This window comes from Argopecten irradians, chromosome 6 (assembly GCF_041381155.1).
Source record: "Argopecten irradians isolate NY chromosome 6, Ai_NY, whole genome shotgun sequence".
NCBI classification, from domain to species: domain Eukaryota; kingdom Metazoa; phylum Mollusca; class Bivalvia; order Pectinida; family Pectinidae; genus Argopecten; species Argopecten irradians.
This window is the reverse complement of record NC_091139.1, coordinates 34,530,548-34,582,984: the sequence shown is the minus strand read 5'-3', so window position 1 is coordinate 34,582,984 and position 52,437 is coordinate 34,530,548. Positions and strand designations below refer to the sequence as shown.

The following is a 52,437-nucleotide window of genomic DNA, read 5'->3' as shown; positions in this document are numbered from 1 at the left end:
AATATCAGATGCAAAGGAAATGCAAAACAAGACACTGATCGTGCAGGTAAAATATGAGTGAGTAAAGGAGCGGATGATTAATAGAGCGAAAAAATACTTCAAATGAACAATTGCATCGGAAAGACAATGATGTGTATGAAAATATTGAGAACGTAAAAAAGAAAATATACAAATAGAATAGCAGATCATCACCACTAAACACCTCCTAAATCTAGAAGACACACAGTAGAGACACATTGTATACTGTATAAAATGAAATATTCATGTATATTCTTTTCATGGTTAGGAGCTTTGATGTGATTTCGTGGTTAGAAATATTCGTGGTCGGCCGATGATGCACGACTGACTATATCATATAAAACAAAAAATCGCTGTTTTTACATACATGGTTCCACAGCTGCCACGATAAGAACACAACGAATATTTCATGATATACAGTAAACAACCTCGGTAAACTTTGACAGGGAGGTTTTGTCCAATCACTCCTAACAGCTGGTTGAAATAGAGTTTGCTTGCACATCATGAATTCCCAGAGGTGCACGGTTACAACAGCATCATATCAATGGTTTGAATCACGTGTGGTATCTGAATTTGATTCCGATTGTCCCGTTCTCTCTGTGCTCTATGGGGACTATATCATCTAGAAGATATTGGAGCTCTTTTCATTAGTGAGGGCTTTCAGAGGTAGGTTATGGTTAACTATTAAATGTCAAATAAAACTCAATGATATTAAAACAGTTTGACTTTTATTTCTGTTTTTTATAAAAGCATTTCCGTTCCTACTTCGTTGGCCATCATTTACAATAAAATGTGAACGATTTCATTTGTATGTTCATAAATTATATCAAATGTTAGATTTATACTCCTATAATCTTGTTGTATATTTGATGAGTGGTATCCGGAACATGTATGTGCAATACAAATATCTGTTAAATTTCTTTGTGATTTAACCTGCTAAATACTCGATGTCAGACGCGTAAGGCGTACTGTGGAACACTGGACAATCAGTACCCCTTACACCATAGGCAGCCGACACCAAAGAATAGAAAGGGAAGCAGCGAACGGTTATTAGCCAATAGTAATTGGGCATATAGCTTATGAAGTTCTACACCACAGGATGATTGCTGACTACAGCAGATGATATACCTGCATGCCATAAAGTGAACATATCGAAAGGTTATATAGTATATTTTTGGTCGTAAGGAATACTTTATTGCTATCTTCATTTCATTTTTTGAAACATTATTATGCATGTACTTCATAACGTTACTGCACGTTTAATGTTTTATTCTCAAGTAATTTGATGTGTTGAGATTCCCATTGGTATAGCTTGAAAATATGACATAAATTAAATGTACAAATAATAATGAAGCATTTTTTTTACAGATACCTAGCTCAATGTATATAAAATTGGAGCCCTCTTGGAGGTATATGGCCAGAGGCCTCATCAAGTTCTTCCAGGCTAACTTCTGGTTCGAGTTCCTCCTGTATCTGGAGGACGACTTTCTGTTCGATGGATTTTATGACGAACTTCACAGTATTACGGATGACGACAAATGGATTATCAGTGAAGAAATATTTTCTAAGAAAATGACTGACAAAGAGATGTACCGGAGTTTAAACACTTCGGTGAATGGACACGATCGGATCATAGTGATTCACTCCAGTGTCGCAATGGCCAAAAGGATATTCAAAGTGGTTGGAGCCGCAAATCTTTTCAAGGATATACATATCGCTTGGTTTCTAACGGAGCGAGCTTATACTCGGAATAAAACGGTGCTACGGATATATCCGGAGGGGAGTCTTGCACTGCTCATGCATGATGCAGTGAACACAGTTGACCTCCTACAAGACGTTATCTCGTTGGTGTCAACCGTGTTTAGGGAGTTGCCATCGGAGGATAGGCGGATGTTCGCAAACGTCAAATACGATTGCAACAACTTATCCAATATAACAGTGTGTCTCGGGGAAAAGTTGTATAAGTAAGTATGTTTTCTAAATGTATCAAAAAACAGTGTAGCTTCCCCAAACCAATCCTTCTGTATTATATTTCATTAGCTTAATTGATCTGGCCACGATTTCTCGAAACAAACTTTGGTCACAAACTGACTTAAGTAAAAAAAAACCAAATCACTTTAATTACATTAGGAGAAAAAATTTTGTTTTGACTGAAGTCTGCACATTTGTTTTCAGAAATTGGAGTCTGTTGGCTCTGTTCACGTATCATGATTATAGTATGTAGCGATATATCGAGCTAAATCATATTGTTTATATCCATTACTTGTATTTTGAAGAAAGAATAATAAAACTAGGATACAAAAGAAGAGAGAATCAAATCACCTTTGACGTAGAAATTCATAAATGTTTATGCTTAGTCTGACAATACAAATGCACGATCGAACTTAAAACGTGTAGTTTACGCCTGCAAGCATTGCCCAATGATGACAAGATAGATTCGATATGCACTGATATCAGCACGGTGCACATCAAACTTAACAAAATATCTTAACTATTCGCACTCAAGGGGAAGCAGTGTATCAAGCCCGAAATGGACGATGGCATAACGTATTTAAAATAATTGATTTCAAGATTCAGCGATCATCACGATGAAGTTATTGGGTTTCTGGAATGCCCGAATAGATTTATGTCAATCTGGTTTTCACGACAACATCCCTCTATTTACAGATGCAGTGTTTCAACTTTATTTTTGTTTTTGATAAAATTTCACAACAGAGACTTTTTTAATAATCAAATTATAAACGTCAACCGGAAAAAAACCTTCTTGCTTTGGATGGAGAACAACTTACTTCGTTAGCATGTGGTACAGATTATCACTTTCTTATCAATAACCATGTGTTTGAAAAATCAATGTTGTTATTTTTAAAGTACGTATAAAAGTGTATCGTTCGATATTTATTAAAGATACCATCTTAATAATTCACAAACTATAACAGCGGAACGCCTTACGTCTCATAAGGATTGTACACATTGTCGTGGCGTTTTCAAAATTCAAAATCGATTAAATAGTGGTAGTAACATGTTTCAAAATCTACGAAAAACCATATCTGCAGTTAGGTATTGCATAAAAGATATTTTAAAAAAATTCATGAGTCATTGAAGAGGACATTAACCGAGTTAAATTCCTGATCATCAAACCACGTGAATCAGTTGAAATGCATGACAAAATCGTATTCGAGTCATGGATTATTTTGTCTTTGAATACAAAACATGTAATGTAGGGACATTTGGCCGGTTAGAGCACAGAGAATCTAGTATCAAGATCATGAAACAGACTTAAGTCTACAGCAGTCTTACTTACATTTAGGCTTAACCAAATACAGATGACGTTACAAAAACTAACGCCACATACGATTGTTTTATAATACTGGAGCCTTGGTGTATATTTTCTATTATCTGTTGCAAAAGGTCTGCAGTAGTGGTTGTACCCATTGACACGCGAACAATGTTTGTCACACATCCTTTTCATGCTATGGCGTTGCCGTAAGGTCTTTAACCAGCACGTCCGGTCGAACTGTTGTATGATTGTGATGCCCTTGAACGCGATTACGCCCCAACCACGAGTGAAAAAACACATTACGTGTGTATGACTGCATCTCAAGTCGTATCGGGACAGCCGGTACGGGAATATAGAAGCTACTTTATAGGCTCAAAATACTGCATAAATGGACAGTGATACATGTACAGCGGAAGTTCTGGAATAATAGTATCATTAATCAGAGGACAATGATTGGAAGGTTTAGTATGGTATTAATGAAGATTCGCCTACCAATTCGTTGCCAAACGAGTGCTAGAGGGGTAAAGGTGTTTACCTCATATTTGTTAGTAAGGAGCATAAATAATATTGTTCGGGTTTTGTGACAGTTCCTAAGGGGCGCTTGAGTTATAACCCCTGTCACTTAACCATGATTTCTATCGATTAATACCATTTGGGAATTCCTTTCCTGATAAAATGTGTATATTATTTTCAAATGTCTCCCTTGGCATATTTATACTGTACGTCGTGCGTTCATGCATGGAACGGAACATTTGTTTGAGATTATAATACTGTTTGACTAAGATGTTGTGTATAATAACAAAATGGTTGTCAAGTGAATCTACTTTAAACAAGTATCTAACAAAATCATTTCAAACTTTTTAGCACATGAAAATTAATCCTATATCAAAGCTTCGAAGTAACTGTAGTTTGATGAATGAACGATTTGTTCAATCCACTTTAAATGTTTTGTATGTAATATTGCATACATATATATTGTATAAAAAATATGAGATGCTGTTGTCATTTTAACAGCAAACAAATCCGCGCTACTCGCTTTTATACTGGCAACAATACCTAACGATTCTTGCGCTCACAAAAGTTAGCTTTGTTTTCTCGAATCCGGAAATGTATCATAAGACCTCTCCCACCCAAATCTTTCTCGATTCATACGAGACTATACTCAGGTATTGATTCCGCCAATAATTGCCACCAACACAGACCTATTTGACTGGGCCTAATCTAATAAGTCTTCACTTGGATAAAATGGATATCCTCTCTATCGCAATACGTTAACCGGAAATAGACAAATTAAATTTGAAAAACAAGAATTCTTTCCTGTCAATATCAGTCTATGCTAAATAACAACAACTACCTTGCTGAGGCCTCTGGCGGAAGGAAAGTGTCTATAATATCCAATAAATAACAAGGTTTCTTGTTCTAATTGGGAACCAACTAGGGAAATCCTGCCTTCCACGAGACTATTGTGACGTAGGCAATAACATAGTTACCGACAATAAAGTAGTCACGTGGTCTCTGTAGGGTGTAATCTGTGCGACACAATCCCAGTAGATCAGTAATAAGAATGAAGCCAAATATCGCACAGTTCTTGTGTAACTCGGTTCGCCGAGGTGATATAGTTAGTGTGTCGCCATGCTAGTAGGTGGAAATTTCGTCGTACGACATTTCTTCGGATAACATCCAGTTTAACAGAAGTTAGTGGAACGTTTTTGTCCATTTATGTGGTTATATTATGTGATATTTTGATTGCTAGTACGATGTGTATCCTGTCACCTTCATCAGACAAATGACCAGGCATCATAAGTAAACAAAAGTATAAAAGTGTACTAGTTGTCTTACCTAAGCTACACTTTCCCACTTGTTTTACAGTTTTCTGTTATGTCGTGAAGAGAGAAGTGCATTATGGTTAGTATGACCAGTAAAATGTAAAATGCAGGGTAACAATCTTATATAGAATGTTTGGTTGCGTAAGGAATTCTGCCATATGGAAGGATACTATATATTGTATTATTATCTCATTGGCCACGTTCATTGGTTAGAATGTATCACATATAAGAACAAATCTAAAGTAAGGGAATATTTTATCTCTACACTTTCCAATAACCGCCTATCATTTTAAGGCCTTAATTTAACCTTTTCGCCTTTACTATGTCATCTCTTTTAATACTCCGTGAACACCTTCTTGTACCACCGTTACTTTCCTTTGTTTCACTACTTCATCAACCACGCTTGTCTACTGAAAGCCGATTCTTAGTTGCTACCTAATTTCAAGTTTGCTCTTGAAACTAAACATTACCTTTATAATTTAAATGACATAGTGATTTTAGTGTGGTTGTGATGTATTCGCAAAAATAATTCACTAGTTTATCATATCTTTAAAATTTCACAATGATCATTGGTTTACAGTTTATCGTAAGCATGTCTCACAGATGACTTCTTCTACCCTACCAAGTCGTATCATCATTTCTATAGTAAAGTAAAGCAGCGAGACAAGAACAGCGATAAGTACAACTTAGGTCGTCAGCATCGGAAGTGATTACGAATACATGTATATGAATAAATTAAAATAAATAAATACGCCTCCCTCTCCCTCTCTCTCTATTTCTCTTTCTTTCTAAATTAATAATTTATAAATCATAAATATGTAAATATGTTTATTTTTGCCAATTTGTGTTCTTCATATAAGTTGGAAAACGTGTGCCCAATTGTATTGTATATAAAATTACGAAATAGGATGTTGAAATCAAAATAGTTGAATGAAGTAAGAAAGTTAAGTAAGAAAGTTGAATGAAGTAAGAAAGTGCTCCTTCGTTTGACCACCAGTCAACTGTCTCTCCACTTAGCACGTAACACTATATTTATATCGGCTTATTCTAAACGTTAGCCTGTAAAGTACAAGTATTCAGACATATCCTTAAGTACGACTGTATACAATGCATTTTGACGCATTGGAATTCACTATTAACCTTTTCAATGTTAAAGATACTCCTTCGCTGATTTCCTCAATAAAAATAAAGACCAGATGAATTAGTATTTTTCTTCAGTTACAAAAGTTACTTACTTTACACCATTACCACCACTGAAAAATATGAGCTTCTCATTTAACTCCAAGATAAATATATTAAATTTAATTAATTGTATTCCGAAAAAGTTCCCTGGAACTATGTCTTATACGAAATTAAGTACTTATTGCCCATGTACCAAAGGCCACATAAATTATCTTTTTTATTGTGTGTGTTAAATAGTCATATATATATACCTCATTAAACACCAATTACTGTTCAAATGATGAGTATCATTTATGTTTTTTCGGCGGTGGAGCATCTTTAAACGGAAGATTTTTTTGTATAAAGACAACAAATTGAGGTTCAATTGACATAGACTACCAGCCCTAATTTCCATTCTTATTCTGTTTATACACCATACTAGTCTGACGGCTGTAGTAAACAATTCACTAGGTATTGGTGTCGTACCTACTGGAAAACGTTGTAAACATGTTTTGTAAAATATACGAAAAGTAATTTGTTTCTCGAAAACAAGATTATCATCTATGATGCAGTACAGCTCCGGGCAGGGGTAATGTAATTGTTTTATTTTTTTTCTGTTTCAAAATATTGGAGAATATTCTGTGTCTACTTAACCAGCTTTCGATAGCTTATTTAGAGTTTATGTGTATGACGTGTACACTGCATTTTGTATCTGGAATGAACTGTAATAGTATCACAATTATGAATGACAATTTCAAAATTGAAATAGATACCCATACAAATAGTTGGAAAACATCGTATTTGTGTATTTGACATTTTGAAACGAAGCTTGTGTACCAAAATGTACCAAAATGAATTTTGTGTACAAAAATATATAAATTTTGTGACGAGAAAAATGATTTTTGCCTACAAAATTATTTGTTTTCACTAAAAGATCATAGTATAAAACAAGGAATGAATAAGATGTGACAGATTGAACTTTTGTATAGACAAACTTATTTTTATTACAAAGTCCCACTTGGTGCCCTATCGCCACGTACTGACATTATGTAGCTATACGGAGAATGCTATGACGGTTATCAGGTAAACAATTTTCTAATGAAAATTATCCGTTTACACCACGTATTGTGATTAGTGTTTACTGTTTTATGTCGATAATATGCAGCTGCTGGCAGCAAAACTGCAACATGTGTCTAATCAACATATAACATATATATCAATATAGATGGTAGTATGGTGAACTTCCCCTCATTAGTTATCAGACAAAATTTAGATTTTTTGGACAACGTAAATAATAAACAATGAAATTTCTCTCATTTAAAACAAAACAAAAATAATACAATCTGGAAGTAGTAATAATTATACGTTGTCGTGATCCATATTTCTTCCTTTCTTCTTAATGTAAATAATTCTGATGAGAAATTGGACATTCGAGTACTCATGTATCTTAGAATTTATACATTTACACTGTACACCAACCTATTAAAACATATCCTAAATAAAAGGCTTTAATATTTATCGGGGAAAATGGGGAAAAAAATCAATAACTGTTTTCCTTACGAGATTTATTATACCTTACGAGATTTATTATACATATATAATTCATTATTTTCGATTGTTAAATTGTTTATCCCGCTATCCCTATAGGCATCTTAAGTCATGTGAGAACGATGTCCCCTGGTGCTCGCTATTTTGAGATGCATTTGTCAATTGATATGTAACATTGGTTTAGGTTATACCTTTGAAATATAATCCATTTTTGTCCTAAACAAAGATATCTTTGCAAATTATGTAGGCTGTGCTATAACTCAGGTCCATTCCGATAGAAAACTAATTTGTTAATGGCCGTAGAAGGTCATTAAGATTGTACCATGATTGGCAGAAATACGATAATACGTGGATTTATCTGATTGGTTACCGTTTCCACGTGTATTTTAAATGCATATATACACAAACTGACATGGTTTTATGATCCAGTTTACCAATGTAATCTACGAGGAATAAAAGGAAAATGTAAATTATTTACACAGCGCTCAGGAACATGTCTATGTATATAATATTGACCGATTATAACAAGACATTTGCTAAAGTAGTAATTATTTATTGACCCCAATTAAATTGCTTTCGCTATGTTTTAGTATCAGTCAGGTAATATTCCCCAGTAAGGGCGATTAGTGCTGTGTAAAATGGCACTGGCAGGTTTTAATCTATTAATTAAGTGTGTGTATGCATTAATGAAGTTGATAGGTGCCCTTTTCAATAAATATTACCCAGGGTCACTAATTAGTTTGAAGTGAAGAATGTGAACGTCAGGAACAGCTAGAATTGTCAGAGGGTAGAAACCTCCAATTCAGCATTTAAGAAAAAATATGATAGAACTAGAATGACGCTATAAATCACTTCAGTTTCACGTATATAATATTTCTTTCCCTTTTCAACATTTTATAAATGCATCAATTCCAGGATTCTGAGAACCGCGCATTCATTTATATTTTCTATAATAACTCCAAAAAAATCAATTCACGTTCGAGCTCTCTCGAGGTAAATTATGCAAAAAACTGTGTGTTTCAAACATGAAGCGGTTTACAGTGCTAGTCAGTTAGAGTATAGACTTGGAGGTTAACAGTGCTAGTCAGTTAGAGTATAGACTAGGAGGTTTACAGTGCTAGTCAGTTAGAGTATAGACTAGGAGGTTTACAGTGCTAGTCAGTTAGAGTTTAGACTAGGAGGTTTACAGTACTAGTCAGTTAGAGTATAGACTAGGAGGTTAACAGTGCTAGTCAGTTAGAGTATAGACTAGGAGGTTAACAGTGCTAGTCAGTTAGAGTATAGACTAGGAGGTTTACAGTACTAGTCAGTTAGAGTTTAGACTAGGAGGTTTACAGTACTAGTCAGTTAGAGTGTAGACTAGGAGGTTAACAGTGCAGGTCTGTTAGATTTTAGACTGGAAGTGTACAGTGTTAGTCTGTTAGAGTTTAGACTAGGAGGTTTACAGTGCTAGTCAGTTAGAGTGTAGACTATGAGGTTTACAGTGCTAGTCTGTTAGAGTGTAGACTAGGAAGTTTTCAGTGCTATTCAGTTAGAGTTAGACTAGGAGGTTTACAGTGCTAGTCAGTAAGAGTTTAAGATTAGGAGTTACAGGCTAGTGCATAGAGTTTAGACTAGGACGGTCAGTTGGTTAGTAGTGAGACGTAGTCAGTTAGAGTTTAGACTAGGAGGTTTACAGTGCTAGTCAGTTAGAGTTTAGACTAGGAGGTTTACAGTGCTAGTCAGTTAGAGTATAGACTAGGAGGTTTACAGTGCTAGTCAGTTAGAGTTTAGACTAGGAGGTTTACAGTGCTAGTCAGTTAGAGTTTAGACTAGGAGGTTTACAGTGCTAGTCAGTTAGAGTTTAGACTAGGAGGTTTACAGTGCTAGTCAGTTAGAGTTTAGACTAGGAGGTTTACAGTGCTAGTCAGTTAGAGTTTAGACTAGGAGGTTTACAGTGCTAGTCAGTTAGAGTTTAGACTAGGAGGTTTACAGTGCTAGTCAGTTAGAGTTTAGACTAGGAGGTTTACAGTGCTAGTCAGTAAGAGTTTAGACTAGGAGGTTTACAGTGCTAGTCAGTTAGAGTTTAGACTAGGAGGTTTACAGTGCTAGTCAGTTAGAGTTTAGACTAGGAGGTTTACAGTGCTAGTCAGTTAGAGTATAGACTAGGAGGTTTACAGTGCTAGTCAGTTAGAGTTTAGACTAGGAGGTTTACAGTGCTAGTCAGTTAGAGTATAGACTAGGAGGTTTACAGTGCTTGTCAGTTAGAGTTTAGACTAGGAGGTTTACAGTGCTAGTCAGTTAGAGTTTAGACTAGGAGGTTTACAGTGCTTGTCAGTTAGAGTTTAGACTAGGAGGTTTACAGTGCTAGTCAGTTAGAGTTTAGACTAGGAGGTTTACAGTGCTAGTCAGTTAGAGTATAGACTAGGAGGTTTACAGTGCTAGTCAGTTAGAGTTTAGACTAGGAGGTTTACAGTGCTAGTCAGTTAGAGTATAGACTAGGAGGTTTACAGTGCTAGTCAGTTAGAGTTTAGACTAGGAGGTTTACAGTGCTAGTCAGTTAGAGTTTAGACTAGGAAGTGTACAGTGCTAGTTAGTCAGAGTTTAGACTAGGAGGTTTACAGTGCTAGTCAGTTAGAGTATAGACTAGGAGGTTTACAGTGCTAGTCAGTTAGAGTATAGACTAGGAGGTTTACAGTGCTAGTCAGTTAGAGTTTAGACTAGGAGGTTTACAGTGCTAGTCAGTTAGAGTTTAGACTAGGAGGTTTACAGTGCTAGTCAGTTAGAGTTTAGACTAGGAGGTTTACAGTGCTAGTCAGTTAGAGTTTAGACTAGGAGGTTTACAGTGCTAGTCAGTTAGAGTTTAGACTAGGAGGTTTACAGTGCTAGTGTCAGTTAGAGTATAGACTAGGAGGTTTACAGTGCTAGTCAGTTAGAGTTTAGACTAGGAGGTTTACAGTGCTAGTCAGTTAGAGTTTAGACTAGGAGGTTTACAGTGCTAGTCAGTTAGAGTTTAGACTAGGAGGTTTACAGTGCTAGTCAGTTAGAGTTTAGACTAGGAGGTTTACAGTGCTAGTCAGTTAGAGTTTAGACTAGGAGGTTTACAGTGCTAGTCAGTTAGAGTTTAGACTAGGAGGTTTACAGTGCTAGTCAGTAAGAGTTTAGACTAGGAGGTTTACAGTGCTAGTCAGTTAGAGTTTAGACTAGGAGGTTTACAGTGCTAGTCAGTTAGAGTTTAGACTAGGAAGTGTACAGTGCTAGTTAGTTAGAGTTTAGACTAGGAGGTTTACAATGCTAGTCAGTTAGAATTTAGACTATGAGGTTTACAATGCTAGTCAGTTAAAGTTGAGACTAGGAGGTTTACAGTGCTAGTCAGTAAGAGTTTAGACTAGGAAGTGTACAGTGTTAGTCACTTAGAGTTTATACTAGGAGGTTTACAGTGCTAGTCAGTTAGAGTGTAGAATAAGAGGGTTACAGTGCTATTCAGATAGAGTTTAGACTAGGAGGTTTACAGTGCTAGTCAGTTAGAGAATAAACTAGGAATTTTACAGTACTAGTCAGTTAGAGTTTAGACTAGGAGGTTTACAGTGCTAGTCAGTTAGAGTTTAGACTAGGAGGTTTACAGTGCTAGTCAGTTAGAGTTTAGACTAGGAGGTTTACAGTGCTAGTCAGTTAGAGTTTAGACTAGGAGGTTTACAGTGCTAGTCAGTTAGAGTTTAGACTAGGAAGTGCACAATGCTAGTTAGTTAGAGTTTAGACTAGGAGATGTACAATGCTAGTCAGTTAGATTAGATAGAGTTTACAGTGTACTAGGAGGTTTACAGTGCTAGTCAGTTAGAGTTTAGACTAGGAGGTTTACAGTGCTAGTCAGTTAGAGTTTAGAACTAGGAGGTTTACAGTGCTAGTCAGTAAGAGTTTAGACTAGGAGGTTTACAGTGCTAGTTTAAACTAGGAGTTTAGAGTGCTAGTAGAGTTTAACTAGGAGGTTTACAGTGCTAGTCAGTTAGAGTTTAGACTAGAAGGTTTACAGTGCTAGTCAGTTAGAGTATAGAGTAGGAGGTTTACAGTGCTAATAATCTAGAGTTTAGACTAGGAGGTTTTTAGTGCTAGTCAGTTAGAGTTTAGACTAGGAGGTTTACAGTGCTAGTCAGTTAGAGTTTAGACTAGGAGGTTTACAGTGCTAGTCAGTTAGAGTTAGACTAGGAGGTTACAGTGCTAGTCATAGTTTAAACTAGGAGTTTACAGTGCTAGTCAGTCAGTTTAACTAGGTTAGTGTACAGAGTAGGTAGAGTTTACAGTGCTAGTCAGTTAGAGTTTAGACTAGGAGGTTTACAGTGCTAGTCAGTAAGAGTTTAGAACTAGGAGGTTTACAGTGCTAGTCAGTTAGAGTTTAGACTAGGAGGTTTACAGTGCTAGTCAGTAGAGTTTAGACTAGGAGGTTTAAGTGCTAGTCAGTTAGAGTTTAGACTAGGAGGTTTACAGTGCTAGTCAGTAGTTAGAGTAAAGACTAGGAGGTTTACAGTGCTAGTCAGTTAGAGTTTAGACTAGGAGGTTTACAGTGCTAGTCAGTTAGAGTTTAGACTAGGAGGTTTACAGTGCTAGTCAGTAAGAGTTTAGACTAGGAGGTTTACAGTGCTAGTCAGTTAGAGTTTAGACTAGGAGGTTTACAGTGCTAGTCAGTTAGAGTTTAGACTAGGAGGTTTACAGTGCTAGTCAGTTAGAGTTTAGACTAGGAGGTTTACAGTGCTAGTCAGTTAGAGTTTAGACTAGGAGGTTTACAGTGCTAGTCAGTTAGAGTTTAGACTAGGAGGTTTACAGTGCTAGTCAGTAAGAGTTTAGACTAGGAGGTTTACAGTGCTAGTCAGTTAGAGTTTAGACTAGGAGGTTTACAGTGCTAGTCAGTTAGAGTTTAGACTAGGAGGTTTACAGTGCTAGTCAGTTAGAGTTTAGACTAGGAGGTTTACAGTGCTAGTCAGTTAGAGTTTAGACTAGGAGGTTTACAGTGCTAGTCAGTTAGAGTTTAGACTAGGAGGTTTACAGTGCTAGTCAGTTAGAGTTTAGACTAGGAGGTTTACAGTGCTAGTCAGTTAGAGTTTAGACTAGGAGGTTTACAGTGCTAGTCAGTTTAGACTGTTAGATAGAGTTAACTAGGAGGTTTACAGTGCTAGTCAGTTAGAGTTTAGACTAGGAGGTTTACAGTGCTAGTCAGTTAGAGTTTAGACTAGGAGGTTTACAGTGCTAGTCAGTAGAGTTTAGACTAGGAGGTTTACAGTGCTAGTCAGTTAGAGTATACTAGGAGGTTTACAGTGCTAGTCAGTTAGAGTTTAGACTAGGAGGTTTACAGTGCTAGTCAGTTAGAGTTTAGACTAGGAGGTTTACAGTGCTAGTCAGTAAGAGTTTAGACTAGGAGGTTTACAGTGCTAGTCAGTTAGAGTTTAGACTAGGAGGTTTACAGTGCTAGTCAGTTAGAGTTTAGACTAGGAGGTTTACAGTGCTAGTCAGTTAGAGTTTAGACTAGGAGGTTTACAGTGCTAGTCAGTAGAGTTTAAACTAGGAGGTTTACAGTGCTAGTCAGTAAGAGTTTAAACTAGGAGGTTTACAGTGCTAGTCAGTTAGAGTTTAGACTAGGAGGTTTACAGTGCTAGTCAGTTAGAGTTTAGACTAGGAGGTTTACAGTGCTAGTCAGTAAGAGTTTACAGTGCTAGTCAGTTAGAGTTTAAACTAGGAGGTTTACAGTGCTAGTCAGTTAGAGTTTAGACTAGGAGGTTTACAGTGCTAGTCAGTTAGAGTTTAGACTAGGAGGTTTACAGTGCTAGTCAGTTAGAGTTTAGACTAGGAGGTTTACAGTGCTAGTCAGTTAGAGTATAGACTAGGAGGTTTACAGTGCTAGTCAGTTAGAGTTTAGACTAGGAGGTTTACAGTGCTAGTCAGTTAGAGTTTGAACTAGGAGGTTTATAGTGCTATAGTCAGTTAGAGTTTAGACTAGGTGGTTTACAGTGCTTGTCAGTAGTGAGTTTAGACTAGGAGGTTTACAGTGCTAGTCAGTTAGAGTTTAGACTAGGAGGTTTACAGTGCTAGTCAGTAAGAGTTTAGACTAGGAGGTTTACAGTGCTAGTCAGTTAGAGTTTAGACTAGGAGGTTTACAGTGCTAGTCAGTTAGAGTTTAGACTAGGAGGTTTACAGTGCTAGTCAGTTAGAGTTTAGACTAGGAGGTTTACAGTGCTAGTCAGTTAGAGTTTAGACTAGGAGGTTTACAGTGCTAGTCAGTTAGAGTTTAGACTAGGAGGTTTACAGTGCTAGTCAGTTAGAGTTTAGACTAGGAGGTTTACAGTGCTAGTCAGTTAGAGTTTAGACTAGGAGGTTTACAGTGCTAGTCAGTTAGAGAGTAGACTAGGAGGTTTACAGTGCTAGTCAGTTAGAGTTTAGACTAGGAGGTTTACAGTGCTAGTCAGTAGAGTTTTAGACTAGGAGGTTTACAGTGCTAGTCAGTTAGAGTTTAGACTAGGAGGTTTACAGTGCTAGTCAGTAGAGTTTAGACTAGGAGGTTTACAGTGCTAGTCAGTTAGAGTTTAGACTAGGAGGTTTACAGTGCTAGTCAGTTAGAGTTTAGACTAGGAGGTTTACAGTGCTAGTCAGTTAGAGTTTAAACTAGGAGGTTTACAGTGCTAGTCAGTTAGAGTTTAGACTAGGAGGTTTACAGTGCTAGTCAGTTAGAGTTTAGACTAGGAGGTTACAGTGCTAGTCAGTCGTAAGTTAGTCAGTTAGTTAGTTTAGACTAGGAGGTTTACAGTGCTAGTCAGTAAGAGTTTAGACTAGGAGGTTTACAGTGCTAGTCAGTAAGAGTTTAGACTAGGAGGTTTACAGTGCTAGTCAGTTAGAGTTTAGAACTAGGAGGTTTACAGTGCTAAGTCAGTAGAGTTTAACTAGGAGGTTTACAGTGCTAGTCAGTTAAATTTAGACTAGGAGGTTTACAGTGCTAGTCAGTTAGAGTTTAGACTAGGAGGTTTACAGTGCTAGTCAGTTAGAGTTTAGACTAGGAGGTTTACAGTGCTTGTCAGTTAGAGTTTAGACTAGGAGGTTTACAGTGCTAGTCAGTAAGAGTTTAAACTAGGAGGTTTACAGTGCTAGTCAGTATGAGTTTAAACTAGGAGGTGTACTGTGCTAATCAGTATGAGTTTAAACTAGGAGGTTTACAGTGCTAGTCAGTTAATATTTAGACTAGGAGGTTTATAGTGCTAGTCAGTAAGAATTTAAACTAGGAGGTTTACAGTGCTAGTCAGTTAGAGTTTAGACTAGGAGGTTTACAGTGCTAGTCAGTTAGAGTTTAACTAGGAGGTTTACAGTGCTAGTCAGTAAGTAGATATAGACTAGGAGGTTTACAGTGCTAGTCAGTGTAGAGTTTAAACTAGGAGGTTTACAGTGCTAGTCAGTTAGAGTTTAGACTAGGAGGTTTACAGTGCTAGTCAGTTAGAGTTTAGACTAGGAGGTTTACAGTGCTAGTCAGTTAGAGTTTGACTAGGAGGTTTACAGTGCTAGTCAGTAGAGTTTAGACTAGGAGGTTTACAGTGCTAGTCAGTTAGAGTTAGACTAGGATAGATTTTAAGCTATCAGTTAGAGTTTAGACTAGGAGGTTTTATAGTGCAAGTCAGTAAGAGTATAGACAAGGAGGTTTACAGTGCTAATAAGTTAGAGTTTAGACTATGAGGTTTTTTAAAGCTAGTCAGTTAAAATGTAGACTAGGAGGTTTACAGTGCTAGTCAGTTAGAGTTTAGACTAGGAGTTAGGCCGACAATCGAGTTGTTTTCACTTAGTCATAAAACACACAATATTTAGAATTATCGAAGTGATTCAAAGTAAATAAGATATTCGCCGTCTATTTATTCCCTTGACATGAAATGCAGTTTATCTTCGTCGGTTTTAAACTTGGTATTGAATGTAGAAAAATGATTGACGGATTTCGATTTCGAAAGTCAGTTAGAGTTTAGACTAGGAGGTTTACAGTGCTAGTCAGTTAAAGTTGAGACTAGGAGGTTTACAGTGCTAGTCAGTTAGAGTTTAGACTATGAAGTGTACAGTGCTAGTTAGTTAGAGATTAGACTTGGAGGTTAACAGTACTAATCAGTTAGAGTTTAGACTAGGAGGTTTACAGTGCTAGTCAGTTAGAGTATAGACTTGGAGGTTAACAGTGCTAGTTTGTAAGTGTTTAAAACTAGGATCTACAGTGCTAGTCAGTAAGAGTTTGAACTAGGAGGTTTACAGTGCTATAGTCAGTTAGAGTTTAGACTTGGAGGTTAACAGTGCTAGTCAGTAAGAGTTTAAACTAGGTGGTTTACAGTGCTAGTCAGTAAGTGTTTGGACTACGAGGTTTACAGTGCTAGTCAGTTAGAGTATAGACTAGGAGGTGTACAGTTCTAGTCAGTAAGAGTTTAAACTAGGAGGTTTACAGTGCTAGTCAGTTAGAGTGTAGACTAGGAGATTTACAGTACTAGTTAGTTAGAGTTTAGACTAGGAGCTTTACAGTGCTAGTTAGTTAGAGTTTAGACTAGGAGGTTTACAGTGCTAGTCAGTTAGAGTGTAAACTAGGAGATTTACAGTACTAGTTAGATACATGTACGTATACCATTAGTATATTACCTGTCATTAGTGATCGCCACGAGGGACAGTTTCAAGCAAAAAAGAGAAATCGGTCGACGTTTTGTTCTCCTCGCCAGAGTCGAAATGAAAGTCGTAGAATCAATGACATTATTTCTAAGTATTGAAAGATTTGTCTGCAAAGTGAAAACAAATATGTTGTATTTAAGTGTCGTGCATAATATATGATAACATTTTAGAATTGACAGATTACTGCCGAGGCATTTCACAAGTAAAATGAGTTAGGCCGACAATCGAGTTGTTTTCACTTAGTCATAAAACACAAAATATTTAGAATTATCGAAGTGATTCAAAGTAAATAAGGTATTCGCCGTCTATTTATTCCTTTGACATAAAATGCAATTTATCTTCGTCGGTTTTAAACTTGGTATTGAATGTAGAAAAATGATTGACGGATTTCGAAAATATTGCATGATAAATTGTTAGGGAGAAAGAATATCTTCCACTCGGAAATGTATTATAAATGAAGATTACGGTTAAAGAATGCATCGTGGTAACATTCTATTATCTGCATTAATCAAATATTGTGTTCTTTTCAAAAGAAAATCACACCAGGGAATTACATGGTAATGCATGTGTTTTATTCATTTTTTGCTTTTGATAACCAATTCCATAGCAGGTAACTGAGTATACAAAAACAGAAAGATGAAGAAAAGTTCATGTGACAATAACTGAAGACCCACACGCTAAGCTACACACCATCCATCGTAATTAGAAACAGGAGTCGCTGAAGCGTTGAGGGCAATCAGTAATTAATGCAAATAAAAACTAAATTCTGATTAATTGTTTTGGAATAAAATACTGTATTTGATTACTGGCTTTGTTAAAGCAATCACGATATTTCCGCGATGTAATACGCGAAGACATGTGCAGCATTCTGATTCTGGGGGTCTGTTTACATGGAGTTATAGAGAGGAAGGTTACTCTGCTCCTCTGAACAAAGCCTCGTTTTGATTTGATCAACATTCGGTACACTGATAGAAGTAAAGATGTGAATAAACACAATAAAACAATTCGTATGAGCTAAACCTTGTTTTCGGTTATCTATCTTGACTTAGAGACACTTTCTCATTTGAAAACCAGCAAAGAACTGAAATTTTAAACAAAAAATGAATACCAAAGCGTTGGTGCCTATCAATAATCATTAGGCGATTTGTTTTAGTTTTCTGATTTTCATAAAAATCACTCTAAATTCTTTGTCATTATTTTGGCAATCTTTTATTATGAATGCTGTCTTCGACTATTATTATCTTTTCTACTGTATGTTCTACATTATACCTATCATCACACGCAGACACTAACGCTCATACACCTAAATATTGTTTTATAAATATAAATGACAAAGTGTGACAATACAATTATCTGTCATATGAACCTAACCCTTGTTTTCCAGAAATACATAATATGCAATTAGAAACTTAGTTGTGTCATCATCTTAGTTTTATTACGCCATACAGCTGGTAAAGGTATATGACTCCAGACATGTACAGAACATAATTCACCCGACTGATAGATAATTCAGAATACCTCATATAACATATGATGAATTAAGACACAAAACAACTGTTGCTGATATCGACTATGAGTGTAGTATGGGGATGATATACTAAAAGTAATTTCCGTCAGATTATTTTGGATAATTATACACTATATATGTTTTGCCCACTGTATTGTGTCCAAGCTTCGCCGATGACCATCACTGATGATCAATACACACTGACATGCCTTTCCCATATTGTCCCATCTAATTTTCAAATACATTGGCTTTCGCCACAATGAAGCGACCGCGTCATAGATCAACGTTAACGCTCCCCAGTTAAGGGTATTGTCATAAACGGAGAATCAGAGGAAGACCAAAAGCACTATTTCTGTCTGTCGTGATACGGTTAACCATTATTTTCGCCACACTAACACGTTCTCGGTAAATTTGCTATTTATAATGGCTCCTAATTGACGCAGAATTCATGCATGTATAAATAAACACGTACACAAAAACGAACAAATTGTGATGTATAACAAAAAGATATCACTAGTCTTCATTTAAATAAATGGCGGGGGTCATTTGTTTTGCAAGAAAAAGCTACGAATTGTTCCCTGGTGTCGTTCAAAACTGATTATGGTATCTGTGTGGATAAAGAATGGAATTTTTTTCTATATCTGTGATGGTTTGGGATCTCACAGGTCTTATATCTGAACAACCGGTCCACACCACAGCCACACAGGGACATATGTCGCCATTCTTTGTTTTCTATTAGGTATTACTAGACAGAGAAGTACACCCAAAAGCGATATGTTGGTATTGCTAGACGATTTCAGTATCACGTTCCCCTTTCACATCAATTACCGGTGAAAACCTTCATCTTATTTTTTTTCAAAACACATTAAGTCGACATTACACTTGTTGCGAAGAGAAACATTACGAACATACTACAGCTCCCAAAACAATCGGATATTCACACTCGCTACTAATCGCATAGACAAGCCGGAGACCGCCCTTAAAGGACATAGCTGTTAATATGGTACTAGGTCAAGTAATCAACCAAATCAATTACTATTAATTATTTTGATATTTGTCAATAAGGACCAGGTAACCTCCAATTTATTTCACATTCAACATCGTAATATATAGCAAATGTTACTCTCAGCTGATCAGCCTCGCTTTAATAGCTGCCATTAAACAAAACAATCTTTCATGTTATATTTACATTTTTATATTGTACAATTAAAAATTACACTTTCACGTGAATAATAAGATGTAAGCTCGCCCTTCACACTGAACAAGCAGCTCCCGCATGACGTAATAAACAGCTCGAGTGTGTTAAAAATGCACGAGACGTGATTATTTCGAGTCTGATCCACACGTTTAATTTATCTTACGATACAAGATGCATGCTGACAACTGCATAAAAACAGTCATTCAAATTGAACATAGTTCATGTAGTTTTGTCGCTCGTGTGTAGTTTGGCATTACCAATTCAAATAACGGAAAGAGGAATACACATCTATATCAATGCCTCACTGACTCTTAGAAGTAATGGTAATAGGTGGTTACTGATATTTCTTAAAGATAGGTTGAAGTATCTATGTAAGCTACTTCTACACACTTTCAATGTACTGGAATCAGTGTGGAGATAGATTGAAATTTAATTAAATTATTTTGCCTCACTGCATTATTGCTTTGAAACGCAAATATATTCAAAATTTATAACATACGTTTACATTTCTACTCAGAGATAATCAGATGTTTACTGAAAAAAACACACACACACCCTAACACACACAAAAACAATTACGAATGACCTTTTCACAAAATTTAATGACAGATCCAGATGTTCCAGAATAGTAAACATCCGATTAATTATATCTAAATGTGATACGGTAAAATTTTATATTTTCAATGATAATTGATTCTTTGTAAAGTAAGTATTAGAATAAAAAAAATAATCATCGTTTGAACAACTGGGCACAGATCTTTAGAGTAAGTAATGCGTATTTGGAGCGACAGTCTTTTAATACAACAACGAATGCGTGTTTGTGGCATCAGTTGGAGTAGGCTTACCATTGTTGAAATGATTTTGTTCTTGTTTGAGTTTTTTGTTTGCAATCCTTTTTTTAACCAATGAAACACTATTCAACCAACAAACAACATCACGGCATCACTCTATGGTTCAAGAGCTTTCTAAATTAAATTGAAAACAAATCAACAGGTCGAGGAATATTAAATGTGCAGTAGCTGTGAAACCATCAGCTGTAGTAGATGGGTTACATACGGTTTGTGGTGCAAAGAGGCCGAGGTATTGATTGTGTTGTCTTTGTACCTGATCTACTGTATGATGAGATTAGGGCCTCGAAATAGCAATAAAATTCAGGTTTGTCTTTAAACAAAATGTTTTTTGAACATGCGTCGACTAACAGAGGCATACTTTCTATAGACTGGTGAATACTAGCATCTCAAAAGGCTTTAGAAACACATATTCTGTATACTAGCATCTCAAAAGGCTTTAGAAACACATATTCTGTATACTAGCATCTCAAAAGGCTTTAGAAACACATATTCTGTATACTAGCATCTCAAAAGGCTTTAGAAACACATATTCTGTATACTAGCATCTCAAAAGGCTTTAGAAACACATATTCTGTATACTAGCATCTCAAAAGGCTTTAGAAACACATATTCTGTATACTAGCATCTCAAAAGGCTTTAGAAACACATATTATGTATACTAGCATCTCAAAAGGCTTTAGAAACACATATTCTGTATACTAAGATTATGTATATAAAGACATAACATTATATTGTAAGTGTTATCAGCATCAACGTTTGCTTTTGATAAAATATTGTTTCTAGAATGTATTCGGTATTTCAAATTCAACACTTGAATCACTTTATAACATGTTTGAAAAGACGGATTTAAATGCTTAAAAGAAAAAAACAAAATCCTTTTCATACGTATAAAGATATCAGTTGCATTGTCTGTGATTAGCAGAGACATTATAGAGAGTTTAGCATTACCAATACAATGCCGGAAAAACAAATATAAGAAATCATGGAATGAAAAATATCAATCCGTATGCATTACCTTCTTACCCTACGGTTAATAAATAATCAATGATTAACAAATAATAATTTTGGGTATGCATTTTGTCCATGTTCGATGGAAGCGATCAGCAATTCTGCCATAATGTATTTACTTTCAAAACGAAACGGAGTATGAAATCAAGTAGTGTGCTGCCAGCCTCGAACCCACGACCCAGGACCAACTGGCCTGCCACTCTACCGACTGAGCTAGAGGGAAATTCTCCATAGTGCGAAGCTAGAAAGAGACCGTATCACTATATACAATTAAAACCTGCTATAATAGGGGATCAGAACCATATAAATACGCGTGTTTAGTGATTAGTATTGGTTGTAAAACTTACAAGGGCCATTGTTACACTTCACATAATCCTTAAATCTATCAATAGTAAGGCTGCAATATACCGCTGCATTGTCTAATTCTTGGGCGATATATGATGAAAGTGGTGTTATGTCATTACTATTGTAACAGGAAGATGTGGAATTCAAACGGCGAAGACTGCATTTTACAAGGACCTCAGATGGATTTGGTACCAATATCGTAACACTGGTGGATCTAAAATTTGTGATATGTAGAAAAACGAGGAGTTACAAGATATGTAATTATACACCAGGTATTCTTAGATTTTATTATTACGTCTTTTTATGTGTTTCAGAGCAATAACGAAGACACATTTCGATGGACTAACTGGAACTTTAGAATTTGAAGCGGATGGCTCAATTAACATATCTAACTATGACATCCGAAACCTTGTAACGAGTGGTCGAAACAAGGTGTGGAGGGATATGGGATTTATCCGAGGCCACAATATCAACCCCTTTGGCATTGTGTGGCCAAGTGAAACGATTTCCAATCAAATTTTTAATGGCAAGAAGCGGTATCGCATTGTCACAAACCCAGTAAAACCCTTTGTGATGGAACAAAAACCTCATCCGGATTACGATGGGTGTGCTCAAGATACGGTATGCTTAAAAATTTTCACAAAACAAAAACAAGCAACAATAGAGGTTATTCGTGATTACGAACATGGTAGGATCAACAAAAGTAACCCGTATGAAGTACGGTGTTGTCGCGGTCTCGCGATAGACCTGCTCAACAGGCTCTCGCGAGATCTCGACTTCGACTACACTTTGTACATCGTTGGTGACGTCACATACGGCAAGGAGATTAACGGAAGTTGGAACGGCATGGTCAAGGATCTGATGGTGGGGTCAGCACACATGGCTGTCGCTGCTTTCAGCATCACGCGCAAGAGGTTAAAGGTCATCGACTTTACTCATCCTTATTTCTTCTCAGGTTTTTCTGTTCTGTATTCAGAAAGAAAACGACATACTCGTATGCATGCATTTCTAGAACCATTTGCAGTTGAAGTATGGATTGCAATTTTTGTGAGTGCTACAATCGGCGCATTCGCAATGGCCCTCTTCGAGTGGAATAGCCCCTTTGGATTAAACCCATGGGGCCGGAAACGGAAACAAAATTATACACTAGCTTCCGGATTAACAATGGTGTATTCGGTGCTTTTTGGTCACACGGTTCGAACCAAATCTCCTAAGTCGTGGCCAAGTAAGGTTATGCAGAATTTCTGGGCATTCGCCTGTATATTTGTGATAGCCAGTTACACAGCCAACTTGGCAGCGTTTATAGCTGGGAAACACGCTGGGATCCACTACCAGGATATCTATGACTCAAGGGTAAGTAACTCTTCACTGTATATCAAATGTGTACTCATTATTTTTATTTATCATATTTGAAGTAAAACAAAGGTCACTCTGGTATATATTTATATGTATATCACGCCATGATAATGACGAAACATATCATAGAAATAATGATTTAGTAGCGATTAGCGTTGAGCAGATCAAATTTGCTCATAAGATACCACGGCTCCAGAGCAATTGTATTGTTTATTGTCTGAATAAACATATGAATCAGTATTTAGTTATGTTCGCTTCCGCTTTGTATATCAATCCAGAATGTTTGTCATTAGCGTATTATAGAATAATTATGAAAATATCATTAATATGGTGGGTAAAGTCATCTTACAGGATATGCCGAATACCGTAAACAATATGGTACAATTTGTTCCTATAAATAAGACACGTAAACATTAATTACAGTCGGCATGGTTATCAAACCTAGTCATGACTTTATTTTCCATATGTATATATGTTCATTTGTCTTCGGCGGAAATAATGGTATGTTCTGGTCTTCTGTAATTGGCGTCCACGGCATCATGAACTTCATGACAAATAATTTCCATTTTCATCTCTTGGCATAGAGTCAATGACCTTTACATTAGAGGTAGAGTTTAGACTAAGACAGGACTGCTTCTCTGTAATAGGAGAAACCCTAGAAACGATAAGATATCGGCTGTAAACGCTATCCCTCACCTATTGGCACTGCAGCAAAGGACAATACCTAATATAGTCATCACACTCTTAATAAAGAAGGTTTCCAGTTCCATATATCATGATTTCATGTCTTGATAGAAAAACATTGTATTTATCTCAACATACTGAGAGTCAATTTATTTTTGGCGTACGATAAAATTTCGAATATTTCGAGCACTTAGCATTCGCGAAAAACAAATCCGCAGTATCACGTCACCTTCAATTGTAATAGAGTTAATCAACTGTAAAGTGCGAAGTCAAATAAGTTTGAACATGTCTCTTAAACTTGAAATTGAGACACCATGAAAGTAAGACGATTCAAAGTAATTATTATTCGAAGTATATACAATTTAGTGTCATGAAGTCACACTGAAATCAATTTAGATTCACTTAAAATGTGGAGATTTGAATGAAGAAATTCCTATTTATCGCGTCGTGGCCTTCATCCTTATTACATTTTTTTTCATTGGGGTTTTCAATTCGAATAAAATGGTCGAACGTAATTCCAATAACATATGCAATACGGTTTTAATCGAGCCCATATCACCAAGCACATCGTTCACTCAAGTCAGCTTACTTAATGCTGTAGAATGACAAATCAATGAGGATATGCAAGAGATTAGCATACAGTTGATTAAATCAGATATTGCATTTGTAGATTCATTCAGAATAAAGAAATATATTCATCACGCAGAATGTATTCGGAATTGATTTTATTCCTACTGATTGGTTCGACAATTGAAATGAATTAAGATGTTGATATCGTTATAAGATACAATGTATTTTACTTCACGTTCGTTTCGTAGTTCGTATAGTATTTCAAATTAGAATATTTGTGGACTTCATTGTTGATGAATTATATTTGTCGGTAAAATAGGGCGTGCATTATCAGAAAAAACGACAACAATATTTAATTTCTGAACGTAATTATTTATCTATAATGCCATTAAAGATTGGAGCATGTGAACCGGAAGTGATAAATGGTCCGTAGGGCTTAGGGGTCAATGACCGTGTGTTCGGTACGCTAATGTAATTAGCATGACTTCTCCTATATGATATAGCTATATACTTCGATCTGATTCGGTTTCACATTCATCAAATTTATAACTTATTCGTGGTCATCTTTACTATCTAATAAATGTTATACACGACAAAACAGTTTTTCATGCTTGTTATAATGGATATTCGGAGTGAAGTTTCGTTAGGGTGTGTCTACAGAGGCGGTATTTTCTTTTTTTCCCACAAAAAAAAACAATCTTAAGTAATGAAAACAACATTCACATTACTTGGTTCAAAATTTTAAAACATAATCAAATCAACAATATGAAATCATTACAGCGATCACGACAATTGAAAATCAGTTTTTACTGTGCCCATACTGTATACTATATTGAGTTGTGTAGTAAGGTTATTTGATATTACCTGCTGTGCTAATATGGATGACCTCACATAATATACAACGGCAAAGACATTCCACACGGTCATATTATACTTCTAACTTCATTTAACTTAATTAAGCACCACGGAACAAGAACAGATTTTACACTTTTAATTACTTAAGTCTGTCACGTCTAGAGGACAAAGCCTTCCTTACCGGGACGAACGTTCAACCCAAGTCTAAAATGGATAAAGTGCCAAGGAAAATGTTAAAAATGAAGGCAGTTGGGAATCACAGAACTAAAATATCTGAAATTTAGTCGCCTTTCATGCTATGGGGGCAGCAGTAACAATTTTAACGCCTTCGCTGGAAGGAGGGCTGAAGTTGGTTGCGAGTTCCTAGTTCCTAGTTCCGTTTAATAAACGGAAGTAGGAACCAGACCCGAGTTCCGTTTAACTTAAACGGAACTAGGAACCAGACCCGAGTTCCGTTTAACAAAAATACTGGTCAACGAGCCGAGTTCCGTTTATTAGGATTTCTACCTCTAATTGCATGTTCAATTACATATTATATATAGGAATCGAACTCTGAGCTTTCAGCAACGATACAACACAGAATTAATCTCTATAACACAGATTTCCTTAAACGGATTTGATACCTAGACATCAGTTCCGTTTAAGTTCGATTCCTGTATTACAATGGTAATTAAACATCTTATTAGAGGTAGAAATTCTAATAAATGGAACCCGGCTGGTTGACCAGTATTTGTGTTAAGTGGAACTAAGGTCTGGTTCCTAGTTCCATATAAGCAAAACGGAACTGGGGTCTAGGTGTCAGATCTGTTAAAGGAAATCTGTGTTATAGAGATTAATTCTCTGTTGTATCATTCCTGAAAGCTCAGAGCTAGATTCCTTTATAACATATTTAATTTAATATTTTATAAGAGGTAAAAATCCTATTAAACGGAACTCGGCTCATTGACCAATATATTTGTGTTAAACGGAACTCCGGTCTATTTCCTAGTTCCTTTTAAGTTAAACGGAACTCGAGTCTGGTTCCTAGTTCCGTTTAAGCAAAACGGAACTAGGGTCTAGGTGTCAGATCCGTTTAAGAAAATCTGTGTTATAGAGGTAAATTATATAAGTTGTATCGTTCCTGAAGCTCAGAGCTAAATTCCTTTATAACATATGTAATTTATTGTCTTATAAGAGGTAGAAATCCTAATAAACGGAACTCCGCTCGTTGGCCAGTATGTTTGTTTAACGGAACTCGGGTCTGGTTCCTAGTTCCGTTTAAGTTAAACGGAACTGAGGTCTAGGTATCAGATCCGTTTAAGTAAATCTGTGTTATAGATATTAATTCTGTTCTGTATTATGAATGTAAGCTTTAAGTTCGATTCCCGTATATAATATGTAATTGAACATGCAATTAGAGGTAGAAATCCTAATACACGGAACTCGGCTCGTTGACCAGTATTTTTGTTAAACGGAACTCGGGTCTGGTTCCTAGTTCCGTATAAGCTTAAACGGAACTCGGGTCTGGTTCCTAGTTCCGTTTAAGTTAAACGGAACTCGGGTCTGGTTCCTAGTTCCGTTTATTAAACGGAACTAGGAACTAGGAGCTCGCAACCAACTTCAGCCCTCCTCGCTGGAGGGCAATATATAGCTCAGGCCACATGATTAAGAACTCTTAAGAATAACCCCTCCTGTATATGCATGCCATGTCTAGCATCAGACAAGTAGATATATGATTTGGTGGAACGCAGTACGTTTGCACCCCATCACCTATTACAGACACGGAGCAATCAACTGATTCAGAAAACAATATTTCATAAACGTAAGTGTGTCTCTGTCAGGGGGCAGAACCTATAGCCTTTCTCATAGAGGCTTTCGTCAAAACGTGACAAAAGAAAGTGAGACAAGAGGTAGAATATACGTCGTCATATTTTATAGTGAAGGTGTTGTGACAAGAATACATCCGTAAAAATATGATTTGACCAAAATGATATTTAAGATTCTGCTTAAAAATATATTCATATACTAGAGTTCCTTGTAAACCTGACGTCACTACAATAAGCCATCCTCGTAAAGGGTAAATATACCGTGATAAGAAAATATTTAGTTTTGACTTGATGTAGTTTGATCCCACTCTTTCTGTTAGAAATCAGTGTGGTGATATTTTGGAGTAACCTCTGTCTGCACCTATCAGCGTCTGACGTAATCATGATATAACCGTTACGATGAGGACCACTGGACAAAGGGTGGTGGTATCGTAGAGGTTATGCCGAGGGGACTAGCTAGGTGTCGTGGTAGATATAAGGTTATGACGCCTTATACATATATTGCGGGACATATATTTACCGTAATAAGTGGCTACGTTGAACCCAATGAGGCTGACATTTAGTCGAGGACCGGTCCCTGGTCTATCGGATTTTCCTGCAAATGTCAAATGTACAGGAACACCCCGGGAGAAATATAAAGTGTGTGTCAGCCATAACTAGGAATGTGTTTTAATCAAATATTCACTGGCATACTGGAGGTGATACGACATAAATAGAGACAGCAGACAAAGGGGTTGCTAGGTTACGAAAAGGAAGGCGCTCTCAACTTGAATACCATTAACAAGACGGAATCCTTGCTATTCTTCTGTGTGCAAAATGCTGGTAATGCATTTATATCGACTATGTAATAGCAGTAGAATTAGCGCCTTACACAGCAGTAACTTTATAGAAATAGGATCTCATGTTACAAGTGAGAAAGCATTAGTAACTACAATTTGTTCCAAAATCATAAAACCTTGTATTATCCCAATAAATTCACCAGCATGTTTGACATAACAAATATGATTAATCATGTCGTATTTAAAAAAAAAAATCCTACGCGCTATTGAACCGCCATTGCGTTGAAGTAGAGAAATGCTATTCACTCACCTTTAGCTTTTCAATGCTGATTTCATTTTATGATCGAAGTATGACCACAATATTTTATGTTATACATCTACAACACTCTAACTATAAGACACACATGACGAGTAACATGAAAGACATGATACATTTGTAACAACAATGATTACCATCCTGCATTTACAAAAAGGCGGAGCACCAATCAGTTCAGAATCCTCTTTTACAGAACAGATTGTCTGCATTCCAGTGGCACCATTGTGGAACGTGGTACGTTCTCGGTGACATTCTGATTTTCGTTAAGTAAGGTAACGACACGGTCCAAACGATTTGTGTGATAATGCATAGCACTAGAAATAAAACAGAAAACTAAAAACGAACACCAAGTCCCAGGGACAAAAGGCTTCTACTGTTCAACGGATTTTAGAATTTTATAAGCTTGACCTTCAGGTGGTATCATGTTACAAGCTTTTCTATAATTATAATCCTTCGCATTGTATACATATATATATAAAGAGAGAGGGGTTACATGGGTGGTTGTTAGATATGGAATTGATTTCACACTGGTGAGTTTTTTTAAGTTACAAAAGACACGAGCTCGAATATGAATCCAACATATGGAATATATCGGGCTTTCTTAGTTCTTAGCTGTAAATGCCACTTTTTGTGATAGCGTAAATGCAAGATTGTTTACATATTGTCACCTTTACTTTTGACAAAATTGTTTTGAATATAACTGAAAATATATAGTGACAAAGCCACCTTTTTCAGAGGCAAAAGACAAACCCTTGACGACAATTGAACAAATGTTTCATCACAAATTTTCACAGATACCAACAATATGAAAATGATCACTTGAGATTTATTAGTAGTTAAACGACGATTACGGAATCTACTGGGATCCCTATCCATTACATCATATTCGGATGCTAATACGACTATAGGTAAAGCACGATACATCCCGAAGGGACTCATTTTAAGACGCGGAAAATGTTTTTATCATCTGAATGTCTATCTGACTAGTTATTGGGAAAATCCATAAAAGTTATTTTATCTAATAGTACCCCTGACCTCAATACTGACAGCACGATAAAATATCAGGGTAGAGTACTGAACGGCACATGAATCGACCTAATTTTATTTTTATTTGCAGCAATGAATAAACGATTGTAAATAAAACTTACTCTGGAAACAACAAAGTCCAAACAGATCAGCATAAAAATGTTGAATTCAGGCCGACGTCCTCTTGCATCCGTACACATACAGCAATTAAAGTAATTCCTTTTTATTGCGAACATGTATACGGTTTCCAATGATCTAGCAGTATAGATAAAGATTTACTTCGTTACCCTTATTGGGTGGAGTCTTAACCATTTTGTAATTGAAAATAATTTTATTGTTTTTTCTACATCGTATTATGACATATAATTGTTTGAATGATTACAATAGATACATATCGTTATATTATGATTTGATTGGATTCTTATAGGTATATCGAATATCAGTTCGATTGAGATCGCAATTACAGTTTTAAAATGTAGTGTCAATTTTTTTCTGTAGTGAATTTATCAAGTGAAATAGGATACACTAGCACATATCAACTGCCAAATGTGTCATAGGAGATCCAATAAAACTCTGAACGAAAGCAACATGACACCAAAACACGCACACAACACTAGTAGTCCAAATAAGTTTGACAGGGATGGCATTACTTCTCAACATGTTCTTTATGAACCAACAGTAAAATCAATGCTGTTGGCACCATATCTAAAGATTACAGGCTCCGCATTTCATTCCCAGCTCATCAACTTTAATATCGGATTGCAAACCCTCCCCAGCCGTTCACAGTCACGCACCATCATTGAATCTACTGTTACACGTAGCATCACGTGCCGCTCGTCTGGTGGTCGTAACAAGACAAACCAACACTGTGATTCTGCTCCAGTAAAAATTGCCCAAATGAGCGTCCATCTAGAGCTGTACGTTTGAAGTGATAAGCCTGTGATTGGTAGATATCGGCCAGTCAATGACGACAGTAAATACTTTACAGTACACATCGGTCCCCTTTGTACCACATCACGTGCATTATCATGTACTGGATCTGCGCATGACTCTGCAAACATTACATGAAAACTGTACAGCGGTGTTATTCTTAATTAAAGAGTGATCTACATTTACTATACACATAGCGTGGACAGCAGTTCAAAAGGCATGCGTCCGTGACCTGCATCAAATTCAAAAAAGTCTGACAAGAATTAGATACATGTTTATGTGTAGTGATAAAAACACGTGAACTGAGGTTTAATTTCCCCCGAGAAAGATCTCCATTTACATGTATAACAAGGATATATAACTCAGCCGCGACGAGTTCAATAGGCTCCCTTCAATATGACTGGATGCTAGCTCGAATTGCATTCTTACCACGCCAACAAATCGCATGTGGATGCCCGTCTCGTTAGCTAAAAGTACCAACACTTAATTCAACGCCTCTTCCGCTCCTTGAAGTGATGATCAAGAAACGGTCATATTTAATTATTTCAATAAAACTTCGGCTTAGCTCAAATGTTATCAAGTCATGCAAGCTATCAAAATTTTAAGTCAGCTTTACATGTCATTTAGTAATTAGAAACAATAAAAACAAGCATCCTAGTGATAAAGAATAGGCAGTATTTCTCCCGCGTAATTTGCCAAACATGCCATATTTCGTGGATTCGCGTTGGCACGTGAACTACATCGGACTGTTTATTACATGGAAATCCCACTGGAATACAGATAGGGCTTCGAGTAATACATGGGGGAGTCATTTGCATTGTCACACTCCTTAGTACCTGATATTTGTGGAAATGAGAAGGAACATTTTAGCACGAGAATACAGACGATAATGACCAGCGCTTACGGAACCGCGCATAAACGTTATCCCAGCGAGAAGTTAAACACTACAATATTCCCTCTAGTCGGTAAGCCTGTTGTCCAAAACAAGTTAGGAAAAGACATTCACGTCATTGGAATTGACGGTTTTGTTTCCTCTCGGTCTTTTATTGCGGTGAAGTACAGACTATTTCCATGTCTCCTTATCTACATAAACAACGACACGATTCAGAGTGTATAATGGAGGCTATCAATCTAGTGAGAATAGGTCTAGACCAATGTTATAAAATACAATTGGGAGTGTAAGGGTCATGTGTAAAGTTGGCGCTTATAGGATGTCACATCCAGAACAGTGTTACAATTACACTTATCGAAACTTCGAATCTTTGGTATTTTTACGATTTTAAAGTAATTCTCAATTATCCTACTTGATATTACTACCTGATATTCACTCTGCACTCCATTTATCTTTTGATATTTATTTTTTTATCTCCTGTCCAACTGAATGCATATTTAAATGATGATCGAATTGATGTTAAAGTTGAAGAAGCGTGTATCGAGCCAGGCCAAGTTGTAATTATATTTAGGATCGTCAGTGCTATTATATATATAAACAAAACGAAACCCGGAGATTTAAAACGTCGGCGAAGCGTCAGAACTTACATCCCACATAGGTAAAATGTTTTGAAGAAAAAAAAAGAGGTCAACAAAAACAAAATAAAACAAGATATTTATGAATTGACATGAACTCATAATTAAAATGTATTTTTATGAGTTCGATGAAGAGGTGTAGTGCTCGCAAATCACCACGCTCGCAACAGAACAAATAAGCATTGTGAAGATGAATACTGTGAGATTTTTACAGACATTACGTTGTGTTACAGCTTGTTTACAAACCTGATTTCATCAGCAAGAGTCATTCATAACTGTTAGCATATTTTTTTTACTTAAAACAGCATATTTTAACCACATATAAGATATAGTTGTGCAGAAGTGGAAGTCGTTAGATACTGATTCGTTTTACGTCTGTACAATAGTAATGTGTTGTTTTACACGTATCACACGTCACTGATCGAAAGCATAAATTTGCTGTAATTAATTAAGAAAGTATTAGTCAATTGTTGGTTGAAAGAAATTGCTTTTACCTGATTCTATGTTAGTATTACAAGTCGTCTCTATTCTCCGCGAGTTTAGGAAAGATACTTCAGAAGTTTTGTAACAAACATATGCAATAGTATGTGTCTGTTTGTATTTTTGCATGGAACTTCAGTATCAAATAATTGTATTTAGATATAATTACTAAAAGGAAGATACCCTTTAACGTAACTATTATACTACGATATTATGATATATATGTGTACGTACACTGTGAATTTCCTTTCATGTTCAGCTTTCACATTTATGCATGTATGGAACAGACAATAGATAGTATGCATCATAATGATAAAACTGTTATTAAACCCTCCAGTACAATGCTTGATGACACCATGTGATTTCCTTACTACTCTCCACACAAAAGCAGTGTAATAGTACTATTGTAATGGTAAATATTGACCAATCAAACATTCATGATAAAAAAAGTAAAGTTAAAACTTTTTTTAGCTACATATTCCCTAAATGCAGTTAATCAATTATCCAAGGGACCATGGCTAAATTCGAGATATCTGAGTATTCGAATTAGGATTTATTTTAAGTTTGTACGGAACCAACACAGTAACTCATATTAGTAATGTATTCGAGTTATACGAGGTTGACATGACGAGGTTGTGTTATGTGTTTTATATGTAGTCACGACAAAACGCTGTAGATCACTCCAAATGACACTTGTTATTTTAGATGCTGGATATCCGTGTTGGGGTACTGGAGGCCAGTGCTGTTGAGTCTATCGTGAAGAAGATTAACTACCGTTTATTCCTGACAAGTCAGAGACACCATGTGCCTAAATCAGACGAAGCTATCGAAATGTTGATGTAAGTGTCACTGTTGTTTTCTTCATTTCTCTTTTTATTGGATTTCCTGCTGCTCCTGCTATTGATAGATGTCTGATTGTATTCGTCAGTGTTATCCTTATTCATTAATTCATGTACTACAGAGGGGAATAGTTTATTTTGATTTTGGTTTCATGTAAACATGGTTCAATTTTCCAAATGGCAAAGTCTATATAACTTGTATCTTCTCAGTATAGATTTTATACTGTCTATGCTAAATACCTTAAAGATGCTCCAACGCTGACAAATGACAATTTTTCTCTATCAAAAACAGGACCAGACGATTTAGTATTTTTCTTCAGTTACAAAAGTTACTTACTTTACACCATTACCACCACTGAAAAGTCTGAGTTTCTTATTTTTTGCTTCAAGATAAAGATATTAAAAATAACTAATTGCATCCCTAAAAAAATCCGTGGCACTATGTCCTATATGGAATGCAGTACCGATTGCGCATGCACCGAAAGTAAAATAAATTATTTTTATGTTATGTCTTGAGTTAATTAGACATATATATACACGATTAAACACCAATTATTGTTCAAAAGATGGGTACCATTTATGTTCTGTCCGCGGTGGAGCATCTTTAATCAAACATAGATAACCATCGATATTATTGTTGAAATAATTGACAATAGACATGTTTTTACACAGATAAGTACACAATACTTCATTAATCAAACGTCTGTATTACTCCTGTCTATTACACGTCACCACCAGCGAGTGTAAATTCTTGAGCTATTACATTGTATTCTGTTTCTGTTAAGCTTAATGTATTATTTAAATCTAAAATACATGTAATATGCATCAAATTAGATTATTATTCAACATCTGAAAATAAGACACAAAATGACAAATATTATAGTATTGTTAACATTTTGATTGATAACATCTGATAGGTATAGGCAGGTGCATTATGCATGGTGTTTTAATTACTATACAAACTGACCACAGTGGTCGCACATATCACAGCGTTACCAACTACTCCAGCTTTCATTATAACCGGTTTATGTCCAATACATAGATAGATATCAAATTTGCAATGCAAAATTAAAGACTTCATTATTATATAGAATAATTGCACCGTCATTATTATCTATTAGATTATTAGAAGCCTTCACTTACCACTAACTTACGTCAACGTATTCAAAGTCATGGGAATAGGGAGAGCAACTGTAGGGACAACAAAATAAAATGAAATACCAATATGAAACATCTCAAATAATTTGGGCTAAGTACATGCAACTTCCTTTTCAGATGAGGGAATATAATTTCATATAACCATGGTACTGCAAAAATGAAGCACTGCACTGTATTATTCTGAAATCAATTGATATTATATTACTTAAAACATAAAAGCAACAATTTCAAAGAATAAATAAAAAGAAGAATTATTAAACACGACTGGTCATTCGACGGGACTAATGTATCGTGTACATTTATAATAAAGCCTATTGCTTGCACATGGAAATTAAAAAAAATAATAAAAACAACATACAACTATTGCGCTACCTGAACGATTTGGCAATCGTCTGAATGCACAATGATAATGATTTAAAAACCATTTTGTCTGAGTTAGACGACAAATGGAAGCAACTTTAATGTCAAATATAACCGTGGTGATATATTCCAACCGACATTCCCTACGATTGCTGTACAACAGAAAGTGCAAGCTGGTGAACATGCTACTTTACAAAGATATATCACCTATAGCCAGACAACTAAATTGGTATGAACGACACATCAATATGTTGCTTCGATGGTGTTGAACAGACGTTTATTTGTATTCGTTCTGTCTCGTATGACATTGCGACAGCTGTATAAATTCAAGTCCTCATTTTCAAAATGACAGCTATTTCTTTTATCTAAGATCTGGAAGTATGAAGAAGGTACGCCATGTAGTCTAAAACAAAAGAACATTTAGATAGTATTGATTTTTACGGTCGGTATTGAGAGGCAAGGAATTCATGTTTGTGCAGATACTGAACACTCTGTGAAAACAATATAATGTATTTGGTGACATTCTAACACAAGCCATCGTTTGTTATATTGCTGCTTTCGGAGGAACATTGTTGGGTTCCAATCTAATGTCCGGAAACTGTTTTATCAGGATTGACCTAACGCTGTTATAAGCTAGATGAATCATGTACGGGATCCCATCTATTACATATATGTTTTGATTGCAATAGTTTTATAAAGACCACGTCGGACAAAAAGAAAAATGTTCTTACTAAAGCAAAAACGACTTGGCATACCACGTGCTGAATCCTGTTTGGAAATTTACGATGGTCTGTTCTTTACTATTATGTAAACTGTAAAACAAATGTATTCCATGATTGAGAAACACGGGCCTTTAATTCATTACAAACCGTTTTCATTAGTGCGGGCGTCCTTAGCCGACCTAAATGTGTTGATATGACGTTCGTACTGACAAAGCCAATCATTGGCTTGGAGTCTGCGAATACAAACTGTATTTAACACTGCATCCCCGGCAAACATCACGCAGAGCTCTAATTAATCTGTTGTGTGGTGTTAATTATAAACTACTCTCACTCCTAAACCAGTTCTCAACTCCACGCATTTTCATCTAACATGCTATCAAAACGAGTTACTTTGGGATATTGTTTTTAATTTTCTACGAGATTTTCTTACTTTAGAATGATTAATTATGATTAGTTAATACTTGAACGTAAAAGTTCAGAAAGCCTTCATTTCTTTTATCAAAAACCAATAAACTATTTATTAATGTTTTTCATTATTTTTCATTTGTTAAAGTTACATAAAAGTCACATTATCCGCCAGCTTGGCAAGTACCATTTAAGTATATAAGACTATACAATGAAACATGAATGAGATATATTTACCCATCCCCACCACAGGATCTCAACTGTTGTAATTTATTTGGCAAAAGTTGTATTTCCACGATAAATTTGGAAGAATATAATAATATGATAGTTCTTAGTAATAAATTGTCATCTTTACAAGATGGCCATTTCAATTCATATGTGGCTTTTAGTTTTGTGTGTAGCAAGTATAGATAGTTTTATCCTCTTGTTTACTTATGGAAGCTTATATACTAGTCAATCTTGTCAAATGATATTAAAATACAATAATTTAAAAATATGTCTAACAATACAGGTGTCCTTTATATCAGAAGTAACTTAAACGGGATGGTGTTCATAGTGGATATGATTAACCCTCATTTACAAATAATTACAGTGTCTTTAAGTGTACAAAAACAAAGGAAAAAAGGGATAAAGATTGCTGTTTTATAACCATGTCAACTCGACCGTGATTTGATATTGTATGCATCTCAAGAAAATCGAAACAACAATGCTCTAGAGTACACTAATATTTGCGGAAACACATTTCAGTTTGTATTTAACACCATATAAGGACATGAAATTTAAAACAAATTGTAAATACATAAATCTTTATTTGATTTATTACATTGCAATTAAATTAATTTTGTCACGCTATAGACAAATTTGAAGCTGAGTTATAAAAATGCCCAAATAATCCATGCACGTTATGTACAAAATAAAGAACAATTTCTAACTCGATGTATGATATATAACATGTCAAATATGGAAATCCTTTCATACTAATATTGTCTCAAAAGCCCATAACTAGCATGCAAATTGGGTTCCAGACTGAAGAACCGGATCCTTAATTGCTTTTTTGAAGTCATAAACGTCCGTGGCCGTCATGCAGCTTCCGCATCCAACTCAGCCTCCACAACACTGCGCGGGAAGTGATTACAGCTCAGAGAGCCTGCCTCACACCGCTCCAGGGCATCCCCTCGCGGTGATTGAGATGAATTGTGATTCAATTGAAAATGAAAAGCAAATATGTTATAAGAAAAGTAATATAGTGAAAGTATATACCGCTGCAAATCAATACTGGCATTATCTTTGGCCTGTAAAAAGGAAAATTGTTGTAATATAATGAAAGTTTTATTTTGTAATTTGACGAGCAGTTTTGTATTACACGAATTGAATATAATTGTTCGCGTTTAATTTAGATCATATATAAAACTAATGTATTCGTTGTATATAGAACGGTAAACAAGTGAATGATCGTTTGTTTCAAGCTTTGTGACATACATAATATGTAGCTACTATAGCATTTCCTAACAATATCAAATTGCTGTTGATGTACATAATAGCAAAATGTATATCTCAAAAAGGGGAAAAGAGATAATTATCCTTATATATCCAATATTCCAATAAATATTTCTATACATTCCACAACCTATCCGACCTGGGTTCGATCCGCAGCATGGATTCTCCGCTCTACGTACATATGTAGTTGTGTAACTTAGGCATTATACGTGATAATACAAGTTACATAGCTCATCACCTGCTTAGTAAAACACATAAGAATTCACAAAACTCAACCTCATACTAACTAATTTCACTTTTATCAATCAAACACAGAACCATGTATAGCTATAACTGTCTCATATGGTTCAAATATACTATATGGATTTATGTTTTCATTAAAGTATATGGTTTTAACATTATATGATTTCATTTTATCAATATTTGATTTGATTTGACCAATTTATCATTTGCATCTACCACCTTTTTTTTTCATTTGTCATGGTATTATTTTCTTTTATCATTATATCAATCGATGTTGTCGTGATTTGATTTGGTGACATTTATGTTTGATTTACCTCTTTCATTCTTTATTTGGTGTTATTTTGAAATTAAGATCTTGTTTATCAGTCAAAGGAATGTCATCTGGACTCCTTCAAGCATTTCATCCAACACAACCATACGAAATATCCTTGATTTAAATTGGGATCGGAAGGAAATCTATGAATCTATCAATGTATCTGCGATGACGTAGCTCTGAACGACGGACGGAAAATTTATGACAGATGGTCGTCGTCAGAGCTACGATTCCGTCCCATTGCCCGTAGTGTTGCAAAACATCCAGCGGTGAAAATGTTGCATTTCATGAGTGTCATGTAATTTTTTAATTCAATTCAACAATATCAAACATTTTTAACATAAAATGATTATTTATTTACCCACCTCCATGTCTAAATTATGTTTTGAAGCACTTTTGAATGGCTCACATCTCCGACACGGCTCACTTGGCCGCCATGATGCTTCTCGTTAGAAAGTCTCGCGCTCCAAATATGGCACCTAGTACCATATATGGAATGACCTACAAATTTTCACTACGAAAGAAATAAATGTTACAAAGTTTTTAACATGAACTTTAAAAATTCTTTTTTGCTTAATTCTTAATAATACTTACATTTGTTCAGTTTCACCATATTTATTCTTAGTTTGTTGGCTTTTTAAAACTTTTAAACATATTTTACCTGTTGAGTGTTTCATTTCGTCACGGTTTCCGGTAAATCAAATATGGCGGCGTATTTGAACAGAATTATACATGTGTTGTGTTTGCCTTGGATTTTACCACTAATAGTTGATGAAAGATTATAATCGAAAGGTTTGTGAATTGAATATTGATCATAGTTGTCAGAACAATACAGTTACATAAGGATAATACCCGAAAAATATATTTTTATCAGTCTCAAAGTGCCCGATGTGGATCACATCGGGGCTTGCAACACAAGCGGCAACGGGGTGGAATTCATACCCTGCCGGGAACGGAGTGGAGGCAGTGTATGATTATTCGTTCTACTATCAATGTAGTTCATTGATTTCACATTGATGTCACATCTGGTTGAGCAATTAATATGTTACACGATTAACGTGACAGTACCTCATTTGGTACACGACCCCTTTTGGTACAAAATTAGGTGGGTTTTTTTCTCTCTAAAATCCTAGTTACTGCTTTTTGTTATTTATGCTATTTGGATGTGAAAATATTAGTACAAAATGACAATTAAAGCTAAAAATTGACTTTGATCATCGATACATCGAAATAAACAAAATTAGCGTAAATGTGTGGTAAACAGTGGGTGCGGTAGAGTCATTCGACGGCTATTTTATGCTACATTGTTATTCATTAAGGCAGATATGCCACTTTTCTGATAAACACCGCAATTCAAACCTCCCGCTTCGCCATTTTTTGTTCTTACTACGAATGTGCATGCCTCAAGTGTCTGACTAAAACGACCTATGTTCAATTTTAAACCAATATTTATGAAGAACGGTATTGAATATTCCTCATATTTCAATTGGAACACCAAATCGTCTTTCACTTTCACTGTAAAATACGGGAAATGACTCGCCAGATTTAGGTAGTGCTTTAAATGGCAGTACTTTTTAAATAATCGTCTGTAAATATCAAAGAAAGCCACACAGGACGATGATTGAATATAAAAACTTTCGATAAAAGTTCATAAATAAAATTTTCAGCACACCAATCGAGAATTTCAAAGCAAAATGTCCCGTGTATCAAAAGGGGTCCCTCGCTAGCGTAAACCGGAAGTGACGCAATGTGAAATAAAACCGGTCTATTTTTAGATTGCAGTTACGACGAAATGTTTTGTTGTTGTTTACGTATGTACCAAGGTCAATCCTTGTCAGAAATGGACAAACATTGGATCAAACGGAAAGCATATTAAAAACTTGTGCCTGTCTCCCTCTGAATGAATAGCTATTTTGACTATCTTGTTTGATCGATTACAACTCGGGAACATTAATAAATGATTTAGTGATAGCGTCTTACTGCGTGTTGCGTGATAAAAGATGAGTAAAATTATGTTTTAGATATATGGGCTTAGCATTGAAATAACTTGGTAACTAAAAGTTCTTGTTATTGTTTCTTAGTGTTGTAAACGCTCGTTAAACAAAGAACTAACATGTAATTCACGTGCATGGTTGTCGTAACAATACAATTAACATTAAAACGGTAAGCCTATCAATCAGTAAGGCTTTGGAATGATTGAGTGTTTGCGATCGTTACGTAGTGTTGTGTTGCGTGATGAACCACGTTACTGTTCAAAAATATGGAAATGGTAATGTTGCCACGAAAAGACCTTAAAAGCAGTGTATAACTACATCAAACTTTAAATGATATATCATAATAAGAAAAATTACAGTTAATCCCACATGCAATGACAATAAGTCCCACTTTTCTTGAATAAGGACGCATCCTTGGTGATAAATCGGTGTCCTCATCGATTATTGTGAATTTATGGCGCGCTTGTTATCTGTTTTAAATCACAGAACTTTTTATAAATACAAAAAATGTTGAATAGACTTTTTCGTTCACTTGCGCTTCATTCTTGCCCTAGCACAAACACATATGACCTTTAATGATATATAAATCATATGAATTTAAAAATAATAGATTCATGTTGCTATAAATAAATGTTAACGTTATTAAATGTTTAGCTCTATGCGCAAAATGCGAGACTATATAGTTACTCTTTATGAGAATCTAGATAATCAATTTCAACTTGAACTCTTCGTTTTTGCAGAGCCGAAAAATTGGACGCCTATCTGGGTGATTATCCAATCCTTGAGTATGCCAGAGGGAACTTAGACCCGAAATGCCAACTTCGACTCCTGTCACAAACGTTTGGTGAGGATGGTTACGGTATCGGGATCGCGAAAGATTCGCCTTTAAAGGTACAGCATTTTATTGTACACTCTATGAGGGTAGAAATATATTCTATTAACATATATTGCAAAATGATAATATTTTGCGAGTCTACTGACACCGACAACAATAACAATACAGTTTACCAATTAAATGCATGTGCGTACAATTTACTTTCACTTTCTGTTTAAGAATTAATTGGATCGCAAAAATTACCTACCACGAATTCAAACTAATATAAAAGGGGAAAAAAAGTAAAAAAAAAATAACGCGAATTAGTGGTACATACCGCAAGCGCGAAAAGAAGCCGCCGCGAAAGAATATGTTCGTTTACAGTATTTAATATTATTATGCGATAGGATATGACTGTAATCAATTTCATTTCGCGAGATGCAAAATTTCACACAATATCGCGATTAATCTCGAGCGCGAATTTTATATGTTTTGCGAAAAATTTTTATACACGCATGAATGCACGATTGTTAGTAAGAGTCTTTGATTGCGAATATATGTATTCGTGAATATATTGGAACTAAGACGCGAAATATTGTGTACGCGAAAATGAAGCGTTCTATAGTATGAACTGATCGTTACATCATATATATTTTGTCATGCACTAAATCGTGTGATGGTTCTCGAATTTCTGTGTCCTACAGTACAAGCTCCATTTGCAGCAGGTTAGCTCAAAGACGTGATAGTGTGAAGTAGTAGCATCAACTAATTCAGTTTTGCAGTGAATTTAAGACATCTAACGTTGTTAAGTGTATTTAAGACTAAATCCAAGAAGAAATGATTCCATTTGAAGATTTTAAAATCGATTTAGACTTTGGCGAAATTTCCCATGGGGCTTGAGCGAAAAGTTAGTTAGAATTTGTGCAGTGTTTTATAGCCGAAGGGAGTATTACAAAATAGTTGAACAGCTTCATCCTTACTCATGTAAGATCTTCCAGCGAATAATTCAATTGATAAGAAAACGATATTCATTCCCAAGTCAGGTTTTTGTGTAAAACGAATATATTGAACATAATCTTTCTGCAAGAAACAGGATTTATTTGAAGACAAGTTGAAATGGGAATTTTATCTATCGCTTAATTCTTTTCCGTTTGATTCTTTACATATATGAATATTTTGTAAATCATATGTAGTCATTCGCCTTCTACATTCTATTTAGGATTTATTATATTCATACAGATAGAAGAATTCTGTAATTGAATTTACTTACTTATCTTAGTAGATATTCGTAATCTAGCTACAATATGTTTTATTTTTCCCTTTGTGTAGATTCCTCTATCAGAAAAGATCAAAGAGTACCATGAAAATGGCTACATCGATGATCTGATAGATGTTCACTTTGCTGATGCGGAGTGTTACAAGCAGAGGATAACATCCGAGGAGTCCCAATTGGAAGTAAACCACCATGCTGGACTGTTTGTTATGTTATCAGGGGGAATAGTGTTCGGAATCATCTTGTGTTTTGTCGAACATGCCATCTACAGATATCTTGTACCCCGCTTTAGGAAAAAATCACCTAAAAGCTGCGTAAAGAGCTCACATCTCATGTTTTTCAGTCAGGTACATAATTTTCTTTGTATTGACACTGGTAAAATTAATCTATCAAAGAATACATAAATACTTCAAATCAATCCCTTACTAAGACGAGGATAAAAAATAATAAATAAAGGTTGTATCAGGAGATAATTGAATGTAAGTATTGATTATTGGAAATTCATTTTCCTGCTCTAATAATTGAAAAAAAAATTACTTCAAACGATTATTGCAGTTCCTTTGTAATTTCAAGTATAAATGAATTTGATGTATTAGTGGAATTATTTTTTAAAATAATTTCAATACCATCATTTATAGAGAATAAATTAGGTTTCACCGATGACAGAATTTTAATCACTTCCTTATTTTACTTTTATTACAACAGAGACTCCATCGTATTCTGACCAGCGCAGAATTGGTAAACGCGAACGAATCGGCTAAAGAAATGATTGGTATTGTGAGAAATAGAGAATTTTCCAAACTGTTCATGAAAAGCACCATTCGTGTGAGTATTCTCTCTGTCCTCAATACAATCATTATTAGTAGGTGAAAGTTGCGTCAAAGTTTGAGAAAAGTTATTTGAAGACAAATGAATTTTCGTCCAAAAGAATAGCTAGCTTACGCAAAAAATAATGAACGCTTATTTAGGCCTATCCTTCCCTAATGCAAACGTTATTAGGTGGTGACAGTTGCGTCAAAGTTTGAGAAAACCTATTTGAAAACAAATCAATTTTCGTTCAAACGAGTAGCTTACACAAAAGATAATGAATGCTTATTAAGGTTTACGTGTGATCAATGGTGACTTGATAATCAAAATTGTTTTCTAGAAATGGCTTTTAACTTTTTATGTATAATTCGCAGATACTTTAATTAATTTTTGGACATATCTGGAAATGTGTGTTTTATTACATTAAAATATCCATATGAATATTGTTATATTCCGTTTGCCTTGAATTATCTAAACATGAGGGAAAATATTGAGTATTACGTCATGGGTTTCTGTGTATGCTCTCATATACTAATGAAGAAACGAAATCACCCAAGAGCTGATAACTCTGTCTTATGATAAGGTGAAATATGCTTTACTGTATAGAAATAGTTTTGTTATCATCATTTGATAGAGATAGACTCTTTATTTTGTATGGAATATTATTAGCCCAGAAGAGCTTGTTTTTCGATAACCAATTGATGAAAATTCAATTGAAAATCGACTTTTACAATATAGTGTATACGAAGCTGAATGTTCATTGGCACGGCGTCTTAATGCATTGTACTCATTATAATTGATTCGTCCTTTTTTATTTTACAGCGAAACAAGCTTGCTGATATGGCAAAGACAAAGCGACTCAATAGGAATTTCTTAGATGTCGTAGAAAAGGCTAAATGGTGGGTTTGATATATACTTACTAAATATTTTTATAATTTTTAGACATAACTTAAAACCTATATACAACAATATAAAATCAAATTTACATCTGTTTATATCTTGTTTTGTTTCGTTACTGTATGCGTATCTATTTAATCGAGCGCTCAAATTTTAGCGAAATGCTAAATGTCCAAAAAATGTCGCGACAAATTATACTCTAAACAAGCGCAACAACAATACTGGTACAACTTAATTATTTTTTTTTTCATATTTTTTATTTTATTTTTGGAACCATATCATTTTTACAGACTAGGCAGACAAAGACAATTTAACATCATTAATACAAAAACGAAAGTATTTCATTTGTATCAATATTACATGACATTCACATTTATACTTTATATAACTTAATACAATTTGTGAATATACTATCTGTAATTGACACGCTTTTGGATACAGTTTTGATGATTTCTACAACAAAATAAACGCCGAAATCACATTCGATTTGATTGTTTAGGTTGTGACATTACAGCCGATGAGTCGGGGTCTTTCAGCTTCCATACTTGTATGTTGTATTGTCTGTAGTAGTAATTAGTGATAACGATGCACATAATCAAAATGTAAGGACATATGTTGTCAATTTCTAATGAGAGTGTATTACAAAATATTTCAGCAACGGACAGCACAAATAGACAGAAGGTAAAGCCTCACCATATACGTATTTATAGATGTGCATTATAGTATAAAAAATGTCAGTTAATACCAGGACAAGTGTTTAAGTTGTCGTGTATCAACGTGTCTATATTCATTTTGAAGTGTGTTGTAGATTTGACTTTATTTGGATATCCGTGTGAGCTATAACCTGTATACACATAGAACGTTGTGACATATACATGCATACATATATACCATATAGATGTTACAATATTTATATAGAATATATATTTATATATGGATATGATGTAGGCAGTACCTAAAATACTGTAAAGCATAACATATAATAACATATACACTGAAGTAAAACTATCATTAATGAAAACAAACATAGTTGCTCGTAACTTATAAAACCAAGAGGAAATAAAATAAAAACGAAACGAAAATCTTTTTTATATCAGCAATATTAAAGAATATTTCTTTAATTATGCTTGGAAATTCAACTATGAATTTTTGTTTCTCAACTTTCAGCCGACGAAAAAGAGTTATAGTATTCAGGTAACTCATCACATCAGGGCCAACCTGATAATTTATAACATTAAGTATGTTTATACACCCCGAGTCTTTGTCTTGTTTTGTACGTATGTGTGTGTCCGTGCATTGTGATGCTCCTCCTACATATATGGAAATATCTCTTGTCCCGACCACAGTAACAAATTAAACCACATCACACAAATATGTTAACGATCCAATCGTGATTGTTACAAGCATTCACATTCGCTTCAACTTTGTTCTCACCCCATAGTGTAAAAATCACATCATCGTTTGTAACATCGCTTCTCATTGGCTAATGACAGAATGCAATATCTTTTAAAGTGTGGTCTTACAAGAAATCTAGTCTATTTATAGGTATTCTAATTTCTTCCAGTTTCGTCAGTCGCGAAGGTTTCCAGAACTCTTTTCAGAAATTACTGGACGGGTCATTATGAAACTTGACAGACACACTTCATTGAGGATGGGGTGTGCATATAGCATTTTTTGCGATCGGGAATCATGGGTCTAGGAAGGCAACTAGGGACTTTTTGAAGAAACAAACACATGAATATAACAATTGATACACAGAGGTTGAATCCAAACACAAAGATACGATTGTGAGGTCGTTTGTAATATATTTGTTATTGTTTCCATTACAACCGGTTATTGTGCTTATAACATTGTATTTCATATCATTAACCGACTTTTGATTATCGTTTAAGTGTTCAGTTTTCCAAGTGGGTAATCCTTAATTACTGAATGTTATGAAGACATGTTGATAAAAAGTGAGGATTGAACGTTTTTTTTTTATCTATGCTGGGATAATGATACAACTATAAGCATGCACTGTAACTGTTTAGTAGAAATAGGGGATTTATTACTGTATCTTTCAAACGGTAGTTTTGGAAATAGGTGGTGTTGTTTTAAACATTTTACATTTTTCTGATAGCCAGTCAGTGAAATATTTTGGGTAATTTTAGTCTTCTTTCGAATATAGTATGTCATTGGTTTAGGTTTGTAATTATTCTGAAAAAAACCACATTGAATACTCCATAAAACATTTATATCATATAAGTGTAATAAGATCACTGCACAAAGAAAAGGGGACCTAAAGTCCAATTATTTGTTCGCAAACTCTTATGTCGAAATGAGCAGTCTACCTCATAACTCCGTTTCCGATCGATTGCTATCATAAGAAAGTATGGTGGACGGGCTTGTCATTTCGTTTTTGGCAATTCAATCTCCTTTGCATGCTCCAGCAAATAAAATGTCGATTTGTAGCCTTTGCCGGAGATTAACGAGGCTGTATTTGTCTTAAACCGACCACTGATATCAGACAGACAACTTACATTTTCTTGTTCTATCGCAAGCATTATTTGACAATTCTCTCTTGCAAGCAGATGTATGCCGTGTACTTCGAGCGCGCCGAGACTGGACGCCATTTCAGTCTAAACGATTACTAACAAGTTCAATAGTTGAATGGTCTTTTACAATGTAAGCTAATTAATTGTTCAATTACAGTCGTCTGTGGGATACAGTCTGATTTATTACAAGCAGTACACGCATGCTTTATGATTACAAACAATTTTCGAGAAAGTACATGTTAGTATACAGTTATGTTGCGTTCAATATTATATGAGATATTTAGGATTTTTATCATTCAAGAAGACTTTATCCTTAGTTTGCTGTAACATGAATATCTACTAATTGGTAGATATGTTTAGAATATCGATCAAGTCAGTATATTGACTGAACCAAGCATTTTCTGTGACTTGCACCAATGTAGTTTTTTTCAGAAAGACATTTGATTAATGAAAATTGTCTTGCTACATCATTCTCTGACAAATTCCTGTGTAATGTATGTTCCATGCTTTATGCCTGCACGTGAAAAGCTGATAATATACAACATTGAAGGACAAAACCCTCCCAAGGATGATCTATATTTTAAAAATTACTACGAGGACATCCTTATAGATGAAACACATTCAATCTTGCTCAGATAGGAAAAAAACCGAAAAGGGCGCTAATTTGAAAAAGTCGGTTTGTGTAAAAAAAAACTGTACTTTCTAGTTTGCACTCCTCTAAAATGTTTTATAACAAACATAGGTAGCTTGGAAGAAATCGTCGTGGCACGAACATACATGTATCTTAACAAAGGATTGGAAGCATACCACGATTGGCATTAGTTTGACTCAAGTCGGCAGACAAATGTTTATACAGTTCCTATCAACATGATTTACTGTTAATGTAGCACAATATATATTTATTGTCTCATTAGTTGAGTTCAAATTTCTATATATTTTGTTCTGGGGCGCCAGACAAAATTTTAGTCGGAGATTAACGAGGCCGTATTTGTCTGAAACAAACATTTTACTAATTTGTGTTATTAAAGTTAGTATTATAATAATGTTTTACTTGCTAATGACATAGTGGTAAGTATACATCAACTGAAAACGAAACATGACGCCATGGAACTTATAACAAATCTGCATGTAAGCATGCAGCTTCCCTGTCATTGTTCGTTTTTCAATAACCATCACAAAAAAATTGATATTTCTACACAATCTGACAAACTGACATAAATATATGTCTTATCTACACAATAAAAAGTTAAATACAAATGGGAAGAATAATAGGATTTGCAACTGTTTTGCATTTGGTTTTATTTTTTTGGTTTGCTGCATTTCATTTCCTTCTTTTATATCAAATTGTTTCCCTAAATATTTCACGTTGATTTATTCTGTTCTGTTTATTTGTATTATATACTAGACAAATAACTTTATACGATTCAGTTCTTGGAATGATTTTTCTATTAGTGATTTCGTTATCATTCGTCGCTCGAACAGCAAAATCCATTTGAGAATCATAGGGACATTTTGTCAGTATTTTCTACATGTCTTTGATTATCTATTACAGTGTAATGTGCAAGCTGCATTGGTATTCACATACTATTCGGTTAAAATAATGATATATAATTAATTCTATATGTATATTTTACAGGATGCAACAGATGCGAGAAGACAAACTCTTTGGAGATGAGGATTCTCCCGTAGCCGCACCACCTTGTATTACTGAAATGTCGCTTAAAGATATTGGTACTAAAATCGATTTTAGTGCTCTGAAAAGTCAAAACTATGAAAGTGAAGTTCAGAGTGGCAATGATGGTGATATTGATGATTCTTGTGATGATAACAGAAACGACGAAAATGATTGGTTTTTAACACCTCCTCCGCAGAACAACCTGTGTCTGTACAAAACATGTGATCTAGAAAAACAAAAGAGTTCTGATAATCTGAGTCGTTGCATTTCTATACCGGAAGTTAGTCGGGCGGAAGTGAGCCCAGATATATTGGAAAACGGAAATGGAAATACAAGTTCCGACTGTGATGATGATTCTATAACGGAACAAACTGAGTTGCTCATGCCCAATCCCTATTTACCTGTGTCACGTGATCCCCACCCTATCCCCAATGGTCACGTACCTAGACAATTGTCTCTGGATGATAATGGATCTATAGATAATTTATCAAGAACAGAAAACATGTTTGTTGATTCAGAAAACAGGGAGTATCGCCCTTTCAGCCAACGAACTGCTTCTTCTTTCAATGAAAATAAACGACATAACCACCGGAAGCGGAAAACATGGCACGAACTGAATGCGCGTCGGAAATCCGACGTACTTCCTGTAAAGTATGATGAGATTTCAAAAGAAGACTTGTTGTTAATGTGGAAGGCGTCAGAAATAGACCTTGGCGACAGACTAGATAGGGCGCTCAGGGAAAAGAACAAACTTGAAATGAAAATTGCTGAGCTTGATGATCGACATGAAGGATTGGTATGAGGAAACAGGTTTGCATTCGTGAAAATCTACGCCTTGTTGGAATTATTTTATCAATATTAACATTAGAGAATTACTTCCTGTGATGACAAATATCATTGTTTGAGGAATCTGCCGATCCATTACACCTTTAATTAAGTCAAAATACACCAAGGAAATTTTGCACTGTTATTCTGATAACAACAACATTTTTACCATTATTTTCCTTGTACCTTACATCATTTTCGTTAATGAATGCGATTTTAGATCAGTACGGCCACTTATGACATTGTCTGTATTTTTAAAGTGTATCTTATATCCTTGAAGAGTCAGGAATAGTGATAATTGTGTTAATGTTAATATTGTAGCTAAAATTGTTCATTAGTCTCGCTACACCAAAAGGGTAGCACATTTATATATCTACAACAACCATTTCGTTTCAGCTGGTTGGTGATACCAAAATTTGTCATTGTATATAAGTAGAGGTGCAACATAATAGGTAATAAATCAAATCCAAAGCAAGATCACTCCTGCGCCCTAACACTGACCTGAACACTTCAATTTATCATTGACAAAATGGCTCTTTTGTCCTGAATGGATTAAAACATCGCACGAACCGATCGTCTTGGATTAACCTTTTGATCGCATTAGCAGGTAAAGACCCTCAATATGATTATAAAAAGGAACCTGAATGCTATAATCTTGATAAGGCAAATATGGTCTGAATAAATAATTATAGAAAATGTTTTAATTCGTTAGAGCGCTCAACATAAGGATTATTTACTTTAATTAACACAGATAAACAATATTTCATCGAATGCTTAATAATCATAATTCAGGTGGTTTTTTTATAGTTAAAAACATGTTACAGCTCGTTATCATATTCCTCTACATGTGTTTCAAATTTTGCTCTGAAATGCCCCCGATTCAAAAGTCCCTTTGTTGTAAGCTAACATTGAATATATTCTATAAATTTCCATATTCTGTAAGACACTTCTACTCTTAAGATATTGAACTTTTCACAACCAAAATGAATGTACATATTATATATCTTAGATTTATATCAACACTCTGACACAAACTTTGATAACAAAGATGCTCCAGTTTTATGGTGTCATTGTCAACGTGACTATTCCAGATGAAGTGTAGATTAGTTATATAGGTAAAGAAATCTAGAAATTGGATATAATTTTAAAGGCATATGTAGGAAACACATTGCATTCGAGCTCACCAAGGGTAAAATATGAAGCAATGTCAGTTATCAATACGTTGCACACACAATATTTCTTAGAATAATTAATCATATATTTTTATCCAAATGTTTTTATTTTCAATTACAGTATATCATTTTACGAATTTTAACCTTTTCATTTGATATTGCCAATATAACTGTTTTATCAATTGAAAATTGCACATGCGTTGATTTTACCATAATGAGCTTTACTGTCATTTAATCCTATGTACATAGGTAAATATGTATAATCAATCAATCAATCAATCATTATCATCTATGTAAATTCATTGTTTACTTTTTACCTTATTAGTGCGAACTATTAAAATAAGGTTGGTCCATTGGAAACGAAATACTGTACATAAATCTGTGTTTGTGTGTGTGTAAATATATGTAACTGATGTACGTCGTTTAATTATAGTATGATAGTTTGAACCCTGTTTTTGGCGTCAATTACGTCATTTTGTATTGAACAATTCCATATGTTATTAAAAAGCTTGTACATAATTTGCTGTTTGGAATAAAGCATACCATATCTTAATGTTTGCGGCGAATTAGAAATACTCCAATTAATTTAAATTATTGAAAAGCATGTAAATAATATATGTTTTGCTTTTTGTTCAAAAGTATGTATCTGGTGACAATTTTGCGAACCTATGAGATATTCCGATTGATGTTGTGTCATTCCGTCTTTGTATAATATAGAGTTATCTACCCTGCGGATGTGAATCCATTGTTACATCACTATTTTATAAGCGAATCTAACGCCGTTTTCTCTTATATGTATGACGTGATGATCGTAAGTACATGACGTCATAATGAATCCCTACCGTTAAGGGCAGATAACTGTGTAATACATGCACGCAAATACAGTATACATATGATATATAGTGTGACCTTGTTATATTTCTAGAAATCGATGCTTCTTATGTCACGGCGTGTAAGAAGAAACCTTGTCACGGTTTAAAAACATAATATATAATCTAAAAATACGATCCCTTCTATACAAGTGATTTGGCAGTCATTAGTTTGACTAATGGTATATTTTTCATGTTTGATTATGCATTTTGTTGTAGTTTAAAATGTCGGAAGAGTGTGGCCTAACATAGAATTTATAGGTTTTTTATAGTACGCTTAATTGCAAAACATAGTTGTTCTCCGTTCACATGTACAAATGGCAATTACTTATAGAGATCTAGATAATAACTGTTTTCTAGTATATATATTAAGTCTATCTACGTTATTCACTATAAGTATTAGTTATAGGGAACGTAAGTATTCGAAATTTTAACACAGCAAAACTGTATCGATCATTTCAATTTATGAATTTCGAAATGATGAACAAAAATAATAAAAACTGCTTAAAATTCGTAAATACTTGAGTTTAGTAACATTGAAATGAATCGTTAAGCTTTTAATTCAATCAAAGTTCAAATTATAAGAACAAAACAAGTATTTTATTATTTGCATTGGCAAAGATTGATTTACCCAATTTGTTCCCCATTCTATATATATAATAAAGCAAAATATACACAAATCCTAAGTATCTTCCTACTTCTGGTGACATTGACATGAGATGACATTGCTAAAGGATGTTAAAACACACCAGTTATTGAAATATATTTCAAATTAGTATTACCTTCATACAGCTGTTTGTCATTCTGTAAATCATAATGGATTTAAGAGACACCATACAGCTGTTTCTTCCCTTAAAGTTAGTCAGGGATGTTCTTTGGGCCTCGTTAGTGATGTTAGAGCCACTATATAACTGTTTGTTACCTTTAGGCCTCGTCAGTGACCTTATGTATACCATGCAGCGGTTTTCATCTTTTTCGTCAGTGATATTAAGGTTACAATACAGTTTTTCCTGTCATCAAAGATCAATTATTGATGTTTCAGGACCAAACAGTTCGATATTGATTAAGGAGTAAAATATTAACCTTAACCACAATCAACACAAATCTAAGACAACTGATAGATTACATGTAAATGTTTAAAGGTATCGGATAGGAGTAAGAACAGTCCTTCAGGTATAACAGGTCCTAAATGTTATTTTAATGAAGCTAAAAGGTTACCAGGTTGGAACAGTTTTCAATTCTAAGAACACATACCGATTTTAAACATACATGTTCTACAAATATGTTGAAGATTATCATCTCAGCTCGTCAAGTTGATTTGAGGATAAGATACTCTTGTGTGAAATTAGAGAAAACACTTTGTCTTGCTTAATTTTTTCATTATTTCTAAATAGCTGGCAATTCACACCTAAGCTAATGTCTTTAGACCTAGGCGTATTTCTTCCTTCTGGTGTACTATAGTAAATCTATTTACGGTATACATTCTGTGTATATATTGTTTAATCACATGATCGACATTAATTGTTATATTATCACAATGTACATTTAAAGATATATATTTTAACTACGTAAAATGTGTACAATTTTGGACACCACAGCCCTTCTATCCAAGCTTAGTATAATGTTTAGCTAGTTAAACTTGGGATTTTCAAATTGTGAATGAACATTTAAAAACCGGATATGGAAAGGTATTGTTTGCGCGTGTGTAACTGAAAGAAATAGGTTTAAAAAGGGCAGCATCCGGCCGCATGTATACCCTCATCGTTTGTCTCCTTTTCTGGTTCACAAGAACCCGTACCGTTTTCATTGTAAACCCATTGTTTTGTATATATTTCATTATTTTATTGTTCATTACTGATTTATTAGATGAACTGAAGAACATTGCAATCTAGAATGTTCCTTTCTTATTTACTAGCTGGTGAGACAAACGGTACAAGTTCTTATGGACAGAATATTCCTCACCTCATTTTTCCATGTGACCGGATTTTCTTACATACATTGTACGGGAGAAAGAGTGTGTAAACGTGTAATAGATACATGTATGTAATAATCTGAGATGTTATTGCATCAACAATCTGAAGAAATAAATAAATATATATATATATATCACATGTACTAAGGTTGTTTGTTATATTTTGGCAATTTCTAACAATATCCTCCAGGCATGGCATTGGCCGATTGTTCCCTGCACATCAATATGCATTTCAATGAGATCTTCGTGATTATAATGTTATATTCAATACATTTCGATGTAATCATTGTTATGAGCATTATTCTTAGTTGTGTCATTCAACATGGTGGTTTTGTGTATTGGGTTACGCTTTTTCGCCTTA

The 52,437-nt window shown here is 34.9% G+C and overlaps 1 protein-coding gene across 1 annotated transcript; it reads left to right on the top strand.

Annotated features, from left to right (window-relative positions):
* Nucleotides 1-1,400: 1,400 nt before the first annotated feature.
* Nucleotides 1,401-52,219, top strand: LOC138326480 (glutamate receptor ionotropic, NMDA 3A-like). Its single transcript, XM_069272579.1, has 8 exons — nucleotides 1,401-1,982; nucleotides 21,694-22,732; nucleotides 32,413-32,546; nucleotides 39,979-40,129; nucleotides 41,382-41,672; nucleotides 42,031-42,150; nucleotides 42,955-43,031; nucleotides 47,200-52,219. The coding sequence occupies exons 1-8, from the start codon at nucleotides 1,432-1,434 to the stop codon at nucleotides 48,038-48,040; spliced, it is 3,204 nt and encodes a 1,067-aa protein (XP_069128680.1). The 5' UTR covers nucleotides 1,401-1,431; the 3' UTR covers nucleotides 48,041-52,219.
* The last annotated feature ends 218 nt before the right edge of the window (nucleotides 52,220-52,437 follow it).

Coding starts and splice junctions, on each gene's coding strand:
- LOC138326480 (XM_069272579.1), top strand. CDS start 1,432: ATGGCCAGAGGCCTCATCAAGTTCTTCCAGGCTAACTTCTGGTTCGAG. Junction 32,547..39,978: donor GAAGCTATCGAAATGTTGAT/GTAAGTGTCACT, acceptor TCGTTTTTGCAG/AGCCGAAAAATTGGACGCCT. Junction 40,130..41,381: donor CGAAAGATTCGCCTTTAAAG/GTACAGCATTTT, acceptor CCCTTTGTGTAG/ATTCCTCTATCAGAAAAGAT.